The sequence below is a fragment of the Apium graveolens genome, chromosome 2 (assembly GCF_009905375.1).
Source record: "Apium graveolens cultivar Ventura chromosome 2, ASM990537v1, whole genome shotgun sequence".
NCBI lineage: Eukaryota > Viridiplantae > Streptophyta > Magnoliopsida > Apiales > Apiaceae > Apium > Apium graveolens.
This window is the reverse complement of record NC_133648.1, coordinates 106,995,644-107,067,732: the sequence shown is the minus strand read 5'-3', so window position 1 is coordinate 107,067,732 and position 72,089 is coordinate 106,995,644. Positions and strand designations below refer to the sequence as shown.

General features: G+C 36.7%; 1 protein-coding gene and 1 non-coding gene across 2 annotated transcripts; one reads left to right on the top strand and one right to left on the bottom strand.

Moving 5' to 3' along the window:
• The first annotated feature begins 34,833 nt into the window (after positions 1 to 34,833).
• On the top strand, positions 34,834 to 34,940 carry LOC141709315 (small nucleolar RNA R71). Its single transcript, XR_012569899.1, has one exon. It is a non-coding gene; the product is annotated as a small nucleolar RNA R71 (small nucleolar RNA).
• A 4,131-nt stretch (positions 34,941 to 39,071) lies between these two features.
• Positions 39,072 to 42,661, bottom strand: LOC141707721 (PHD finger protein ING2-like). Its single transcript, XM_074511061.1, has 7 exons — positions 42,497 to 42,661; positions 42,276 to 42,347; positions 41,910 to 42,091; positions 40,927 to 40,990; positions 40,356 to 40,609; positions 40,236 to 40,274; positions 39,072 to 39,355 (listed from the first exon to the last, which is right to left on the bottom strand). The coding sequence occupies exons 1-7, from the start codon at positions 42,540 to 42,542 to the stop codon at positions 39,251 to 39,253; spliced, it is 762 nt and encodes a 253-aa protein (XP_074367162.1). The 5' UTR covers positions 42,543 to 42,661; the 3' UTR covers positions 39,072 to 39,250.
• Positions 42,662 to 72,089: the final 29,428 nt, after the last annotated feature.

Genomic DNA, 72,089 nt, shown 5'->3' with positions numbered 1-72,089 from the left:
ATCCTAAGGCAAGAACTCAGCTAATGTTTTGCAGCATATTAATTTCTAGTAAATCAAAATTTATTTGATTAATTGGAAATTAACTGGAATATGAATTATAAATATTTCAGAAATCTCTGCATATTTATTTTTTCAAAATTTAAAAATCAACTTGGAATTTTTCAAATTCTAAGTGAACTGTCTGGATGTTAATTTTACATTTTCAATATGAAAAATTAGCAAGGCAGAATCAAAGTGATCAAAAGTATATAGAGATCTGAGTTCTCTATAAGTCTAGTTGACTTATCAACAAGTCATTTTAAGACTTCTCGAGTGAGTTCTCGATAAGTCAATTTCTTGACTTCTCGAGTAACTTCTTGATAAGCTTCATTATGACTTATCAATAAGTCATTGTAGAGTTCTCTATAAGTGTTAACTCACAGAGTTCTCTATAAGTATAATTTTAGACTTATAAATAACTCAGAACTGAAATAATTTAATCCAATAAATTATTTTGGTAAAATACTTTTGGCAAAATTATTCTGTTTTATTTTGATTTACTCAAATAAAAATTGGAAACAACTCAGTCCATTTTGTACGAACTGAGTATTTATTTAACATCTCGATAAGCTCACTTTTTAGTTCTCTACAAGAATTAAACCAAAATGACTTATCGATATGTTTTTCACATTTTAAAATGACTTCTCTATAGAAAAATTCCAAACGTCTATTTTTGAGTTCTCGACAAGTCATTTACTTTTACTATAAATACCCAGACGTCTCAACATACATATACTTATGCCTTCGAGAACTCTAAGTGACCTAGCTTTTTCAATTCCAACCCGATTTCTCTCTCATTTCTAATCCTTTCTCTCTAATTTATTTTACTCATTAATCTTCACATTCACAACAATGGAAGCAAACATTATTGTACCCTTCATCCTAAAAAAGACCAACTTCCTTGCATTTTTAGATGCCAATCAAGCACCTGAAGCTTTCAAAAGCTTTGTCAATTTCTTATCTGAAACCTACTTTGTTGGAGCTCTTACAGCTAACCCAGTTCTCTATCTGGATGTATTGGGGGATTTCTGGAACACAGCTGTAGCTAGGACAGTTGTGCATGATGACCAATCTTCAAGTCTAGTGGTTAACTATCAAGTCAAAGACAACAGGTTGAGATAATTAAAGCTGATATGAACCTGGCCTTGAACATTCCAACTAACAAGCTAGTAAGGATTCCAACTCAGGAGCAGCTATATGAATTCTTGAATTTTTTCAACTACTCTGAGAAGATTAACTTGGCTAGATTGAACAAGAAAAATCTGAGAAGGGAGTGGTCCTTTCTGTTTGATTATGTGATAAGAGCTTTCACATGCAGGAAATTAGGATTTGACAACATTTTTAGTATTGTTCAGAAGCTGGTCTACTCAATGGCTCACAACAAACAGATTAATGTAGGACACTACACTCGAGAGGAATTGAGCACCGGGGTCATCATGCCATTCACTTCAAGAGGTAAAATAGTTTTCCTTCCTAGATTCATTATGTCTGCTTTAAATCATAAAGTAAATGACATACATATGCTTGAAGGGGTAGATAGGTCATTAATAGGAAATTGTAAGCAAGTGTCCACAATCCTATTTGGATCACTTACTACTACTAAGAATAAGGTACAGGTGGGTCTTAGGTTAACACCTTTCATGATTGAAAGATTTAAGACCTACCCTTACCCTATGCCTGACATGAGAACCAATAAAGTTCAATCTAGTGCAACTATGGTTCCTGAGTCTGTGGAAGCACAAACACCGGCACACCCACAGGGACCTTCCCATGTTGAGCCTATTCTTCAAAACCAATAGATTCTAGGAAACCAACCACTTCATCCTCTCAAAAGGGTGAAGTGAGTAAAAAGAAGAGAAATGAGATAACCCTTACTGTATTGAGTGAGAGTGGTGAGGAACAAACACCAACTGAGTCACCCTTGGTCGTAAAACCAAAGAAGGCTAAGCAAACTGAGTTGACCACTCTAGACACCTATGCATCCTCTTAAAAGGATGTAGTTGTAAACAAGGAACTTGAACAGACTCTAGGGGCATCCTCTTAACAGGGTGTCTCTATTGAAAAGAGCATTCTCCTCAATGCACCTTTAAAGAGTTTGCACAACCATCACTTGAACAAATACAAGTGTATGGAAGGAGAAACAAGGATGGCACACACAAGGAGAGCACATCCCTTGAAGCTCCCTCATCCATTCAGGGGGAGCTTCCAACACTCACTACTGACCAACAACTCCTACTCTCTCAAATTTCTTCTTCATATACTGCACTTGAATCCATTCCTCAAGTGCAAACTCACTCAAGTGACATGGTTCAAGAAACCTTGCTCACCACTCAAACACCAAATTTAGATAGTGAGAGGCTACTAGATGGGGTAGACCTTGATGACACCATCAAAAACATGGGGGATTCATCAGTTTTTACTGAAGACCCCATGGTGATCACAAATGCACCTTCATGTGCAAATCAGCCTTCACAAGCTGTTAGGTTTGAGGATAGTACTCCTGAGGGGGAGCTATCTAAATCCTCTCCAATTCAATTGGAGGTTCCTGTTCCAGGAACAAATCCCCTCAAAACCCTGGCTGTAATTGCTCTAAAAATTGAAGCTGGGAGTACAATTTCCAATTACCCTGCTATGGGAGAGGCAAGTTTATCACATTCATGTAACAATTCTTTACAAGAAGCACAAGGGTTTGAGGTTGGTGTACATGACAGTAACCCAGTAAAATCCCCTCCAATTCAATTGGAGGTTCCCACTACAAGTGGAGGAAAACACACTGTCATAAACACAAAATAATCTGTGAGTCAAACTGTGACTCCTGTCACAGGTGGTTCTGACCCTACACATCAACCCTCAACTTCTCAACCTCAACCATCTCATCTCATCTCCCAGTGGCTTCAAGAAATTAAACATCAACCTTCAACCATTGAAGATCTTATAGTTGACCAGATTGGAGGCCTTGCACAAATCTCACAACAGCTGCTCACATCCAACATGTCAAATCAGGACTACCAAGTTATCATGCTCACCTACCAGACAGATGTTGAAGAAAATCTAGCTAAAATTATTGATGAAGCTGGTCAGGATGCAAACTGTGATGCTTGGCTAGATAAAGAATTTTTTATTGAAATGGATGTTGTGCTAGCTAAGTTCAGGGAGGAGTATATCACTATTCTGGGAAGTAATGCTAGATCTCTAACTCCTCAGGAAGTGTATGATGCCATCAATGATGTCTACAAGGCTCAAATCAAGGCTTTCCAAAACTTTGGAAAAACACTTCAAATCACATTGACTGGACATCAAGATAAAATAATGAAGATGGTGAGGGAAAAGATGGATCAAATCATTCATTCTCAAACTGAGTAAAAAACAAATTCATAAACTTTGCTGACCAGATGTCAAGGTATGATCTCAGTAGAATGGAAACACATGTCAAGAATCTTAAGACCTCATTTATGGCCCTGAATGAACAAGTTTAAAATCATATCATTCATTCTAATGATACAAGACTGAAGCTGGATCAAATGCACTCTAGCAGATACACTCCTTCAGCCTTGCTCACGGATGAAATTAAGAAGGCTGTACATGATACTTTTGGGGTTTCTACTTCCTCCATATCTTAATCCTCATCCACACTGCAAGTTTAAGAACTGCAACACCAAGTATCTTCTCTCAAATCTTCCAATGACTCACTGAGTGCACAAGTATAAGCTCTTACATCCTTAGTGCAGAGTCAACAGACATATATCAAAACCCTGGTGGACTCTGACAAGCATCTCCAAATGCAGAATTCTGTTACTTTGGAAGCCGTCATGGGGAAGCTCAACATACCACTTCCCTCACTACCTGAAGATATAAGGCCAGAATTACCAACTCCTCTACTCATGCCTATCACCAAGACTAAGGAGGAGATTGAGGTTAAGATTCAACAATCCAGGGATGCTAAATCTAAGTCTAAAGAGCCTATTCAGATTGGCCAAAGCTCTTCACAAACTCAAAAATTTCAAGATATGAGGAAAGAAAGACTCATCAAGGCTGCAGAAGGATAAAACAAGATCAAGAATTCAATGAACTTCTTGTAGTCCTGAGGACGTCTCTTCAAAATAAGTTCATCACATATAAAAGAGCATTGGCCAAGACTATCAACTTTATCAGGGTAGTAGTTGTGAATGTTAAGAACTATTTACAGAAGAGGATTGTTGTTAACATCAATGATGGTGGTATCGATAGATGTCTTCAAGCCTCTCGCTCAAATTTCAGAACCCTAAGGGAATCTGAGCTAGATGTTGTGATTGAAAAAGTTTATTTATTCATCATAGAGGACACTCAGCTTCTTCATGAGCTCAAAAATGCACAGATAGTAGTTTTTCCTGAAGCCTTTCTATATCCAAGAAAGGGGTATCCTACATCTGCTCACAGACCAAGAAGAACAAAATCTTCAATGTTCCTAAGAACTGTGTGAGAGGGAACATGAGGCCAATCATAACTCTTCAATCTGATTTAAAATACAAAAAGGTTAAGATACTTAAAGATGAAGAAATGATCAAAATCCTTGAAAGGTATCTGGTAAATGCTGACACCATGTTGTCATCCACTCAATTCAACTTAAAAGATGACAAGGATGATGATGAGCAGAAGCATAATGAGCAAAAGCCTTCTGGCTCAAATCCAAGTCAATCTTCAAAAGCAACTGGCAGAAAGGATAAGAAGGAGGATGAGAAAAAGGAAGATGAAAAGAAGAAAGGGGATGGAAGAAGGAGGAAGAAAAAACAAGATGGCTCAGAACCACAACAAGCCCTAAAAATCCAAACCAGCCAAGCTCAACCTTCTAAGCCAACAAACTCATACACTGAACCACCTCCTACCTCAAAGCCTAAATTCTTATACAAACAAACTGCTAATACCTTTCTAAAAATACCAATCACCTCAAATCAAACATTTCTTGAGATAATCTTAAACCTACCTTCTGCTAATCCATCAACCAAAATTCACTACAAGTCTGTTGGGAGAAAACCTAAGAAAATTCAAGTCACTGAGAGGGCCATCTGGAATTGCTATAATCAAAGTGATTTTCTACCTCTAAACTGGTGCATCTCAGATGAAGACTACTCTCAACAACTAGCTGAAAAAATGGTCAGAGTGTGGGTTGTAACACTAAGAGAAGTAAAAATCTACTATCAGGATGGGTCCTTCACATTTCTTGGCAGCAAATTAATGGACACCTTTTCACCCACGGGAATAAAGAGTGTGATAAGCTTACTGAAGGATAAGGATACTGTAACTAAGGCATGGAGATCTGTTTTGGCTGAATGGTTGGTAGAAAGGGAAGAAAGAAGAGCAAGGAATATGGTTGAAAGTGAGGAGAGGAAGAGATAGTATGATTAGGAGAAATAAATGTACATTCAAAAATCTGAAGATCTCAAGGCAAAAGGGATAAGCAGAGTTACCAAAGATGGGAAATTTCCAACTGCCAAAGCTAGCACATTCTCAAGATTTAGGATTGATATACTGAGTAACTATTCAATACATGACAAACTCAAAACTTGTGGAAGCTTTAAGAGGAACACCAATCATTGATGAACTGGAAATATTTGTAAATTTAAAGGACCTCATTAGAGAAGAAACTGGAGATGAGACATTTGTCTGATATATGTATCTGTTAAACTCAAGAAATCACCCAATGTATAATTGTTGTATTTGTTTCAATTTGAATGTATAAGTATAATTTTACATTATAACTTGGGGTTAGTCTTGTTAACTGGGATGAATTTGTGATAAGCAATCTTCTCACAAATTGGGGGAGATTATTATGCAAGACATGCTTGTATAATAACAAGACTAAGTCAAATTGATAACCCTAAGTAAGTTGTATGGTAATCTAAGTTTACATTTTGTATTGTAACACTTAAGTCTGTATAAATGTAAATAGACTAGACTGGAGTATTTTTCTGTAAACAGTCTCAAGCCTAAGAATAAGTTCTGGAAGAAGATCACGAAGATCATGACTTAGAGAAATTATGAAGAAGCTTAAAGTTGAATAAATCTGTTTTTTGAAAAACATTCGAAGTCAAGAATTCTACAAGTCACAGATTAAGTGTTACAGAGAAGTCATTCGAGAACTCCATAATGACTTATCAAGAAGTCAAGAAAAGATACTAGAGAACTCAGAGATATCGACAAGCCAAATTGAATCCATAAAGATTATAGATATCAACAAGTCATTTCTTCACCAGAGGTCTCTAAAATATCGATAAGTCAAAATATCACTAGAGATCTCTGAGATATCGATAAGTTAAAATATCACTAGAGATCTCTGAGATATCGATAAGTCAACTCATCACTAGACAACTCAGAGATATCGATAGGCCAAAGTGAAGACATGAAGATGTGAGATCTCGACAAGCCAAAATTCTCTTATAGAGAACTTAGAGACTTTGATAAGTCAGACAACTATAGATTAATTAGAGATCTCGATAAGTCATTATACTTATCTAGATGTCAAGTTCTCTATATGACTAACTAGAGATCTCGATGTAAAGCTCAAGTACAAAATGCATATCAGTTTAATATCCAAGATTATCAATCAACAAACAAATCAGTCATTGATTTGAAAAGTCTACAAAAGCAGCTTGAAGAGTACAAGATCAAAGTCCAAGATTAACTAGCAAAGCAAAGTCACAGTCAGGCAAGATTACAAAGATACACTAAGCCATAAATAGAAAGATTTGGTTATCCAAAATTAGGGTTTAGTACATGTTATTGCATGTTGTGTAAAAACCAGTGTTTACTGTTCTATAAGGTAAACAGTGGATGCTTTATTTTAAAAAAAATAGATAGATCTAAAAAATCTTGTAACTCTCAAGAGAGAAGCTAAGTTCTTAACATACTAAGAACCCAGAAATTTGTAGCAAATACTAGCTTGATTTTAACATAAAATTAAGTGAGTTTTGAAAGATAATTGTGTTCATGTGCATATTTTAATTATTCTGTTAAAACACATTATCTCTAGAATATAGATTACTTTGTTTACTATTTTTAAAAGTATAAAAAGCCATTAAAATTATTTAAAACACATTCACCCCCCTCTATATTGTATTCATTACCCAACAATAGGTGCATATTTCTTCCTTGAAATTGATAAGACATTAACTGGTCCAAATAGGTCCATGTGAATAAGTTGCAAAGGTGCACTTATGGAATTCATAGTTTTACTCTTGTGACTTGAATTCTTCATTTTGCCTTTTTGATAAGCCTCGCAAATTTCATTTTGAGCAAACTCCAGATTTGGCATGTCTCTCACTAACTCTTTTTTCACCAGGGTGTTGATTGCCTTGTAATTCAGGTGAGAGAGCTTTTTGTGCTCCAAATTGCTTTGCTCTACAGATGTCTTGGTGTAGAAGCACAAATTCCTTTCTTATTTGCTGAGTGTAAATCTGCAATAAACAGGCTTTCCTTTCTTACTCCTTTCAGAGCAACTTCACTAGTCTTTTTGCTGATGATTAAGCATTCTACTTTGTCAAATGTAACAATGAATCCTCTATCTGTGGATTGACTGACACTTAGGAGATTCACTTCCAAACCAGCAACCAGTGCTACATCTTCAACGACAATATTTTCAGAAATTAACTTGCCATATCCCATTGTGAAACCTTTGATGTTGTCTCCAAAAGTCACTAATGGGCCAGCCATCTCCTCAAACTGTGATAGCAGGGCCTTATCACCTGTCATATATCTTAAGCATCCACTGTCTATGATCAATATGACTTTCTTCATTCTGCCCTGCACACAATGAGGATTAAGTGTGTTTAGCTACCCAAGCAGTGTTGGGCACTTTCTTCTTGTTAATATAATTTGCAGAATTAGAATGAGTTGATTCAGAAAGAATGGTGTTCATTGATTGATTTGCATGTTCCCTTTTAGCTGTAGACCCAACGTTGACTTCTTTGAGGTCTACTCTCAGCTTGTGGCAATTGTCATCACTTTCATATTACAAGGAATGCAATCAAACTTATCATATAAAGAATAGGGATATTTAGTCTTTGCTTCACTATATTTGCATGCTCTCAATCTTGACTCACCAACAGTCTTTTTATAAAGGTGAGTTATATGATTTGTACAGCCACATTTCTGACACTGTTTCCTAGGAGCATCAACAAATGCAAAGTTATTGCTCTTGTTTATCCCAATCTTCCCATTTCTATTTTTCTTCTTCTTTCCTGCTTTCTCATCCTTAACCTCCTTGATTGGCTTCTTGGGGGTTTGATCCACCATGGGCTTCTTCTAAGTTTTAGGAGTCGTAGTTGTTTCTGTGCATTTCTTCTTATTATCTTCATCATCAAATTCTTGCTTTATCACCAAATCCTCTTTACTGAAATTGACTTCACATGCCTTGAACAAAGGTGAATCAACCTTTCTCAGCATAGCTGGGACATTTTCATTTACAGTTATTTTGCCCTTGTCACCTTCATTCTTTTTATTGTTGTTTAAGGCATCATAGTCAAGGCCAATGACTATATTAGCACATGACTTGTTCTTCTCATGATACTGACCCACTAACTGAGAAGCATTCCTGAATGATTTCAGTTTCACCTCATTCTTCTCTATCTTTTCCCTCAATACAGCTTCTATCTCACTAGCAGACTTCAACTTATGCTTTAGATGGTCATTTTCCTGTTTGACAGTCTCAAGCTCAACAAGCTATAGTTCCAAATTTTGCTTCTCAACCTCAAGCTTCTCATTAGCTTTTAACAGCCTACTAACCTCCTCAGTAGCTGCCATCATGCTAGTGTGGATGTGGAACATCTCTATGCTCATCTTTTCAATAATATATTTATATTGACTTATATTTAAATCAATAGTAGTAAGAGTCGGTACCTCCTCATCTTCATCATTATCAGAATCATCCTAACTCTTTCCTTCTGTAATGTAAGCTTTACCCTGTTGTATCTTCAAGAGAGCTTCATACTTTGCTTCCAACTGAAGATAGGCTTTATCTTTCTTCACATTTTTAGGCTTCCTGCATTCAGTAGAAATATGGCCCAATTCATCATAATTGAAACACCTTATTTTTGATCTGTCAACAGATCTAGTCTTTTAGCCACTTTTTCCACCAGGAGTATATTGTCCCTTTCCTTTCCAGCTACTATCCTTGTTAAATGTATGTCCTTTACTCTCGCAGAACTTTGGCCTTTTCACTTTAATATTAGAGAATTTCCTAGCTAGATAAGCCATGGATTAATCTAACTCATTCAGTTCATCTAATATATATAACTCATTTTCTTCAAGTTCCAGAATGACTTGCTTCATTGGTTCCTTGTTCTTTTGCTCAATTCTTGAGATAACTGAAGTCTGAGTCTCTAATTCATCATCAAATGGATTGTTGTCATTAACAACTACTGCACTTGTTCCATCAACAATGTGGCCTTGACCAGTTCTTAAGAATTTTCTTTGAATCATTTCCAGTTCGTATATTTTTAAAATCCCATATAACACCTCCAGTGTTACCCCTCCCAAGTCTCTTCCTTCTCTTATGGCTGATATTTTTTGTTCAAGATGGTCAGGAAGGGTGAGCAAAAATTTCAATTAAGCTCCTCAGCTTCATAGTACTTATCATGAAGCTGTAAGTCATTGATCAGCTTATTGAATCTTTCAAACACGTCAGTAACACTCTCTTTTGGTTTTGCCATAAAACCCTCATATTGAGACACCAGTATTCTCTTTTGGTTTGACCTAACTTCCTTTGTACCTTCACACAGTATCTCAATCTTCTCCTAGATTTGCTTGGATGTGTCACAGTTGACAATACTGTTATACATAACATTGTCAAGTGACTCTATCAGAATTAGTTGTAGCCCAGTGTCAAGAGAGACTTTTTCTTTCTCAATGTCTGTATATTTTGAAGGATCTTTAGGACCATAATACGCTGGGATGATCATGTCTCCCTCTTTAGATTCTTCAATCCTTTCTATATAAGTGAAAGGTCCATTCTTCAGAATCTGTATGTATAGTTAGAAACAATATCATCTTCTTCTTCCATAATATATAGTTAGTCTTATCAAAGACTGATATCTTTATACTGCTTAACTTTTGTGTATTCATTCTTCCAAGATCTTGATCTGCTTACTTTCATATTTTGCTCTGATTCCACTTGTTAGATATTGAATACAACACAAAGGGGGGTGAATGTGTTTTAGATATTTTTAGCCTTTTTCAAATTTATATGGATGGTGAACAAAGCAGATTAATTTATAGAAATATTATATTTAACAGAATTAATAAAGCATGCACAACAAACACAGTATTTTCAGAACTCACTTAACTTTGTATTAAAATTAAGTATGGTTTTCTACAAATTTCTAGGTTCGTTGTAAGTAAAGAACTCAGCTTCTATCTTGAGAGAGTGCTTGAAAATCTAAATCTATTTGTTACATTTAAAAGCAAAGGACCAGTATTTACTTTATAGATTAGTAAACACAGGTTTACACATCATGCAATAAGATGTACTAAACCCTACTTTAAGTTATCTCTAAAGCTTCCATTTCTGGCTTGTGAATCTTTGCAAATCGTGTAGGTCTGTGACTTTCTTTTGTCAGTTAATTTTGGCCCTTGATCCTGCACTCTTTAAACTGCTTTTGTAGACTTTTCAATCTAAGTGTTTAGATCGTTTGTTAATTGATAATCTTGAATCTTTAACTTGTCTGGATTCCGTACTTGAGCTTATATCAAGATTTTTAGTTTGTTATATAGAGAACTGACATATCAATAAGTATAATGGATTATCGAGATCTCTGAGTTCTCTATAAGTGTTTTGACTTATCGAGTTCTCTGAGTTCTCTATAAGTGATTTCGGCATTTTAAGGTCTCTGAGTTATCTATAAGTGTCTTTGACTTGTCGAGATCTCTGAGTTCTCTATAAGTGAACTTGACTTGTCGAGGTCTCTAAAACTCTGCATGTAGAAATGCCTTGTTGATATCTCTAAGTTCTCTATAAGCATTTTGACTTGTCGATATCTCTGAGATCTCTAATGAGAAATTGACTTTTCGATATCTCCAATCTTCATATCTTCATTTTGACTTGTCGATATCTCTGAGTTCTCTATATAGAGAAATGACTTGTCGATATCTCCAATCTTCATATCGTCATTTGGCTTGTCGACATCTCTGAGACTTCTCTATAAACTATTTTGGACTTCTCGATAAGTCATTCTGAAGTTCTCGAATGAATTCTCTATATGACTTGATCTGTGACTTGTAGATATCTTGACTTGGAACATTTTCCTAAGACATATTTATTCAATTCCAAGCTTCTTCACCTTTTCTCTGAGGCATGATCTTGTTGATTTTCTTCCAGAGTTTATTCTTAGGTTTGAGACTGTTCATAGAAAAATACTCATGTCTGATATATAACATTTTTACAAACTCAAGTAATACAATACAAAATACAGATTTAGACTATTATACAACTAAATTTTAAGGTTGTCAATATGACTTAGTCTTGTTACAGTACATGCATGTCTTGCACAACATATATATATATATATAATATACATATATATATAAATTGTATATATACACACATATATAAATAAGTGTGTGTATTTTTTTGTTTAAATAACAAAATGATGGCATTTTCGAAATTTTATAGTAAAACTATAATAACTGAATTAAAAAAATGGAGTGACAACAATAAAAAATATAAATTAGTATTTTATTTACTCAAAAATTAAATTTATAAAAAGAGAATTTGATAAAAAAAAGGGGACGTAACATATGGTAGTGATAAAAAGCTAATAAGTAGGAGGTATGAGGTTCCATTTCTAGTGGATATACTAATTGTACTTATTTTTAACTAAAATTGTGTAAAGATGACATTTTTATAATTTTTAAACATAAAAGGGCAAAATTGTAATTTTACATCCATTAAAATGGATCAATTTGCCCCTAGTCCTCTTTTAATATATAGAAGAGATTTATAAATTTTATAAAAGTTATAAATACTATATAAATTATATATGTAAAATATAATATTTATTTATTATTATAAGTTACCAGTGTGGTTCGGTTTTTATTGGTTCAGTTAAAATGCATAACTGGAACCAAGCCAGGTAAATCGGTTTGCTTTTTAATTTTTCGGTTTCGGTTTTGGATCGGTTTTATTCGGCTTGGTTTTTTCCGATTTTTTTCGGTTTCCCTTCGATTTCAGTTTTAAATCGGTTTTTTACTCTGTCCTTTCAGTGTGTCCTAATTATATAACGATGTTATAATTATCACATAAGCATTCAAATGTCAAAATACATATATGAAGTAAGAACGACAAATATAATTTTGTACATGAAGACAAGGTAATTAAAATGTACTTTTATATAAATATGTTTGCTGTTATTTTGTATCTGATCATAACTTCTATTTTATCATCAAAAATTATTTTTTAATTTAAAATTATAGCAAAAACTATGTTTTATTTTAACATCGCCATTTTGTATCTTATTGTTAGGGCAAAACCACGCACTAATATTCACGCAAGTATACGTGTTCGCAAGTAATATAGAATACTTTCTAGTTTGTTCCCACAGAGACTCAGACTAAATTATTGTCTAATTAAACTCACTCACCAATATATGATTACTTCTCAATGTTAAGACACTAACACTTAAGATTGTTGATTAAATATTAACTATAATTAACTACTTAATTAATCACTTACTTAACACTTCAAATTATCAATAATAAAACACTCTTGAGATCACAACTTCATTATTACTTCCTTCAATAGCCATTGTTATTACCTTTAGCATGTGACAGTGATGATATTAATCGAATAACACGAAACTGATAAAAGCCAACTTTCATTGTACTAATACCATTCTACCAAGCATCCACAATTAAGATAGAAGTTGAATAGTCATCAATTATGTTGAGTTCCTATATGTCTACAGAAATTGACGACACAACGATTTAAGCACAAGTTATTCCTTTTGATTACATAGGGCAAATAAAACTGTTAGAGTTACCCACTAATCATGCACAACATACATGAACCTATGCTAGCATGTCAAGTTCTAAATCTCAAGATCCACCGTCGCTTCACAAGAGATTAACACCCTATCTTATATGTTCGCGACGCACATAAGACGAATACGCACAACCAATACTAGATATCATACAATCATCACACACTAAAGTATTAAACAATTAACTAAAGAATTCCATAATAAATCCGTTGCAACCCCATGATCACGATTAGCCCATAATAGCACTTATCGTCATCATGGGTTCATATGAATTCATGATAAACAAACACAAGAAAATAATAACTAAACTAATTATATTAAAATAGAGTACGTCACAAGAGTAAATAAGTTCAAAGTAAGAAAACTAGCATCCAACGTTACAACGAAACAAGAATCACAAGAAAATATGCTTCCTCTTCGTTGCGGTGTGCTAAATCGGTCTTCTTCCTTATCTCCTTCGCTCCTTGCGTAAAAACACAATCTTCTTCAATCCACACTTGTGAAAACGTCTCAAATCTACTTATATAATAGTCCCATAAAACTCAGATTACATAGAAGTGGAAACCAAACAGAAGTAGAAGTCCTGAAATAATATATTTTTTCCCCGACCCTGCGCGGCCGCTCAGCATAGCTGAGCGGGCGCTCAGCTTGCTGCACGGCCGCTCCGCAATGCTGAGCGGGAGCTCAAACCTCTACTGGAAAAAATCTGATTTTGCACTGTTTCTTCGCCGTAATCTGCCCGTTTCTTTCCTCTAGCAATGGTGAACACATGCCAAGGCTTATTCTTGATGATTCCTCCCCCGAAATGCAACTAATACCCTGAAATGCATAAACACTAGAAAAACGCATCAAATACACAAAATACTTGATTTCAAGACACCAATTTAAGCCATTTTAAGACGTTCTAAGTGGTATAAAATGCCACTTATCACACCCCCAAACTTAAATCGATGCTTGTCCACAAGCGTCACAGACTCAAAAACAAATAAAAACATGCATGAATGCAATCTATATGAAAATGCAGTGATCCCTCTTTCTACAATTAACCAACCAAATTGCAACATCTTAACAAATGCAGTTAGACAACTAAAGATCAATAAACTCATGCAAACGGACATACAGCCAGAAACGTGGTGTGTGCAAATGCTTAACAGATATGCTTCAGAACTAGACCAATTATTATGACTTGACTATCCTCAAGGCAATCACATGATTATTGTTATTCCCAGTGGACTAACAATGAGATTTACAGAAGGGGGGTTGAATGTAAATCTCAAAACTTTTTCAAGTTTTGAGCAGTTTCTAAGGCTAAGTGTTTGAGTGATCAAATGTGTGTGAATTGCTTGAAGCTGATGCAGACAGATATATATTCAAACACAAATTTAATGAGCACAAAGAACTTATAAACTTTTCTGGTGGATTTGTTGTTCCACCAGAGATGTGTTATTTCAGAAAATCTGTGATTCAAAGAATTAAATCACAGCTGCTTCCTAGTACAAACTAGATGATTTTCTCTTTTGATATTTCTAAACAGCTCAGGAAAATTCATATCTAATTACTAGCTGCTACTTGGTTTATATATCACCAAGTTTACAAGTGAAGACAAACTGTAAAATACAATTGAAAAGATTCTTCACATGTTTCTTCTTCATTTCTCTATCCAATGCAATCTAGGATAATCTGTAAATCTTTGAATACTTCCTTGTTTGCATCAGAATGGAAATGCTGCATTTTCTTGATTCCTCCTAGAGGCTTCCACAATCCAGTATGTCTCTATCAACCCATGTGCCTCTGTCAGCTTGTGAGTTGTCACTATCAACTGCTAATGAACTAAGCATCCGTTGAAGCTTTCATCCGTTGATGCCTTATCCATTAAGGCTTTATCCGTTGAAGCTTTATCCGTTGATGCATTATCAGTTGAAGTCTTTATCCGTTGAAGCACTTATCCGTTGATGGATATTATCCGTTGAAGCAATAGAGACATCCGTTGAAGCTTTGTTTCTTATCCGTTGAAGGTCTTCAATATCCATTGACACTTCTTCACTTATACAAAATTACAAGGCATGAAATATTTACAATTAGCCCTCCTATTTATACATCCATTAGTAGTCAACATGACTGATTATTTCCTAACAACATCTAAGAATTACAGCTTGAAACCAGAGAGTGAAATGTGCTACAATACTAAACTTATTGCTAAGTAAAGCTACTCCTTCAACGGATAGCCAAGATGGTCTTATCCGTTGAGGCTACAAACACTAGATTTCTACTTAAGTGTTTTACTTAACTTCTCATCAAACTAATACACATATTCCTAAAAATCTCCCTCTATTTATGTCTACTAGAACTGTAGGCATAAATTTGGGTTTAGCTTGATGATAATAAAACACTTAACAAATATATAAACTGTAATAAAGCAGAAATTCAAAAGTGCTACAAAAGTGTATATGCTGAGATGGAATTGAAGAATTACATTATTTCCAAGGGTGCTCCTTTAGCCTGAGCAAATTACTTTCTTTTCCTTTGATCCCTGGTTTTCTTTCCTAGCCTCCTGTCATTCTCCTCTATTTGAAGTTAAAGTTGTCTGTAGAATTCAGCTTCATCTTCTTCATTGATATCTAACTTAGATTGCATATCCTTGAGAGTTTCATTACTGGCAATCTTTAGCTGATCTTCAATTCTGAAAAATCTTCTGACTCCTTTGTTGTCTCTGAACTCCATCAACCAATGAGGTGATTTGTGAATTGTAATTCCTCTTTCTTGAATGAGTAAAGTTCTAGGCAAAGCATTGGGCTCCCTCCAAGTTTTCCTTATGTTGGCAATCTTGTTGAGAATCTCAGTCTTGGCAGTCCTGGTAAAGCCAGAATCCTTTTGTATGGCTGAGTAGACTCTAATCAAGGTAGAGTAGCCTTCATTCAGAATTCTATGAAGAGGCCATGTTCTTTCCCCAGCTCATTTGTATTTGAACACTAGTCTTTCTGGTAGCTGTCTGTAGGCAGCTATTCCCCTTACTTCCTCCAGCTCATCCAGATAGAGTTCAATGTCTGAAAATTCTTTTATGTCACAGATGTGAACATAATCATCTTTAAAGGTTTGAGGTTTAGGCTTAGGCTTCTGTGTGAATTTGATTGAGGCTTTAGAGGGTGTTGATTTGATTCTTCTTTTCTGCTTCTTTGATGGTGGAGAAGAGTTTAGGAAGGTGGGCAATTTGATGGTGTCCCAATCAATTGGTTCCTCCTTGGGAATGATTGTTTCACCATGAATGTTCATGAAGGGGTCACGTACAATTGGTTCAGGAATAGAGGGTAGTGGTTTGGATATTGATTGGGTTTCTTCAGTCTTGTCTACCTTCTTTCTCTTTGCATTGACCTTCTTTCTTTTCCCTTTCTGCCATTCTTCCTTACTTCTTTCCTCCATCTCAGTATCAACCATGTCCCCCATAGCTTCATCTTCACCTTTGTCTTCAATTTCTTTCTGTTCTTCAGCCTGACTTGACTTTAGCTGTTTTTCAAGCTTTGCTTGTGCTCTTTTGTCAGCCTTTAGCTGTTTGGCTTCTTCCTTCAACCTTTTGGTTTCTTCCCTCTTGGCTATTGAGAATTTAGGATGTCCTTGCATCACACATATGCTCTTTCCCTCTCTGAAGATAATAGCCATGTTTCTCCTTACAGCCTCATCCATGGTCTCTTTGAGATATGCAATACTTCTACCTAAAAGCTTGTCCTCATCAGCTTTTGGAAGAGGAAAATCCACCTCTTTTAGAGGATTCTTTGTAGAGTCCTTATTGGATCTGTTGTTGGGCTTGAGAACCATAGGTTGCAGATCTTTGGAAGAAGTTTCTCCATCCTTATGCCTCCCTATTGGCTTGAGTTCCATAATAATTGATTCCACTTTTGTGCTATGCTTCACAGATTGTGATTGAGAAGTTGTAGAACCAAATATTAGTTGCATCTTTTCATCAATCTTCTTCCTTTGCTCTTTGACTTGCAATTCAGCTGCTGTTATCTGGATTAGATCAATTCCATCTAGCTTTCCTTTGACTTGAATAGTTGGAGAAGTTGTGATGACAGGAACTAGCACTTGAGAAATCTGAACTGATGTAGATGGCTCTCCTTCCCCTTCCCCTTTATTCTCCCCCTTTTTGTTATTATCAAGGGTAGGGGTCAAGCCTTGTGCTTGTGCCAGCTGCATGAGTAGATTTGTTTGAGTTTGTTGATTCTGAAGAATGGTGACCATAGAGTCTTCAATGATTTGAACCCTATCTTCCAGTCTGGCCAGCCTCTTGTCAGCATCAGATGCTTTCCTCAGTCTCCCCAACAAATATTGCATAGTACCATAGGGTATAACTGAATCCAATTTCTCAGCATTGTAGGATTTCAGGTCAGCAATGTCCAGCTTGAGCTCATCCACACATAGATTTTCCTGGTAATGCTGCAACTGCAAGAGATGCAGAGATTCCAGATGAGCTTGAAGAATTTCCTTGGTACCAGCATCCTGAGTCTCCTGAAGGGCCTGCTGAATTGTCATGGCTTGTCTGACCAAAGTGACACCAAACTCTCCTGGTGTTGATGGTTTTGCCCATGCCCATGCAGGAAGATCAGGAACAGAACTTGGGTCTGCTACTCCCCCTAAGTTCATGCTCTCATTCAAAGAATTAGATTCATCATCATTAGAATTTACTTCAAATTCTTCAGATGGCTCACCAGCTTGAGAAGGCAGCCTGTTGACAATAGCTTTGTCTCTGAGAAGAGATTCTGAAGTGTGTACAATGTGTAGTGTCTGTTCTGCCTCCACATTGCCCTGTGCAGCCAATAATTGATAGGCTGAAACAGGGTGAGTAAAAGTGTCAGCATCCAAGGAAATGTTATCAATGACAGCTTTGTAATGTTGCTGAAATTGTCTTCCCTTGTCTGCATCATCCACTTTCATTAACTCACTAGCAATGGCTGGATCCACCCTTATATCTTCCGTACCTGCCTTTCTCTCAATTTCTCTCTGTTCTTGTATCAGGGGCTCCCCCTGGCTCACACACACCCTCACACCCTCACCTTCACCTTCTAAGGTGGCACTCCTCTCACTCACTTTTGCCATGCTGGAAGAAATAGCATGCATTTGGTGACTCTCAACCTCTCCTTTTGCCTGGGAGCAACCCAGCCTCTCACTCAAAAGATCACTCCCTTCCCTCAAACCTAAAAGTGATTGTACAGTTGCCATGTCCTCTACAGTTGGAATTGTTTCTGTTAAGTGTGTAGAGACCATCAACGGATAGAGAATATCCGTTGAAGTGGAAACTGATGGCATCAACGGATAACTGTTGTTAAGCTTATCCGTTGAAGAACAACCACTTGTCAACGGATGAGAGATATCCGTTGAAGAAGGAAAAGATGTAGATATAGAAAGTGACATAATTGTTGAATCTGTGCGGATTGATTATAAGTGAGGTAACACAGAATCTTCAACTACATCTGAAAGAATTGGCTGATGATCCAACAAATCATCTAAAAGATGATGATCATCAGGTTTTGAGTGGGGCTCCTCCCTGAGTTTTAATGAGGGAGAATCAGGAATTGATGTGAATATCATATCCACATCCAGAGAGGGTGTTGGAGAGTTTGATGAATGGTGTGTTTCTATATTGAGAGAATGGGGCTGTGATTCCACATTTGCTGGAATCACATCAAGCTGAATTTGAGAAGGCACAGATACTGGTGGATGTATTTGTGCTGTGTGTGTCCCTTGTGTGGAAACTAGGGTTTTGGCCTTCTTCTTCCTTGAAAAGGCTTTAAATGGTGAATGTGTGGCTTCAGTGTCCCTCCCTCTTTTGTTCTGTGTCCCTGGTTGGGGACTATTTTCAATAGTTACATCCTTTTGGGAGGATGCAACTAGGGATGTGCTGGACTCCTTTTGAACCACCACAGTCTTTTGAGAGACTGTGGCTTGGCTGGTTTGGGTACCACTCACCTCTACCACCTTATCCTGGGGGGATTTTTGATGTTCACCCCTCCCCTCACCACTCACGCCCTGTTCACTCCCTTCAGGGTTTATGGTAGTTGTTACAACTGTTGTCTTTTGAGAAACAAGAGAGGTAGGTTTCTTTGACTTGACTTTGGAAACTTTAGATTTGGTGGCTTTGGTAGGAGCCTGTTTGGACAAAGACACAGGTTCCATAGCCACACTAGAAGGCAAAAAAACATTGGGGTTGGAAATAGTAGGAGTTATAGAAATATTTACCTCACTTACCTGTGGTGCATTCATGATTGGCAAGTATACCAATGGCACCTGGCTGTTGAGGTTCATTCTCAAAAGGTCTGCAAGGACCCTTTTCTCTTGTGCCCAGCATTTGAGTTTATTATTCTCATTGGATATAACCAAACCTTCAGCAACATGGTTAGACAATAACATAAAGAATCTAGCATAGTAGATGTTATGTGGTCTATTAGCTTTGTTACCTAATCTGGAACCTAATTCTAGCATAACACAGTTGCTAAAATTAAAGTACCTATCAGAAACTAGCATATAGAGCATATTAACAAGAGATGAAGTGATAGCATCAAAATTGCTAATCTTCCCAGAGAAAACCTTAATAAAGGCATCTCCAAGAAAACTCCATTCTTTCCTAAGGCCTTTCCTTCTAATACTACCTAAACTAGCAGAATCAAAAGCATAGCCTATGGAATCTAGCATAGCAGAGACATCTTTATCAGTGTGTGGTGTCATGGCATTATTCTCAGGCAACTTAAAGCAAGATTGTATATCATCACAATTAATGCAATAGTCCTTACCTTTGAGAGAGAAGGCAATAGTCATATCTGTGGAGTTAAACTCTGCAGTTGTCCAAATCTCCTCAATCACCTCACAGTAGATGGTTGGGGCTTCCAGCATTGCATAGCTTAGTTTGCAGTTTTTGATGAAGACCATCATCTTGTGATAATCAGAATGGGCTTCATTTTTTTCAACCAAAGCTATGAAATTATTCTTTTCATGAACAAATCCTGTTTGAGAAATAATTTTGACTACTGGTGCCATTGTTGTGAGTAGAGGTTGCAGAGAAAAACTTGAGAATTTAGAGAGAAAGAGAATAAGAATTGTAAGAAAGCGTAAAGTGAGAATAAGAGTTCAATTGGGCTTTTATACTTTCTTGAATTAAAACGTAAATAAAATGATTGAATGATAATTTTAAGTAAGTTACAGTCGTTCAAGAATAAATAAAACTGTAGAAATTCTGAAAACTACCTTAAATACAATTACATACAATACTGTATATCTGTATCAACGGTTGAGTAAAAGAATCAACGGCTGAGACTCACTTATAGTAACTGACGTGACACTTCAACGGATAAGGGAAATAGTTATCCGTTGATGAACAACACCATTTTATCCGTTGAAGGATAAAACTACCAGAAATGTATTTGTCTTTCAACGGATAATGAACATCCGTTGATAGAACAATTTTGGCTTTCAACGGATAGAGAATATTCGTAGGATAAGTCTTAATTAAAGCCAACTTTGTTCTTGCAGCAAATTTCATTTCAGGCTTCAGGACAGATTATATAGATGACATAGATTATGAATAATTAAGCATACCTAACTCACTTACTAATCTTGTGAATGTTGATTCATCAATTGACTTGGTAAATATGTCTGCAATCTGCTTTTCACTTGGAACAAAATGAAGTTCCACTGTACCTTTCATCACATGTTCCCTAATGAAGTGGTACTTGATATCAATGTGCTTGGTTCTTGAGTGCTGCACTGGATTTTCAGTAATGGCAATGGCATTTGTGTTATCACAGAATATTGGAATTTTGTCAACAGTCAGACCATAGTCAAATAGTTGATTCCTCATCCATAGTATCTGTGCACAGCAACTACCAGCAGCAATGTACTCAGCTTCAGCTGTTGATGTGGAAACAGAATTCTGCTTCTTGCTGAACCATGATACAAGCTTGTTCCCTAGAAATTGACAGGTGCCTGTTGTGCTTTTCCTGTCTATTTTGCAACCTGCATAATCTGCATCTGAGTAGCCAATTAGATCAAAACCAGACTCTCTAGGGTACCAAATTCCTAGATTTGGAGTCCCCTTGAGATATCTGAAAATTCTTTTAATAGCCACTAAGTGAGATTCTTTAGGGTCAGCTTGAAATCTAGCACAGAGACATGTAGAAAACATTATATCAGGTCTATTAGCAGTTAAATATAAAAGTGAGTCAACCATGCCTCTATAACTTGTAATATCCACAGACTTTTCAGCCTTGTTTAATTCAAGCTTAGTGGCAGTGGCCATGGGAGTTTTTGCAGGTGAACAATCCATTAAGTCAAACTTCTTTAAAAGATCATAAATATATTTAGTTTGACTAATGAAAATTCCACCACTAACTTGTTTAACTTGTAAACCAAGAAAGTAAGTTAGCTCTCCCATCATGCTCATTTCATATTTACTTTGCATTAATTTAGCAAACTTTTTACAAAGCTTATCATCTGTAGATCCAAATATAATATCATCTACATAAATTTGTACAAGTATCTTAGAGCCATTAACATTTCTAAAGAAGAGAGTTTTGTCAACAGTACCTCTTGTGAAGTGATTATCTAGAAGGAACTTTGACAAAGTCTCATACCAGGCTCTAGGTGCTTGCTTTAGTCCATAGAGTGCTTTCAACAGATAATACACATGGTTTGGAAAATTTGGATCTTCAAAACCTGGAGGTTGGCTTACATAAACTTCTTCCTCCAATTCCCCATTTAGAAATGCACTCTTGACATGCATCTCATAGACTTTGAAATTGGCATTAGCTGCATAGGCTAGAAAGATTCTGATGGCTTCAAGTCTGGCAACTGGAGCAAATGTTTCATCAAAATCTATTCCCTCTTGTTGAGAATAGCCTTTAGCAACCAATCTGGCTTTATTCCTTATGACAATGCCATTTTCATCCATCTTGTTTCTGAATACCCATTTTGTGTCAATAGAACTCTTGTTCTTTGGCTTGGGTACCAGCTTCCATACTTTGTTCCTCTCAAATTGGTTTAGCTCCTCTTGCATTGCTAAAATCCAATTTGGATCCAATAGAGCTTCTTCCACTCTCTTAGGTTCCTCCTGTGATAGAAAGCTACTATACAGACATTTATCTTGAGTAGCCCTTCTAGTTTGTACTTTTGATGTAGCATCACCAATGATCAGTTCAAAAGGGTGATTCTTGGTCCATTTCCTTTGAGGTGGTAGATTAGCCCTAGATGAGGTTGCCTCAGTATTGTCATGATGTGAGATAGAATGTTGATTTGTTGAAACTCCCACTGAGTTGCTGATCCTTTGAAAGAAATTGGGAGCTCTATCAACTGATGAAGTGAATTGATTATCCGTTGACAGGCTGTGATCAACGGATGCTTCATTATGAACTTCAACGGATGATGTAATTTGTCTTTCAACGGATGCTGAATTATGACTTTCAACGGATGCAGCATTATGTACATTATCCAAAGGCAGATTCTGAATTCTTCTTGAGATGCCTTCTTCATCATTTTCATCTTCACTATCATCATAGTATATCTCAATGTTGTCAAATTTGAGTTCTTCATGATGTCCCTCATCTGTTAGTCCATCAATCTTTTTATCATCAAACACAACATGTACAGATTCCATGACAATGTTGGTTCTTAGATTGTAGACCCTATATGATTTTCCAGCAGAATAACCAACAAATATTCCTTCATCAGCCTTTGCATCAAACTTCCCTTTGTGATCAGATTGATTCCTTAAGATGTAGCATTTGCAACCAAAGACATGTAGAAAGTTTAAAGTTGGTTTTCTTCTCTTGAATAATTGATAGGGAGTCATGCATTTTGCCTGATTGATTAGAGAAATATTCTGAGTGTAACATGCACTGTTAACAGCCTCAGCCCAAAAATAAGTTGGGAGTTTTGACTCTTCAAGCATTGTCCTTGCAGCTTCAATTAGTGATCTGTTCTTCCTTTCCACCTCACCATTTTGTTGTGGAGTCCTTGGAGCTGAGAACTCATGCATGATCCCACTTTCTTCACAGAATAACTTCATGGTTGAATTCTTGAACTCAGTTCCATTGTCACTCCTAATATTCCTTACTTTGAAATCAGGATGATTGTTGACTTGCTTGATATGATTGATGATGATTTCACTAGCTTCATCCTTTGATCCAAGAAAATAAACCCATGAAAACTTTGAGAAATCATCTACAATCACTAGGCAGTATCTTTTCCTTGAAATTGACAATACATTGACTAGTCCAAAAAGATCCATGTGTAGAAGTTGTAGTGGTTCATCAATTGCAGATTCAAGCTTCTTACTGAATGATACTTTCTTTTGCTTTCCTTTCTGACAAGCATCACACAGTCCATCCCTTGTGAATTCCACTAGAGGCATTCCTCTAACTAAGTCCTTTTTGACTAGATCATTCATTGTCTTGAAATTCAAATGGGACAGCTTCTTGTGCCATAGACAACTTTCAACTGGACTTGCTTTGTTGAGAAGACAAGTTATGGATTCTGCATCTGTAGAGTTGAAATCAGCTAAGTACACATTCCCTTTTCTAACTCCAGTTAGAACCACTTTATTGTCCTTTTTACTTGTGACAATACAGGCTTCAGAATTGAAGGAAACAGTATTCCCTCTGTCACATAGTTGACTGATGCTCAATAAATTGTGTTTGAGACCATCAACCAATGCAACTTCGTCAATGATGACATTTTCTTTTGAAATCAAGCCATATCCCATAGTGAATCCTTTGCTGTCATCTCCAAAGGTTATGCTAGGGCCAGCTCTCTCCTTAAACTCTGTGAGCAGGGTGAAATCTCCTGTCATGTGTCTTGAACAACCACTGTCCAAGTACCATAGATTCCTTCTTTGTCCCTACACACAACAAAATCAATCAAGTTGATTTTGGTACCCAAGTTTCCTTGGGTCCAGCCTTGTTAGTCTTTTTCCTAGACTTCATTCCTCCTGCATCTTTTGACTTAGGTAACTTTGGGTCAACCTTGGTCTCAGATGTGGTTGGTTGAAGTGTAGGGTTAGTCACAGAATCATTTAACACATTTGATTGAATTTGATAAGGCATAGGTTGTGCAAACATGTTATTCCACATAGGCATATTGTATGGCATTTGAGGCATACTAAATGCAGTAAAATAAGGATTGTTAATATATGGCATGTTTGCAAAATGTGCATGGGGATTCTGGTGAGACATAACAGGCATAGCATGCAGAGGTGACATAGACATGTTAGGCATGGAGGGATTTGAAGGCATGGGAGCATTTTTAACAGATTTACAATTATCAGATAGGTGATTAACACTTTTACAATGCACACAGCTTTTTCAAGGAGCATACCTATCAGGTGTGTAATTGTTATGCTTATTAATCCCTACCTTCCCATTTCTTTTAGATTTTCTTTTAGTTTCCTTCTTATCCTCAACCAACTTAAGCCTATCTTTTAGCTGATCTAAAGTCATGTGTCCTATATTCACCTTACTGACATCTCTGGATGTGCTAGCTCCTTCTTTGACAAAGTTCTTGAGAGTTGAATCATTCTTTTTATTGAGACTTTTATTTTTAAAAAAACTTTCCTGTTTTAATTGATGAGCCTTCAATGGATGCTCCTTTTCTTCCTTCAACGGATAACTTTCATCATCCGTTGATTCCACATCCATTGACAATCCATCAATTAATTCTAACTCCTTTTTGTTTTTCTTCCAGGCATCCTCACAGAATGATTCAATTCCCTGAACCTTTGCAATCTGAACACTAACATCCCTAGATGTTTTCCAGGCCTTGATTACCTCTTGCTCACTTTCTAACTGTGTAGAAAGAATTTCTACTTTCTTAACAGCTTCTGCTAGTTCACTCTCAACAGTCAAGCATTTAAGTTTTATCTTTTCAAGCTCAATTACCTGATCCTCTAACACAGCATTCCTATCACTTAAAAACACATTATTCTCCTTGATCCTAGTGTTTTCTTTTGCTAGTGATTTAAGGGAAACACGCAAATGATATAATTCATTGGTCATATCATTTATGGCTTCATTGCATTCATGTTTAGAAAGCTGAGAGAGATCAGTAGTAATTACCTGGTTGCTTGATGAACTAGTTTCATTTTCATCAGAATTAGCCATCAGGGCTAGGTTGACATATTCCACATCATCATCTTCATTTACCCCATCTGCTGCCCAATCATCTTGAGTGAGAAAAGCTCTTTCCTTTTGTTTGAGCAAATCAAAATACTTCTTTTTGTAATCAACTTGCTCAAATTTCTTTTTCTCAGAATTTGGCTTCCTACACTCACTTGCAAAGTGTCCACTAATGCCACAGTTGTAACATTTGAACTTTGATTTGTCCACCATGTTTTTGTTTGGCTTAGTGAACTTAGTGTTTTTCCTGAACTTCATTTTTACAAACCTCCTGGACAGAAAGGCCAAATGTTCTTCAATATCATCAGATTCATCCTGACTGGAATTGTCTTCATCCTCAGCAACTTGCTCTTTACCCTTGCTTGATTCTGATTTGCTTGTGCCAATTTTGAGACTTGGCATTGTCTTCTCCTCATTCCTGGCTTCCATCTTCTCACTGTCAGCTACAAGAGTAACTGTTCCTCCTTTTCTCTTTCCCTTTTCCAACAGCTCATCCTGCTCCATTTCAAGTTCATAAGTCTTCAGAATTCCATATAGTCTTTCAAGTGTGAAGTTCTTATAATCTTGAGAATTTCTCAAAGAGACAGTCATGGGCTTCCATTCCTTTGGCAGAGACCTAAGAAATTTTAAGTTGGAATCCTTGACTTGGTACACTCTACCATACAGCTTCAATCCATTCAACAGTTTCTGAAACCTGTTGAAGGTATTATTTAATGATTCACCTTCTTTAAAGTGAAAATATTCATACTGTTGAATAAGAAGCTGCATCTTGTTCTCTCTGACCTGCTCAGTACCTTCACAGATGATTTGTACAGTATCCCAAACTTCCTTTGTAGTTTAGCTATTGATGACATTGTCAAACATATCTTGATCTAAGCCATTAAACAAAATGTTCATAGCTCTCTTATCCTTGCGGATTTCTTCCATGTCTTCAATAGTCCATTCTGCTTTTGGCTTGGGAATCGACTGTCCAACAGCAACTGTTGCAGTAGCAGCTGTGGCTACTTTGTGAGGGATGTGAGGACCATTTTCAATATAGTTGATGTAGCTTTCATCTTGAGAAAGAAGATGTAAATGCATCTTCACTTTCCAGTGATGATAATTATCTTTTTCCAGGACTGGGATCTTTACACCAATATCCTTCCTACTCATGATGTTAGCAGGAGGATTCTTCTGTGCACTCATGATGTTAGCAGAATAGATCTTTAAACTCTTTGTATGTTAAGAGCTTGCTCTGATACCAATTGTTATTCCCAGTGGACTAACAATGAGATTTACAGAAGGGGGGTTGAATGTAAATCTCAAAACTTTTTCAAGTTTTGAGCAGTTTCTAAGGCTAAGTGTTTGAGTGATCAAATGTGTGTGAATTGCTTGAAGCTGATGCAGACAGATATATATTCAAACACAAATGTAATGAGCACAAAGAACTTATAAACTTTTCTGGTGGATTTGTTGTTCCACCAGAGATGTGTTATTTCAGAAAATCTGTGATTCAAAGAATTAAATCACAGCTGCTTCCTAGTACAAACTAGATGATTTTCTCTTTTGATATTTCTAAACAGCTCAGGAAAATTCATATCTAATTACTAGCTGCTACTTGGTTTATATATCACCAAGTTTACAAGTGAAGACAAACTGTAAAATACAATTGAAAAGATTCTTCACATGTTTCTTCTTCATTTCTCTATCCAATGCAATCTAGGATAATCTGTAAATCTTTGAATACTTCCTTGTTTGCATCAGAATGGAAATGCTGCATTTTCTTGATTCCTCCTAGAGGCTTCCACAATCCAGTATGTCTCTATCAACCCATGTGCCTCTGTCAGCTTGTGAGTTGTCACTATCAACTGCTAATGAACTAAGCATCCGTTGAAGCTTTCATCCGTTGATGCCTTATCCATTGAGGCTTTATCCGTTGAAGCTTTATCCGTTGATGCATTATCAGTTGAAGTCTTTATCCGTTGAAGCACTTATCCATTGATGGATATTATCCGTTGAAGCAATAGAGACATCCGTTGAAGCTTTGTTTCTTATCCGTTGAAGGTCTTCAATATCCGTTGACACTTCTTCACTTATACAAAATTACAAGGCATGAAATATTTACAATTAGCCCTCCTATTTGTACATCCATTAGTAGTCAACATGACTGATTATTTCCTAACAACATCTAAGAATTACAGCTTGAAACCAGAGAGTGAAATGTGCTACAATACTAAACTTATTGCTAAGTAAAGCTACTCCTTCAACGGATAGCCAAGATGGTCTTATCCGTTGAGGCTACAAACACTAGATTTTTACTTAAGTGTTTTGCTTAACTTATCATCAAACTAATACACATATTCCTCACAATTATACAGAGAATAAAAATTCTAGGCACAAAGTGATATTCAACACTACAAGAATTCTGGAGCTTATTACGGAATCGTGCTTTTTATTCACAACACAAATGCTTAATTGACCGTGCAATGAGTGAGGTCCACAAAAGACTTATACAATGGTATCCATGTAACGAGCGTTAGGTTAGCGGATCCCAGACTCTAAAAGCCTTAGGTCACTAGTCACAAAGTCCCCTAAGAACTTAATAACTCGAATACCAAAGAGCCCACACTTGATCAATTATGCATAAACTAAATATTATTTTTTTTTCTAACTTCTGAGCAAGTGTGTTTCGCTCCATCTTGCTCAACCCAAGACTACTCGCACCATATGCGAGCCGGCTACTAGCCATTTGACGCCTAGCCACAAGTAGCAACGAATTCCAATTTTTTTTTCCTCCAAATTTTTTTTTCTTTTTCATGCCTTTATCACTAAGAACCTATTATCGAATTCTAAGCATAATAAATAGATTGACCTCAAAAACAACCAAATCATAACAACAATATAGCCCTTACGCATTCTCTAAGATTTAGTGGAATTACAAGTGTTTCTAGCATGCATATCAACCTACACGACTTAATATCACTTTAATGTTATCACTACACTCGCATCAATATCACAATTCAGTCGATAAATAATTGCAAAAGGGATCATGGTAAATGCATGAGCTACATGACATACATAACAAAAAAAGCTATATGGCATAAATTATGCAACTATATGAACTAAGCTATCATGAATATGCAGCTATATGACACACACAAAATATTCCTTAACTACCACCCCCAAACTTAAAATCTTCACTGTCCTCAGTGAAGGTAGTAGAAAGGAACACAGGGTATACCTACTCGGAGTCATCATCATCATCACCCTCAGTGGGTGGAGTATCAGGCGGCGGGTATGCAGAGTCCTCACCAAAAACTGGCCACTGGATATCAGCTCCAAGGCCCCGAAAAGCAGTCCCTAACGCAAGGGTGAGCTCCTGAGCAAATCTGCTCTGCGTCTCGTACATAGCATCCATCCGCCGTGTAAGCCTCCTATACTGGGCATCAACCATCCCAGCACCCTCCTGAGCTCTCGAAGAACCAGCCTCATCACGCCCTGGCCTAGCCATAGTAGCACCTAGTGCTGGACGCCCTCCTGGAAGACGATAACCCAGCCCATGCTCCTCAGGCTCACCACCGGTCCACTCCTGCATCCCATTCAGCGTCCCAGAATCAATCGGAGCTGCCGGCAATTGTAACTACTCATGAGCCGGCCAGTTCACTCCCACTGCTTGGCATAGCTTTGTAACCGTGGATGCATAAGGGATGTTCATATGTTTCGCTCCCCTCAAAAACTTCAGAATTCCTTGGTAGATAAACTCACCAAGGTCCACATAGTACTCCTCATTCAGAATTCCCCACAACAATTATGCTCTCTCAACTGTGACCTCGTGTGCATGCGAAGAAGGCAAAATATTAGCATAAATAAATGCATTCCATGCACGGGCATACCTGTTCATAGCGATCGCCGGAAAGTGACGATACTCATTAGTGCCGGTCCTGAAGGTCCAAACTGTGCCCGGTCGACAGAGAGTCGCATAAATCAAATCCAAGTCAAAATCCTCAGCAGTCTTTTCATTCCAGTTCTCCTCCTCGGGTTTCCTCTCTCGCTGGCCAATCACACGGCGAATCGCCGCAGGGTGATAATCAACTGTCAGCCCTCGGACCACAGAAAACCCATTCTTTTCGGCCTTCGCGTTTACGTAGAACTCGCGAACAACGCTCATCGGTACCGCCTCGGGTGACTCACAAAAAGCTATCCACCCCTTCTCTGCAATCATGGGCAGCAACTCACCATCCCTCCCTGATGGTAAAAACCCTCTCTCCTTCAGAATCGGCTTCCCCAACAGCCTAGTGTACTCCTCCTCCGCGGCTCTGTCAGTTAACCGAGGCCTTGCAGCAGTACCCCTCGATGAATCAGCAGTAGGAACTGTGCTGCTGCTGTCAATAGTGCGTGCTCTCTTGGGTGCCATTTGATTCGTGAATAAAAGTGTGTAAGAACTGAGTTTTTGGTGCTTGGGAGAGAGTTTAAGTGTAGGAAGTTTATGGGAGATATGTAGGATAGGTGTATGTATATATAGGGTATGGAGTAAGTTAAATTAGATTAGGAGTGGGGTTGAGGGATAAAATCATGGGGTAATGGGAAAAGAATTCGTGGGTTTATGGGCTGTGATGGGTTTTTGTGTTTTTTTTTCTGAACTGTAAAAAAAAATTCTGGTACTCGACCCCTGAGCGGTCGCTCAGCGAAGCTGAGCGGGCGCTCAGCTTGCTGCGCGGTCGCTCAGCAAAGTTGAGCAGGCGCTCAGCTTGCTGAGCGGGCGCCCAGGGGGTCACTGGAAAAAAATTTTCAGCCCCTGTTTTCTGATTTTTTTTTTGTGTTTTTGGATAGGTTATTAACTTCTAAGGGTTCCTGTAACAACAATTCATGGGTTGCCTCCCACGCAGCGCTTCTTTTTCGTTATTAGCTTGACGTTTCGTACCCTTCTCAAGTAGTCAACAAAATGGCATTAACCACTTCTCGGTTTGCCATGTCCCCATAGTAGTGCTTCAAACGCTGACCATTAACCTTGAATGCTTGGTCCGGATCATTCTCAAAAATTTCCACCGCTCCATGTGGAAACACAGTTTTGACGATAAAAGGCCCAGACCACCTCGATTTCAACTTCCCTGGAAAAAGTCGGAGCCGAGAGTTGAATAAGAGAACTTGTTGCCCCGGCACAAATAACTTAGGATGTAGCTTCCTATCGTGCCACCTCTTCACCTTTTCCTTATACATTTTGTTATTCTCGTACGCTTGAAGTCGAAATTCATCAAGTTCATTAAGCTGAAGCATTCTTTTCTTACCAGCTGCATCTAAATCCAGGTTCAACTTTTTCAATGCCCAGTAAGCCTTATGCTCAAGCTCCGCAGGTAGATGACATCCCTTACCGTACACCAACTGAAACGGGGACATACCAAGTGGAGTTTTGTATGCTGTTCTGTAAGCCCAAACAGCTTCATCGAGCTTTAAAGACCAATCCTTCCTTGACGGACAAACAACCTTCTCTAGAATGCGCTTTATCTCTCTGTTAGACACTTTCGCTTGACCATTTGTTTGCGGATGATAGGCAGTAGCTACTCGATGATTCACATTATAACGCTGCATCATAGAAGTGAACTTACGGTTGCAGAAATGCGATCCTTCATCACTTATGATTACCCGAGGTGTTCCAAACCTTGTGAAAATTTGCTTTTGAAGAAAATTTAGCACTGCCTTTGCATCATTTGTCGGTAAAGCTTTAACTTCGACCCATTTTGCGACATAATCGACTGCCAGCAAGATGTACTGATTATTGCAAGACGAGATAAAAGGCCCCATAAAATCGATTCCTCAAACATCAAAACCTCGACTTCAAGCATCACAGTTAATGGCATCTCATCCTTCCTTGTCAAATTTCCCACTCTTTGGCAACGATCACACCTTAAAACAAACTGATGAGCATCCTTGAACAAAGTAGGCCAAAAAAAACCTGCTTGCAGAATACGAGCTGCCGTCTTCTCACCACCATAGTGTCCACCATAAACCGTGGAATGGCAGTCTCGTAATATCCCCTCCGTCTCACAGAACGGGATACATCTCCTGATGATCTGGTCAGCTCCCTGTCTAAACAAATATGGTTCATCCCACATATACCACTTCACCTCATGCAGAAACTTCTTCTTTTGAGCGGATGTCAAATTAGGAGGCATTACATTGCTGACGAGATAGTTTACAATATCTGCAAACCATGGTTCTTCCTCCTGAATTGCAAATAACTGCTCATCCGGAAAAGATTCATTGATTAACGTCCTATCTTGTGAAGTAGAATCGGGATTCTCCAACCTAGAGAGATGGTCAGCTACTTGATTCTCAGTACCTTTTCTATCCTTGATCTCTAACTCAAATTCCTGAAGTAAAAGCACCCAACGAATAAGTCTCGGCTTCGAATCTTTCTTGGAAACCAGATAGCGAATAGCCGCATGATCAGTGAATACTGTTACTTTCGTACCAAGTAGATAAGATCGAAATTTCTCGAAACTAAATACTATAGCCAAAAGCTCTTTCTCAGTAGTGGTGTAGTTCAATTGGGCCCCATTTAAAGTCTTACTCGCATAGTAGACCACATGGAAGAGATTTTTCTTGCGCTGTCCCAGAACTGAACCTACCACATAATCACTCGCATCACACATCATCTCAAACGGTTCTGTCCAATCTGGTGCTGTAATAACTGGTGCAGTGATCAAACTCTTCTTGAGAGTCTCGAATGCTGCCAAACATTCATCATCAAATTTGAAAAGCACATCTTTCTCAAGCAAATTGCACAACGGCTTAGATATCTTTGAAAAGTCCTTGATGAATCGCCGATAAAAACCCGCATGACCAAGAAAACTACGGATTCCTTTCACAGAGTTAGGTGGGGGAAGATTTTCAATGACTCCCACTTTGGCCTTATCCACCTCCAGACCCTTGTTAGAGACCTTATGCCCAAGAATAATGCCTTCACGCACCATAAAATGACATTTCTCCCAATTGAGCACCAAATTAGTTTCCACGCATCTTTTGAGTACGGCGCGCAGATTATTCAAACATTCATCATATGAATGTCCAAAGACGGAGAAGTCGTCCATGAACACTTCGACGTTATTTCCAATCATGTCAGAGAATATAGCCATCATACATCTCTAAAAAGTGGTCGGGGCGCCACATAACCCAAACGAAACTCTGCGAAAAGCAAACATGCCAAATGGACAAGTGAAGGTAGTCTTTTCCTGATCCTCTGGTGCAATACAAATCTGATTATACCCTGAATAACCATCCAGAAGACAAAAATACTCATGACCCGCCAACCTGTCAAGCATCTGATCAATAAATGGAAGAGGGAAGTGATCCTTCCTTGTGGCTTTGTTCAATTTTCTATAATCCATGCATACTCTCCATCCTGTAACTGTTCGAGTGGGGATGAGCTCATTCTTTTCATTTGCAACCACAGTGATACCTCCTTTCTTAGGTACACATTGTACGGGGCTCACCCACGAGCTGTCAGAAATAGGATAAATGATGCCTGCATCCAGCCATTTCAGAATTTCTTTCTTCACCACCTCCTTCATGATGGGATTCAGTCTTCGCTGTTGTTCCACAGTTGGCTTACTACCTTCCTCTAGCAGAATTTTATGCATACAATATGAAGGACTTATCCCCTTGATGTCTGCTATGGTCCATCCAATAGCCGATTTGAATTCTCTCAAAATCCTTAAGAGCTTGTCTTCCTCACTACCTGAAAGGTCAGATGAAATAATAACAGGTAACGTAGATGAATCACCTAAAAAAGCATACCTCAAGTGTTCAGGTAATGGCTTGAGCTCCAAGGTAGGTGCTTCCTCTATTGATGGTTTGAGCTTTCCTTCAGCATTCTTAAGGTCAGAAGTACCAAGAGATTCAAACGGCATGTCCAGCTTTCGCTTCCAGGGAGAAGCGTTCAGATATTGTAATTGCTCGTTGCCATCTTCATCATCGCTGTCAAAATCCCCCACTAAGGCCTTTTCCAATGCATCAGACATTAACATGCGATCGAGTTCCGAAGTAATCGCAGAATCAATCACATCTACTTTTAAGCACTCCTCATCTTCTGTAGGGAATTTCATTGCCTTGAATACGTTGAAGGTCACATCCTGCTCTTGTACCCGCATAGTAAGTTCACCTTTTTGTACATCTATCAAGGTACGGCCAGTAGCCAAGAAAGGTCTTCCCAAGATTATGGGAATCTACTTATCTTCCTCAAAATCCAGAATAACAAAATCTGCAGGAAAGAAGAGCTTATCCACCTTGACGAGCACATCCTCCACTATGCCCCTTGGGTAAGTAATGGAATGATCAGCCAATTGTAGAGACATGTATGTGGGTTTTGGATCAGGCTTATCCAACTTTTTATAGATCGATAACGGCATCAGATTAATGCTTGCTCCCAAATCACAAAGGCACTTGTCAAAAGTCAGATTGCCAATGGTGCAAGGAATGGTGAAGCTTCCTGGATCTTTCAGTTTTTGTGGTAACTTTTGCTGCAGAACAGCGCTGCATTCTTCCGTGAGAGCAACGGTTTCAAGGTCATCCAGTTTCACCTTCCTTGAAAGAATAGTCTTCATAAACTTCGCATAACTAGGTATTTGCTCCAGAGCCTCAGCGAAAGGTATATTGATGTGAAGTTTCTTGAACACCTCCAGAAACTTCCCGAACTGTCTATCCAGCTTTTGTTGCTGCAATCTTTTAGGAAAAGGTGGTGGAGGATAGAGCTATTTCTCCCCTGTATTAGCCTCAGGCAGAGTGTGTTCAACAGTAGTCTTCCTTGGTCCCGCCGCTTTCTCCTTTTGCTTAGATTCTTCATCACTAATTTCAGCTTCTCCTTCTTTTGCCTTTTCAGCATCAGCAACTTTTCCAGACCTTAAGGTAATAGCCTTGACTTGCTCTTTAGCTTCCTTCCTGCCTGGTACTTCCGTGTCACTGGGAAGAGTGCCAGGTTGACGATTGAGCACTGCATTGGCTAATTGGCCGATTTGATTTTCCAAGGTCTTGATAGAAACCGCCTGACTCTTGCATAACAGCTTAAGTTCCTCAAAATCAGCACTAGTAGGTGCAGCCGTACTTCCCTGTTGAGGATATGATTGCCTTGTAGCATACTGTTGTGGTTGCTGGAATCCAGGTGGGTTAAACTGTTTACTCACTCCTTGCTGATATGGTGGCTGAATAGCATTCTGATTATTCCCCCAGCTGAAATTTGGATGATTTCTGTTGTTAGGATGATAGGTCGCTGGCACAGGCTGCTGTTGTCGCTGATAATTATTCACATACTGAACAGATTCGTTGACCAGAGAACATTGATCCGTAGCATGAGAACTGCACAAAGCTCACAAACCATAGCTATTTGATTAACTCAATATGTAGCCAAAGAATCAACCTTCATTGATAGCGCTTGGAGCTGGGCTGCAATAGCGGTGGCTGTATCAACTTTCAGAATACCTGCTACCTTGCCTGACGTCATCCTTTGAGTTGGGTTTTGATGCTCATTTACAGCCATCGTCTCTATAAGATTATACGCCTCAGTATAGATTTTAGCCCATAAGGCGCCTCCAGCTGCTGCATCGAGCATGGGCCGAGATTCGGCCCCCAAACCATTATAGAAACCAGTGATCACCATCCAATCCGGCATTCCATGATGTGGACATTTTCTCAACATTTCCTTGTAGCGTTCCCAAGCCTCGCACATAGATTCAGTAGGTTGCTGCGCAAACTGAGTAAGAGCACTCCTCATAGCAGCAGTCTTTACCATCGGATAAAACTTCACCAGAAACTTTTGCGCAAGATCTTGCCACGTAGTGATGGACCCAGCTGGTTCAGAATGTAACCAGTCTTTAGCCTTGTCCCTCAGTGAGAATGGGAAAAGCCTCAACTTGATAGCCTCATCAGTCACGCCATTATACTTAAAAGTGCTGCAGATCTCGACAAAATTCCTTATGTGCATGTTGGGGTCTTCAGTTGCCGCTCCTCCAAAAGAAACAGAATTCTCACCATCTGAATAGTGCCCGGCTTGATTTCAAAGGTGTTAGCTTGAATAGCCGGATGAAGGATGCTTGACTGAATGTCATCAATTTTAGGCCGAGAAAAATCCATAAGAGCTGGATCAGCTTGAACAATACGATCTCTCATGTTTACTGGTTCTTTCCGCTCAGTTCCTGAATCCGAATCCTCAAAATCTAACTTCTCCGTAATATCAAGAACTTCGTCTGTCTCCTCAGCTGTATCTAAAGTCCTCTTGCGAGCACGAGAACGAGTTTGCATAAACGCTTGCTAAAGTACCTGAAACACAACCAGAAACAATAAGTAACTACTACGTCCTAATCACTGAGTCCTAATGACCAATGATGGTAAGTACATAAACTAAACAAATACGCCGAGTCCCCGGCAGCGGCGCCAAAAACTTGTTAGGGCGAAATCACGCACTAATATTCACGCAAGTATACGCGTTCGCAAGTAATATAGAATACTTTCTAGTTCGTTCCCACAGAGACTCAGACTAAATTATTGTCTAATTAAACTCACTCACCAATGTATGATTACTTCTCAATGTTAAGACACTAACACTTAAGATTGTTGATTAAATATTAACTATAATTAACTACTTAATTAATCACTTACTTAACACTTCAAATTATCAATAATAAAACACTCATGAGATCACAACTTCATTATTACTTCCTTCAATAGCCATTGTTATTACCTTTAGCATGTGACAGTGATGATATTAATCGAATAACACGAAACTGATAAAAGTCAACTTTCATTGTACTAATACCATTCTACCAAGCATCCACAATTAAGATAGAAGTTGAATAGTCATCAATTATGTTGAGTTCCTATATGTCTACAGAAATTGACAACACAACGATTTAAGCACAAGTTATTCCTTTTGATTACATAGGGCAAATAAAACTGTTAGAGTTACCCACTAATCATGCACAACATACATGAACCTATGCTAGCATGGCAAGTTCTAAATCTCAAGATCCACCGTCGCTTCACAAGAGATTAACACCCTATCTTATATGTTCGCGACGTACATAAGACGAATACGCACAACCAATACTAGATATCATACAGTCATCACACACTAAAGTATTAAACAATTAACTAAAGAATTCCATAATAAATCCGTTGCAACCCCATGATCACGATTAGCCCATAATAGCATTTATCGTCATCATGGGTTCATATGAATTCATGATAAACAAACACAAGAAAATAATAACTAAACTAATTATATTAAAATAGAGTACGTCACAAGAGTAAATAAGTTCAAAGTAAGAAAACTAGCATCCAACGTTACAACGAAACAAGAATCACAAGAAAATATGCTTCCTCTTCGTTGCGGTGTGCTAAATCGGTCTTCTTCCTTATCTCTTTCGCTCCTTGCGTAAAAACACAATCTTCTTCAATCCACACTAGTAAAAACGTCTCAAATCTACTTATATAATAGTCCCATAAAACTCAGATTACATATAAGTGGAAACCAAACAGAAGTAGAAGTCCTGAAATAATATATTTTTTCCCCGACCCTGCGCGGCCGCTCAGCATAGCTGAGCGGGCGCTCAGCTTGCTACGCGGCCGCTCAGCAATGCTGAGCGGGCGCTCAGACCTCTACTGGAAAAAGTCTGATTTTGTTCCATTTCTTCGCCGTAATCTGCCCGTTTCTTTCCTCTCGCAATGGTGAACACATGCCAAGGCTTATTCTTGATGATTCCTCCCCCGAAATGCAACTAATACCCTGAAATGCATAAACACTAGAAAAACGCATCAAATACACAAAATACTTGATTTCAAGACACCAATTTAAGCCATTTTAAGACGTTCTAAGTGGTATAAAATGCCACTTATCACTTATCATAACTTATATTTTAGTACCAAAAATCAAATTTTAGATTCAAATTATAGTAATAACTACGTTCATTTTAAAATCAACATTGGACTTGCCCTTTCACACCCAAAAATTATCTCAAGATATTTTTCAAATTATATTTCATTTTCAAAGATATATAAAAATCCGCTTATTAATGTATATGACCATAATGAAAAATATATTGTGTGTTATTTAATAAAATAACATGGACGAAATATCATGTGTATACATAATAAAAACATGTCATGTGTTATTTAAGATTTTTTTTTTAAAATACTGAACACTTCCTATTATATACATTTGATTTGGAAATTACTCTAAAATGTAATATTAATATTGAAAAATATGCCAGCTAATTAATATATGATTCGAACAAATGCTCCAATATATTATATACATTTAATTTGGACATTAATCCTAATATATTAAAAGAAGTATTTAAAATGTGTGGATCAATGAATATTTATAAAAAGAAACTTATAACTCACTTTTAAATTCTTAAATTCTTATGAATTATTTAAATCTTCAATAAAATATACCTAAAAAAACTAGTAAATTTGTAATTGAACACAAATTTTTATTTGAAGAAACTTAAATTTGTGAAAATTAGAGATCTCAAAGTTCTACATTGTTTTGTGGTACAAAGTTTTAAAAAATATATTCAAAATCTACCAAATTATTGGAACAAAACATAAATTGGGTTCTAATTTATTTTTAAAGTGCTATTATGTAAAAAAATTTAAAACTTTTTTGCGGCTTATAGGGCTTTAATGGCCAAGATTGCATTAATTTGTTTCAGGTATATAAGTAATATAAATATTAACAAAGCAACTAAACTAATGAATTTTAGTTGTTTCCAATGTCTTAAAGCTTAGTTAAGCTTATGATCGTATTTTTATGTAAACCGAAAGGCACGATTTTGATTTAATATATGCAGAGTTCTATAAAATTTAAATGCACACAAACACAATATCAATGAATGCCCGTCATGCAGTAAGGATATTACACAGTTGGAGTTATCATAAAGCCTCTGGAGGATATCACACGGTTATACTTATAACTGGTGATTAAACCATTAAATTAAGAATAAGATTATATGTTTAGTCCGGACTCCGGAGATAGAATCGAACCAGTGCTTCTATAATTAACAAAACAATGCTTATATTTCCGCCATTTCATACAAAAATTTCATAAAATATGACTCCACAATGGGAGGGAAAGTTCCTTGTCCAATCTCTTCTATATATAATAGAACAAGAGTATAATTGATTTGTGAAAATCGAACTCATGTACTTTTTATTATACACATGATAGGTAAAGTGTATTTTGTTTAACTTTAAATATAGTTGAATTCCGTAAAAAAAAAATAGTTACTTGAATATTTGTACAGTTAAATATAAAGAATTAAAATTCACATATAAAGTTAGGCATAATAAATAAATGGATTATTATCTTATTTATTAATCATTTTTTAGTTCGAAAATATATCTCATATATTTTTAACATAATTTTTATTATAAAAAGTAATTAAAATGTATATATATAATTTTTTAAAAAATATTGAAAATAAAAACTCTTATCTATAAATAATTTATATTTGTATTACATTTTTAGATAAATTCGAATTATAATGAGTAAATATATTTTAGTTTATTTCGAATTTGAAATCACAACTTGGCCCTTTGTTTTTTTTTTGAATAAAGAGAATTTCTATTAAAATCAAACATCCAACATAAGTATTCCCAACACACACAATGGAGGGAACGGATAATCAGTGAAGCTATTAAGCATACAGGAACAAATGAGCCACCCTGATAGCATGCTTCTTAACAAAACTCAACGACACCCACTCTCTACTTCTAAGAACCTCACAACACTGGTCATTTAGCAATCCTGCTTCCAGTTGGTTTTGGGCCTTCCCTTTGATTGCTTGAACACTTAGAAGTGAATACCTGCTTATACGATGTCTTGCTTTTTAATTCCCAAAGCAAGTAATTACTAACAGGAAAAACTCCATGCAAGTAGTTAAAAAGTCCACTGCACTATCAAAGGCAGTATATTCAATTATTCATAGTGTTCTGCTTTATATATACGTTACAGGGTTGATCACAAGTCATAAACATAAATGATATGCAGCGGCCTGCCTGTTAGTACCGTATGGCACAAACCTACTACAGTGGAAGTTGCCTGCAGGTTGGACAAAACCACTTCCCTTTGAACCTTGTCTCTGGTGTGAGCCCAACACATTGGTAATGGAACCATTCCCCTCCTTGGCACTGTCAAAGTATTACAAGCAGAAGTGTTAAATAAGGATTACAAGATAAACCAACAGGTAACAAGTAAAAGGACAAAGTAGTCTTTTATCATGAAGTACCAAAGGTAAAAGATCGTTATGTGTAAAGCTTACCTCAAGGCTCAAACTGCAATGCCCCTTTGTCAAAAACATGACAATTTAATTTCTATGATTATACATGCAACAGAAAATCCTATAGAAGTGAATTAAATAGTATGCAGCACTTACCTCTGATTTCTAGCACAAGTGTATATAATCTTGGATTAATATTTGATTATGTGTATTGACAAATGACAGCAATATTTGAATTCTATGTGTTTAAATCATGAACCCCACGTGACTCACATTTAACCAATTAGTGTCAAAGATGCATAAAATAAAGGAAGACAGAGAGGACATAAAAAGGAAGTTGAAGACAACCAAGTAGCCATATGCACAATTTATTTACTCTTACAGATGACCAGTCATCAAAGGATTGGCTAACTGCCTAACGGGCATTGATACAAATGATCCGTTTTAAATTTTCTAAACCACATGTAGCTATAAGTGGAAATGAGTGCAAATAATTTATTAAAAACTGTAACCTCAAAATACAGCTGTTTTTGACATTATCAGAACACTAGTAAAACTCTACATTTCTCTTTTCATGTCACACCTACAATAACTTCAGAACATATGTTTCTTTTTTTTTTCCTTTTTGCCAAGTTTAGAACACATATTTTGGTCATACCATTCCACTGCTTAATCAGGTTAAACTAACCATAACCTGAAATTTATAGCCCAACCGGAAAGGCTATCTGTATAAAAAGTACATTAGCCAAAACCAAAAAAGATATAGGGAAAGTAAAACATAATGCACTTACATTTTCATTGTCACAAGCAATCATATCTCCGAATGATACCTGAAGGGTGAAATTAATGATTGTGGGTAATGAACACAACTCACAAGATTAATTTAAATTAAGTAGAGTCAAAGGAAGAACCTGATGACAGACGCAGTATGTTGGTTCATTAGGGTCAATAGGCTGATCAATTTCAATAGGGGCATAATCCTTCTTAAGACTGCCTGGAGGAGGCATGAGCTCGAAGTCTCTTTCACGCTCTCGTTCCCAATCCTTATCAATGTAACTATACTTCCTTGACTGCGGAGTTACATAATGTGGTTTCCGTTTCTCACTTTTAGGGACTAAAGGTAATGGGGGAAGGATTGCCGGCTCATCTGGTGATAATTTCCCCTCTACATAGCATGAGAAAAAAGTATAAGCTTCGGATAAACTGAAGCATGATATAACCTTTCTGCTTCTCTAATCTTTGCAAAAACCTTATTCAATTGTAAAACAGTCAACAAGTAGTCCAGAAATGCACCAATTACAATATTATATTCCATTCATTTTTCAGACAATGATAGTCCTTTTATTTGCAGCTCCTGCTTTTGTCGAAGACAGGGCCTTTCGGTTATCGCATAAACAATTACCAAAAAAATCATTTGAAAATTAAAAGATAGATATTAGAAATTAATTTAACCATAGTAACATCCCAGAAACAAATCTGCACCTTGCTTCAGATCATCTGCAAAGTTGTTCAGATCCTCATCAAGACGCTTTATATGGCTATCTATCTGAAAGAAGCAAAAAGTTGCATTTCAAGTTGTATAAAGTAAATTTAGAGTTCAGCTCTCAGTCTGTAGTGTTTCAATTTAATATTCCCATCACCTAAACTAAAACACACTAAAGTTGTCTTGCATTGTGTTGTTTATGGACAGCATCTTAAAGGCGCATTCAGTTCTGCAATTAAGTGTGTTTCGCTCTTAGGTGCAAGTTGTACGATTTAAATATGTGTTGTTTCTGTTTCAAAATCAGTAAAAAGGCGCTAAGAAGTGCAAAAACACGCTAAAAACACAGAAAAAAGCTAAAAAGCACACAAATATTTAAAAAAATGCTCTTCAAAGAAGGTAAAAAGAAAAGAAACCGTTTCTTCATGAGCATATCCACCTCAAATGCAACTCATTGATCTTCTTCTTCAACTCTAAATATGAGGATCATGAAGAGGAAAAGCAAGATTTTGAGGGGCTATAGATTGAGCTAAATGACTCCGAAACTTTGAAATTACTGAACATTATTGATTAATGCTTGATTATTGGCAATTCTATTATGTTACGTATGTTTTTATTTAGATTGGAAGTTTTTTTTTGAAACCAACTTTAGATTGGAAGTTAATACTTAATACTATGCCAAGTATTATTTTCAGGTTAATTCGTTATTTTGGTTAAAAAATTGCGCAATTAATAACACTTCGCGAACTCGCACTTCAAATTTGGGTCTTGCGCTTTTCAATAATGTGGGCCTTAAACAACACTTTCTCTGGATATAGTAAATGGGATATGGACAAAAGTAAGCATACTGAGAATCCCATAGTAATAGTAACAGCTACAATGTCTTTTTGCTATTAAATGCTAGTTCGAAAAGTAATTACATCAAAACAACAAAACACATATAAAGAGAACAAATTTAGAATACAAATAAATGAAGTGAACTTACAAGATCATAAGCTTGCCGCGCCAATAATACCTTTTCAGTACAAAGACTCAAAGCATTATCTTGGGTAGCTTCAATTTCCTTTTTCAAAGTTGCATCATCTTCTTCGTAATTCCCTTTCTTTATGCTTTGAGTCGCCAATCCCAAAGAATACTTAGTTTGCTGCCTCGTCTGGTTTATCATAGCTTTAATCACAAATTACACAAACCAATTAGACTAAGTTTCAAACTAAACAAAAAATGAAACCTTTAACTACGCGAATTACATCAACATACTATATAGTTTACCTGACACCTAGATTTAGCTATCGTAATGTAGTAAACAACAAACAAAATTAAGCAGTGATCCTGATTTTGAAATGTATTGTACCTTGTGAGCGATCATCAAGTTCTCGGACGGTATTGAGAAGCCTCTGGAGCTCCGCAGGCAATGTGCTTGCGTCTAATTTGCAAATTTAAGACATATGCAACCATAATTTTATTGAAATGAGTTAAATATAATTAAAACAAAAAAAAATGTATGCGTAAGTAATATTACTCTATAAAATTGGAAAGGAACATTGATTGTGAAAAAGAGGGGGAGAGATTTACATTCCAAGTAATCGTCGACGAAAACTCCAGTTCGTGCAATAGCCATAAGTGTCGATTTGATCGGATCGTGGGATTTTTCCGGTTAGGGTTTGTGGAATTTTACGGGAGAGCTGGTTACAAATTACTAATACCATTTCATTGGATTCGGAGGGAGAGGGACTAAAATTGAACAAAGGACCAAAATATCATTTTTCAGATTAAATGGTTCAAAATGTTATTTCTGAAAATAATGGTCCAAAATGTCATTTCATAACGGTACTTCGTCTTATGTTTTGTTTTTTTAATGTAAAACGGTACATAGTGTGCCGTTTTGGTACTTTAATTTTTTTAAATTTTTTTTATAATGTGCAAAATGTTAGTTAAAGTAGCATTTTGGCTCAAAACGGTACATCATATAGCGTTTTGTACCAAAACGGTACTTTATCTCCCGTTTTACGAAAAAAAATTAAAATATCAAAATGTTACACAAAGTACCCTTTTATATTTTTTGCATAAACATTACACGATATACCGTTTTGAAGTGATATTTAGAGCTATTTTTAATCCCGAGTGACATTTAGGCCACCACCCCCTAAAATTTCAGCTAAACGGTGCTGTTTATACCATACGTAGGGTAAATTCAATGTTGGTGACCATTTGACGATCATTTGGAAAATTTGAATTATTTATATCCGAATAATTAATATTTATGGATCAATCAAAAATCTGAATGTTGAATAAATAATATTATTTGATCTACAATTGTTTTTTGTGAATTCTAAATGACAAAATTTTGGCATCAACTACTAAATAATAAATTTTAAAAAACTTAGAAAAATTGTTTTTTGGTTATATAAATTTTAAACATTTAAAAATATTTATTTTAAAGACTACGAAATAAAAAATTGTAATTTATCACGTTTACTATACTATATACTATATAATTATAAGTGGAACACCTTATATTTGATAATTGTTAAATTGGTTATATTTGATAATTGTTAAATTGGTTATGCCGCAGTAAGTAAAGACACTTAAATATTAACTCATATAGATGTGAACCGTTAGATAAAATTATGAAATAACATTTTATAATTATAGGTTCAGGATTCGAATCTCGCCAGTAACATAATATGCTTAAACATTTATAATATTTATTCGTATATTCTTTATTTTTTGAACTATTTTAAAAGGTTAGTTATGAATAGTGTACATCAAGATAGGGTTAAATATCAAATTGGTCACTGAAGTGAAAGTGATATATCAATTCCTTCACTGATCTTAACGGGGTATCATTTTGATCACTAAAGTCGTATAATTATCAAATAGATAACTCCAAAAATGTGACGAAAAAATAAATATTATCTTTTGTTAAATTCTACACATTTTTCTTCAACGCTACTATAATCAAATGAAAAGTTATGAACTCTAGTATTTTAGATAATATATCTAGATTTTAAAACTTTTATTTACTATTTATTTTTAATTAAGTAAGATAAAATAACTATAAAATTTAAAATAAATAGTAAATAATTTTTTTAAAATTTAGATATATTATCTAAAATACTAGAGTTCACAACTTTTCATTTAGTTATAGCAGCGTTGAAGAAAAATGTGTAGAACATAACAGATGATAATATTTACTTTATAATCACATTTTTAGAGTTATCTATTTGATATTTATGTGACTTTAGTGATCAAAATGATACCTCGTTAAGATTAGTGAAGGAACTGATATATGGCCTTCACTTCAGTGAATACTTTGATATTTAACCCCATCAAGATATTAGATAATAAATTTAAATTTTAATTAGTGAATATTTGCAAAACAACTAATTTTATTTTTGTTAGATTATTTGTTATTTATGTTAAAAATATGTTATTTCATTAATTTAGGAACTGAAAAAAATAATTTATTTAATAAAGTAATTTATTTTATTATATATAATTTTTATAAATTTTAAGGTAGCACATATAAAATTGAAAAAGAAACAGGGGTAAAAAAGGAAAGCGGCAGCACTCACGAAGGATTCTGTTACAATTTCCTACATGAATGATTAAGAGAATTATGAATCATCCATATTAACAAAATTATTAAACAAATGAAATGAAGGTAAGAGGTAAGATTCAGTTGATGAGGATGTTCATTCATGAGTGTTCAGGACTAAATAAATGGGCCCAAGTCATATTTCACAATTACCGACGATTGAATTAGCTATTTTGACTAGTTTATTGATTTAATTATTTCGGATATAATTATTTGATAAATAGATTTTATTTATTTTTTTTGTACTTTTTACTAAAAAACTCCTTCTAGCACCTTTTTTAATATTAATTCTTTGGGAAAAAAATTTATTTCAAATAATTAACTAACAAAAATTAATATTAGAGTTTTATTTGGTCAAATCTCTAATTTGATTCAAAAAATTATAAAAGCTATTCCCCCCAAAAAAACTAACTTCCAAATAAGGCCTACATTTTTATACATCCAATTCTAAATTTCCCCCTCTGTTATGGATAAAATACTAAGGTTATTATTTGCTGTATTTAATAAAAAGGAACGTGAGCTCTAAGGCTTGATTTGACTGCTCTTGTGTTTTGTGACTCAATCTGCCTTAACAAGATGCCTACGTACCTTGCTGATTGCCAAGGATCAAGTCAAAAAACGTAGTTCTGATCTGTGGGGTGAGGCCCCTTATATAGATGTTGGGAGTCCTTGAATTGGACTTGGTATAGGAGACTTGGTGGGCAAGTCTCATAATTAGAATGGACTTTGGAGTCCTAGATAGTAGGAAACTGATTCCTTATCCTTTTAGGTCCCCTTGAGGCTAATCTGTAAGGATTTATATCCTTATCGGGACTCTTCTCAATAGCTGATTTTTCCCTTATTAATTAATTACGAAATTAATTAATAATCAGGGTTTTGGGCCTTCTTTGTTCCATCAGGCCTGATCTGGTCCATCAGGCCTGATCAACATGTTAACCTTTCTGGTCTGAATGTCATACATCTTCTTATTGGGCCTAGCAGTCCACACCTTGTACAATTAACGCAGTATTTAATTAAACTATCATAATTTATTTATCCCTATCATTTGCCCCCCAACTTTTGGGAAACATTGATTAGGTTTCGCATAAGTTAAGTCAATTTGTTCCCTTACAGGGTTTCGTTTTTCCGTAAAGTGTGGAGCAACCTACACATTTACAATGAATTTTCCTTTTATTCAGGAATTATCTTAATTTCCAGGAATTTTTCCCTTATTTCCGGGATTTTCCCTAATTTTCTGGATTTTTCCCTAATTTTCTTGGATTTTCCCCTAATTTTCCGGGTTTTTCCCTTAATTTCTGGATTTTCCCCTAATTTTCTGGGATTTTTCCCTAATTTTCCGGGTTTTTCCCTTAATTTCTGGATTTTTCCCTAATTTTCTGGGTTTTTCCCTTAATTTCTGGATTTTTCCCTAATTTTCTGGGATTTTTCCCTAATTTTCTAGGATTTATCCTTTAATTTCTGGATTTTTCCCTAACTTTCCGGGTTTTTTCCCTAATTTTATCCTTAATTTCCTGATTTTTCAGATTTCCAGCCTTTTTTCGACCAGGATCCTAGTCGAAATTTCGACCTGGATCCTAGTCGAAATAGGGGTCAGCCTTGCCATCCTGGTCGAAGGAATTCGACTAGGATCCACGACCTGGAATTCGACCAGGATCCTAGTCAAACTTTCGACCTGGATCTAGGTCGAAAACTCCCCCACTTTTTTAGCTCCTGGTCTTGAGCCTATTGACTAGGATTTCGACCAGGATTCTAGTCGAAATTTCGACCTGAATCCTGTTCGAAAATTCTTTGATTCTCTTGCTTCCTGGTCGAAGGATTTCGACTAGGATCCACGACCTGGAATTCGACCAGGATCCTAGTCGAACTTCGACCTGGGTTTTTAATCCCCATTCTTGAAAGATGCTTGGTTTATTCGACCTCATTCCTGGTCGAAGTTTCGACCTCAATTCAGTCCTATTATTTCCGTTATTTTCGTGTGTCTAGTCGAAAAATTTCGGGCAGGATCCACGACCTGGAATTCGACCTGAATCCTGGTCTTTTTTACCCGTTATTTTTGGGTGCCTGTTCGAAAGTTTTCGGGCAGGATTCACGACCTGGATTTCGACCTCAATCCTGGTCTTTTTTACCCGTTATTTTCGGGTGCCTGTTCGAAAGTTTTCGGGCAGGATTCACGACCTGGATTTCGACCTGAATCCTGGTCTTCCACTAGCCTTCTTCATTTGGCTTTAATTTAAGGTATTGTATTTTCCAAATCCTAATTGGATTTGGGCCGGGCCTTCTTTATCGGGCCTTATTGGGTTTTTCCAAATCTTACTGGGCCTCTTTCATTGGGCTTTTCCAAATCTTACTGGGCCTCTTTTACTGGGCTTTTCCAAATCTTACTGGGCCTCTTTTATTGGGCTTTTCCAAATCTTACTGGGCCTCTTTTATTGGGCTTTTCCGAATCTTACTGGGCCTCTTTTATTGGGCTTTTCCCTGTTTAGAATCCTCTAGAATTCCTAGGAATATTCTGGAATATTCCTTTTTCTGGGCTTTTTTCCATGGGCCTTTGTCCTTAATGGGCTTTCGTCCCTGCAACTTCCTTTTCCTCTTATATAAAGGACTGAGGAGAGGCTACTACTCCTTACCTTCTCATTTCTAAGTTTTCTTCTTTCTCCTCCTGCTAAGAATCTCAGAGCAATAACAGCAAGTCGGAGCTCAAAGCCTTTTTTAGGAGCGTTTCTTCAGGTAAAATCCCTCCCTTTTTCTTTTCGCGTCTATTTTTCTATTGTGTGCCCTTTTAAGATATCCTGTATGTGTCCTTTTTTGCAGATGGCTGACAAGAAAATGACTCGCTTGGCCAAGATGAACGTGGCTAGAAAGTCCAATGAGTTCCCTATCCGATCGAGGTACACTTCTTTAATCGACATGATCAATACTCGAGGGGACGAGTACCCGTCTGATGCGCATCTGGACGCGCACGATCATATTAGTGCTTTAAGGGATCCCAAGGAGCTGGAAAAGTTGAGCAGCTGCTTCAAAATCAAGGAACCTTTTAAGATGGTTCTTGCGGGTCCGGTCGACAGGGCCTGTTAGTGGAAAAAGGACGCGCTATGCGTCTATAGGGATACTCTAAGGGCAGGTATCAGACTCCCTTTTCATCCATTCATTCCTTTGTTACTGGCTGATGTGGGCATCAGCCCTTGCCAACTTCCCCCTAATTCTTGGAGGCTCATGCTGTGCTATCTGTCGCAATGCGCCAAGCACAATGTCCCCACTTCTGTCGCTATCTTCAGAAAGATTTTTCAGTTCAAGAACAGCCCTGATAAAAGTCCGGGTTGGGTTTCTCTAAACCAGCGCCCCACTATTCCCCATATCGTGAATGAGAAGTCCATCCCCGACAACAACTTGGGGTGGAAGAAAGATTTTTTGTTCATTGTTTGGGAAGGTGGAGACTGGGGCTCCCTGTTTCGATCGTCCTTCGGGCTGGCCGTGGATGGGAGCCCAAATGATATAACTTTGTCTGAGGAGGAGGCTAGAGCTTTCAACCTCCTTACGCAAGACAATGGGACTTCCCATTCTTGGGACCTTATCTGGGAGACCGTCCTGGTAGAACGCGGCCTCTCGCCCGTTCATAAGAAAAGTAAGTTCCCTTTCTTACCTCCTTTTTATTTCCTTCATTTTCTATTCCATTGATTTTTCAACTGACTTCGTTTGTTGCAGTGGTTGAGAAGATTGAGGAGGCTACCAAGCCTAAGGACCTGGAGACAACCAGGATGAAGAGGGCTGGGAAGGTCTTTAAAGACCCTCGCCTTGGTGACCGCTTCCTTGAGTTCCTCCTCCAGGCAACGGAGCCAAGCGAGGAAGGCCCCAGCCATGTTTTGCGCACCAAGCAGAGGCCAGGGGCCTATTTTCAACCTGCTTGGGGGATTCGGGGCAAGGATTCAATCGTGGGCAGCACGGCGCTGTCCAAGGAATGGTCTAAGCATTCCATCTCCCCGGTGGACTATCAAGACTTTGTCCTTCAACAGGACTTAGAGGGGAATGAGCTTTTTGGAGCCCAGGCTCTGGCGACGGTACGTCCTTTACCTATGCCCTTCATACTTGCCTTTTCATGTTTCTTTTCTCATACTTTTGCTGCTTCTCTTGCAGGCTAACGCCCATTTCCAAGGGGCAATTCACCAAGCTAAGGCTTGGAAGGTTGGCCTGGAAGATGCTAACAAGAAGTTGGAGGAGGCCAACCAAAGAATAGAGGCCCTTTAAGCTCAACGGGCCTCTTCCACTTCTGACCTGGAAACGGCCCGGGCCGAAAATGTTATTCTGAAGGCGCAGAAGGACAAAGCCTTTGACGGCTGGATGGATACCCAGGAATTCAAAGACTTGATGGTGGAGCATGATGCCCTTCTTCACCCAGTTAGCTATAAAGAGGGCTGGGATGCTGCTGTGGAGGCCATCCAGGATGATTTTCCAGAGGTCCTCGAGCAGTCCTCCTTTCCTTGCCCTATGCGAGTTCCGGAGCTTGGGGGCGTTACTAACAAGCTAGCTGATATGATCAAAGACGGCCCTTCAGGAAGTCCAGGCCACAAGAGGAAGGAACTGGAATTTAGCTCTGGGGAGGAGGAGGCTTCATCCGAAGAAGACCCTGCGCCTGCTGCGAAGAAGATCGGGGTGGAAGAGCCTCCAAGAGCTGCGTCTCAGAATCTAGTGTCTCCCGCATCCTCCAAAGCATCTGAAGGCAGTTCTGACGGAACCTCTGCAGGGACTTCTGAAGGGACCACTGAGACGTCCGAGGAGATCTCGGATAGTGGTTTCGAAGAATCTCAGCCTTCCGAGGCCTAAGTTTTTTTTTTGTATATCTTTTTTCGGGATAATATGTGAATTTAGTTTATGTCAGAAGTTGTTACCCTTCGGGGCTACATTAGATATGCTGTTTTCCTTATTTGCCTCTTTCTTCTTTACAATACTTAATATGCACTTAAACTTTAAGCATCCTTAGATTGAGAAATAATTTCAAACTCTTTAATACGAAGTCCTTACATAGCATGGGTTCGACCCTAATCAATAATAACTTGACAATGTAAACTCTAATAGAATATAAAGTCCTACGCAAGCAAAGCTTCAAGGTGCTTTTAAACCTGCTTGTCATAATGACAAGCAAGAATCATACTTCGACTATCTTACACATAGTAAACCTTCAGGTTTTGTGCATGCCAGGTTCTCGGGACTTCAAAACCATCCATAGTTTCCAGCTTGTAGGTTCCTCTACCCTGAACGCTCTTGACTTTGTACGGCCCTTCCCAATTCGGGGCAAGCTTTCCTTTTTGTCCGACACCAGAAGCTTCTATCTTTCTCAAGACTAGGTCACCTTGTTTGAAAAACCTCTCTTTAACCCTTAGATTGTAGTAGAATGAAGCCTTTTTCTGATATTCTACTATCTTTGCATGTGCCTTATCTCGCACTTCATCGATTAAATCCAGGGCTAACCTCTGCCCTTCTTCATTTTCTTCTGCATTGAAAGCCTGAATCCTTGGAGAGGAATGTGATATCTCTACTGGAACAACTACTTCTGCCCCATATGCCAACATGAAGGGAGTTGCTCCTGTCGTGACTCTACAGGTAGTCCTGTAGGCCCATAATATTGGAAGTATTTCATCCACCCAATTATTTCTTGACTTCTCGATCCTCTTCTTTAGTCCATCCAGTATTATCTGATTTGCTACCTCCGCTTGCCCATTGGCTTGCGGGTGAGCTACAGAGGTGAACCATAACTCAATTTCATTTTCTTCACAATACTTCTTGAATTCCTCATTGTTGAATTGTGTTCCATTGTCAGTGACGAGGATACGGGGAATTCCATATCGGCACATAATGTTTTCCCACAGGAATTGTGCAACCTGCTTAGTTATGATTTTGGCCAAGGGCTTGGCTTCAATCCACTTGGTGAAATAATCAATGGCTACAATCAGAAACTTCCTTTGTGCCGTGGCCATAGGAAAAGGCCCTAGAATATCCATCCCCCACATAGCAAAGGGAATAGGCAAGTTGATAGAGGTCAGCATCTCGGGGGGTTGTCTAATAACTGGTGCATGCTTCTGACAGCGATCACACTTCTTCACATATTCTTTGGCATCAGCCATCATTTCTGGCCAATAGAAGCCTAAACGGGTTATCTTATGAGCCAAGGCCCTGCCCCCCAAGTGTTGCCCACAAATAGCTTCATGCACTTCCTCAAGAGCCAAGCATGCCTCATCGGGCCTGAGACACCTTAAGTAGGGAATCACGAAAGATCTTTTGTAAAGAATCCCATCTATTAAAGAGTACCTTAGTGCCCGAACAATTAACTTCCGTGCTTCAGTTGCATCGCTTGGCAACCAACCGGTTTGAATATGAGCCTTAATGGGATCAATCCAGGACGTCCCCAGGCCTATAGGAGCCACAAGCTTAACATCTATGCTTCGTGTCTTCAAAACACGAAAGTACACACTTCCTGAACTTTCTTCTATCTCAGATGAAGTAAACTTTGATAGCACATCTGCTTTAGCATTTTCTTCCCTTGGAATGTGTTCAACAAGGCATTCATTAAATTGGGTCATCACAGCCCTTACTAGGCGGACATACTTAGCCATCGTATCATCCCTTGCCTCAAATTCTCCCTTTACCTGGGATATGATCAGCTTCGAGTCTCCACGGACCTTTAAGTTTTTGAATCTAAGTGTCCCAGCTAGACCAAGGCCATCTATCAGGGCTTCATACTCTGCCTCATTGTTTGTGGTTGGGAAGTCTAGCTTTATAGCATACTCAATTAAGAACCCATCAGGACTTTGCAAAACCAACCCTGCTCTACTGGAATTTGTTTTTGATGCTCCATCAAAATAGAGAACCAATATTCTTTCTCCTTATCATCCTTCTCTCTGTCCCCATTATCGACTCCCTTGTCTTGAGGTATGGTATCTTCCTGCCCCCCGACTTCTTGGTTGGGTATGGTACATTCCACCACAAAGTCCGCTAGTGCCTGGGCTTTTATGGCCGTACGTGGCTTATACTTGAGATCGAACTCTCCCAACTCTATTGCCCACTTAATCAATCTCCCACTTGCCTTGGGACTGTGAATGATATTTCTCAGTGGCTGATTCGTTAGCACCTCAATCTGATGAGCCTGAAAGTAAGGACGCAGTTTTCTTGAAGCCATTACCAAGGCTAGAGCAAATTTCTCAATAGTTGAATAATTTAATTCAGCACCATGCAGAATTTTGCTGACATAATACACGGGTTTCTGGACTTTTAGCTCCTCCTTAACCAACACCGCGCTCAAGGCGCTCTCTGAAACAGCTAAGTACAAGAATAAAACTTCACTCAGAACTGGATTGGCCAACAACGGGGCCTGGGCCATATACTTCTTTAACTCTTCAAATGCCTTCTGGTTTTCCTCACTCCATACAAAGTCTTTGATGCTCTTTAGTGACTTGAAGATTGACAAACACTTGTCTCCCGACTTGGAGATGAATCGTCCTAGCGCAGCAACCCTTCCTGTGAGCTTCTGAACATCCTTGACAGTTTTTGGTGGTTTCATGTCCAGGATCGCCTTTATTTTATCCGGGTTAGCCTCAATTCCCCTCTTTGAGACCATCAGTCCCAAGAATTTTCCAGATCCTACTCCGAAAGCACACTTTGTAGGATTCAACATCATCTTGTGGTACCTCAGGACCTCAAAAGCTTCCCTCAAATGGGTTATATGATCAGTCTTTACTAGACTCTTGACTAACATGTCATCAATATAGACTTCCATAGTCTTACCAATAAGATCCTTAAAACTTTTATTCACCAACCTTTGATAGGTGGCTCCTGCATTCTTGAGACCAAACGCCATAACAAGATAACAATAAACACCAAAGTCAGTGATAAATGATACCTTTGGAATGTCATCCTTATGCATTTTGATCTGGTTGTATCCGCTGAATCCATCCATGAAACTCAGCATCTCATGTCCAGCAGTGGCATCAATCAAAGTATCAATTCTAGGTAGCGGAAAACAGTCTTTGGGGCATGCATCATTTAGATCAGTGAAGTCTATACACATCCTCCACTTTCCATTAGCCTTCTTCACCATTACAGGGTTTGCTAACCACTCCGGAAATTGAATCTCCTCAATAAAACCAGCCTCTAAGAGCTTTTCTACTTCTTGTTTTATAGCCTCTTGTCTTTCCGGGGCAAAATTTCTTTTCTTTTGTTTCACTGTCTTCCGGCTTGGATCGACGTCTAGCTTGTGAGTAATTAACTCCGGGTCTATTCCTGGCATATCAGCTGCTGACCATGCAAATACATCACTATTTTCTTGCAAAAATTTCACTAACTTCCCTCTAAGGGGCTCCTCTAATGTGGCTCCAATGAAAGTCATCCTCTCAGGATTCTCGGGGTCTAAAGGAACCGAAACCAATTCTTCTGCTGGCCTTCCTCTATTCTCGTCATTTTCTCGAACATCCATATCTTCAATAGGAAGAACCTGCCCCCCGACTCCATCTGCCCTCAAAGAGGCCACATAACAGCTTCTAGCCATTTTTTGATCTCCTCTCTCTTCGCCAATCCCGTTTCGGGTGGGAAACTTCATGACTGAATGGTAGGAAGAGGGGACTGCCTTGAAGGCATGTATCCCTGTTCTCCCCATGATAGTATTATAAGTTGAACTAGCCTTTACCACCACGAAATCCAGCATCTGTGTTGCTTGCCTTGGTTCCGTACCTATGGTGGTCGGCAATTTGATTATCCCTTCCACAAGACATTCTACTCCAACAAATCCATATATCGGCATGTCGGTTGGTGTCAATTGGGAGTCGCTATACCCCATCCTTAGAAAAGTGTCGTGGAGCAAGATATCCACAGAAGCACCATTATCCACAAGGACCCTTTTAACCGGGCTATTTCCTATTATCGGTGTTATGACCAACGGGTCCTCATGGGGAAACTTCACACCCTCTAGGTCGGAATCATCAAAAGCCAATGTTACTTCTGTCCTGGCCCTTTTCGGGGCTTCTCCAATAATATGCATAACCTCCTTAGTATATGCCTTTCTGGAATTTTTGGACAATCCAGCAGCAGTTGGACCTCCAAAGATCGTGTTTATCACAGGTCCTCGAGGGCGTCGCGGTCCTCCAAAAATTGCATTTATAACCGGCCCTCTAGTTTGGGGATTCCGCCCCTGATCGTCTTGGTCCCTCCTACGATCTTCAAAGTTCTTCCTTCCATTATTGTTTCTGTCCCCTCCATCTCCAGTATACTTGTTCAATCTTCCTTTTCGAATCAAAAACTCAATTTCATCTTTCAATTGCCTACACTCATCAGTGTCATGGCCAACATCTTTGTGAAACCTGTAATACTTGCTCTTATCTAGCTTGGCGGGATCAGCCTTCAAAGGCTTAGGCCAGCGAATATCTCTATCTTTCTCAATCTCCATCAAAATCTGACTTCTAGGAGCATTCAGCTTAGCGTATTCAGTGAACTTTTGCCCAGGTCCTCCCTTCTTGGGGGTTGAATCAGGGTTTTGTTCGGTTCTAGGATATTTGTCCTTTGCAATATATTCTAAATCAGTTTTCCGCTTCTTGCCTCCAGTGAGCTCATTACTTACTACGGTCTTCCTCATACTTTCTTCAACCTTGATATACTTCCCTGCCCTCTCTTGGAGCTGCAACATGCTTTCAGGGGGACGTTTGGCCAAGTACATCTTAAAAAACTCGTCCCTAGTTCCTTGTTGCAGTGCTATCATGGCTACCTTATCATCAAGGTCCGGGACTTTTAAAGCCTCCTTTGTGAAATGATTCAGGTAATCTCTCAAGGATTCCTTAGCTCCCTGCACAAGACTCATAAGAGATGCTGAACTTTTCTCATGGACTCTTCCACTGATGAATTGCTTAATAAAAGCCTCACTTAATTCTCTGAACGATCCAATAGAGTTTGGGGGCAGGCGACTGTACCATCTTTGAGCCATACCCGACAGGGTTTGAGGGAAGGCCCGACACTTTATAGCATCATTCACGGGTTGCAGCAGTAGTGCATTAGAGAATATCGTAACATGATTAGCGGGGTCTCCCATGCCATCATAGGCTTTGATAGTGGGCATCTTGAATTTCCTTGAGATATGGGCATTCATTATCTCTTCTGTGAAGGGTGGAGTTGGATCATCAGGATCTCCAAGGGGAAGGAGATTGCTTGGATCAGTTCTTGGGACAACAGCCCTTCTTCGTACCGGACCATCCAGGTCTATGACATGAGGAGGATTTCTCCCCCTAGGAGGTATCTGGGGTCTGGTGGCCTGGTGAGCCTCCAAATCACGCCTCATCCTTTGGATTTCAGCCTCATGAGCCCTGATCCTTTCCTGCACTTCTTGGGGATTCGCCCCTGGGGTGCTTTGGGGGCGTTGCCTTCCATCGGCCATTGGCTCTTTTCCAGGACGCCTCCTTCTCGGGGCCACTTCATCATCCGAAGATTCGGAGTCTCTCCCAGTGTAAGGACCAGAAAATTCCCGATCCTCAGGGATAGGAGCCAAACCTCGTATATAGGGGGTGACTGCCCTCGTGCTTCGCTTCACCCAGCATATCCGCTTCCTCCAACCTCAGGGTGAAGGGGCATTCCATAAGGGGGGTTAGTAGTAACAATAGTTGAATATTCATACCCAACGGGTCGAGAATTCACAGGTATATGTACTTGTTGAACTTGAGGATTCGTACCTTGAATAGTCGGGGGAGTTGTCCCTTGTGGCTGAGGTTGAGTTGCCCCTATCTGGCCTTCCCCCTGAGTAGATGCATAAGTTAAATGGGGAGGAACCTCCACGGTTGACGAAATCACCTGGGTTGTCTCTGATGGTGTTCCTTCCTCTAGAGCTCTAATTGTTCTCCGTGTTCTCGCCATGGTTGTTGTTGTGCTTCCCACAGACGGCGCCAAATGTTATGGATAAAATACTAAGGTTATTATTTGCTGTATTTAATAAAAAGGAACATGAGCTCTAAGGCTCGATTTGACTGCTCTTGTGTTTCGTGACTCAATCTGCCTTAACAAGATGCCTACGTACCTTGCTGATTGTCAAGGATCAAGTCAAAAAACGTAGTTCTGATCTGTGGGGTGAGGCCCCTTATATAGATGTTGGGAGTCCTTAAATTGGACTTGGTATAGGAGACTTGGTGGGCAAGTCTCATAATTAGAATGGACTTTGGAGTCCTAGATAGTAGGAAACTGATTCCTTATCCTTTTAGGTCCCCTTGAGGCTAATCTGTAAGGATTTATATCCTTATCGGGACTCTTCTCAATAACTGATTTTTCCCTTATTAATTAATTACGAAATTAATTAATAATCAGGGTTTTTGGGCCTTTTTTGTTCCATCAGGCCTGATCTGGTCCATCAGGCCTGATCAGCATGTTAACCTTTCTGGTCTGAATGTCATACATCTTCTTATTGGGCCTAGCAGTCCACACCTTGTACAATTAACGCAGTATTTAATTAAACTATCATAATTTATTTATCCCTATCACCCTCTTTTTTATCTCTTGATATTCGTATTATAGTGTGATGTTTTCAAATATAATTAAAAAAATTAATTGCTTTCCATGCGTTTTCTTTATCCGTAAAATAAAAATTCTAAATTCTATACATTTTAATATAATGCTCCAGGATAATTTAATAAATTATAATAAATTATTAATATCCATTTTACTGTAATATTATAGATAATTAATCATGATATCAAGTTGATGTCGTTTTCGGGGGTTGCATGTTCATTTTAATTGCTTAAATCATATCCAAATCTTATATCTTATATTTATATAAAGGAGAATCCCAGAGTGTCTACGCGGCAGTCTTGAAATGGCGTCAATTTTTTTCCTCAAATTCTCGAGCCCTCTCTAATTTATTCTCAATCCTCAAGTATCAAATTCTTTTGCAAATGAAACGATTATAAGCCGAAATACCAAGAGGCAATCCATAAATCAAATCGAATTTAATCCATCAGCTATGGTCTTCTCGCCTTCTCGCGTTCCCATCCCAAACAATATGAAATAATCAACCATCAACCACATAATATACATAAACATGAGCCGACGATGCAATTGCAGCAATATATACATTAGATTAATATTATTCGCAATATGGCTATTGGAGTTGTTTTATATAACGAAGATCAATGTTGTTGAAGGTGTGCCATGTTTAAAAGTACAAACAATTTTTCCTATTCAGAACACCCAATCTTAAAATCGTGAAAAGGTGCATATGCTTAGAGAATTAATGCCAATCATTAACAAATGTGAGGTTTCATCTTTAGACAGAAGTTTGGCTCTTGAGCATGTTTTTATCTTAAATTATTGTCTCATCATTCTGTTCCGGTATAAATAAAATAGAAAAAAAGGAGTTCATTTTAATATAATGCAACATTAGTAGAGTTAAAATGTATGTATCTAGGCTGGAACATATACTATTGCATCTTTTGTTTGTGAGGAGTTTTTACTTGAATAACCTATTTGTTTATATTGCTAAGTGGAGAAAGAACTCACAATTTATAATTCATGTTTTACTTCTACTCAATTCCACTTCACCTTTAGAAAGCTATGTACAATGATATGTATTTGGTTTAGTTTTTCCTCGATGAAACTGGTCTCAACTTTCATATATAAATACATATATATTTGCTTACAGGATTAGGATTCCTCTACTATTTTAAATTAGTGTTTTTTTTATTATATTAAGTTAGAGTTTCCAGTACTTCTATATGTGAGTTGCATTGTGTATTATTTTTCCCTCTGAATATCTTTTCGGTTAAAGTGATGATAACAAGTACTACTTATTGTCTTTGTAGTTAGATCGGCCTAAACGGATTTTTGAAATTGCAGATGATATGTATATTCATGTATACAATTATAATACAATGTGACGTGGCGCCTCCCACTTTCTTGGTCTAAAATTTGGTTTTCCCCCCAATTTTTCCCTTTTGTTATATGTGTCTTAAGAGATTTGCAAGAGACTTGCAGCTTCCGGCCTCCTTTGAGTAATTTTCGATTAGAAGTTCAGAGGTCTCGCCGGTTACGGTATGTGCTCTCATCACCCGATCACATACTTATAAAGTCCTGGGATTGGGACAAGGGATGCGTGTGCACTCAAATTTTGGAGGGTAGTTCTTACTATGTCATTCAAGTTACATATAATCCAAAAGACACCAATTCATTCGTAAGTGCGTCCCTTGATTGTACCATAAAAGTATGGACCTGATACTGATTCTGATGACATTGATGATACTGATAAGGTATCCCACTTTATCCTTTCTTTAAATGTGCTTAATTGTAACAATTCTAAACTAGAGTAATATTGTGTTTAAATTCTGTAAACCAGTATGGGATTACCAAACCAAGAGTTTCCTTCAGACGCTAGAAGGCCATACTCACAATGTCTCTACCTGAATTACTTGGTGTTTTATTAATTTAAAGACGTTCAAATAGACGAGTCTTACATAATATTAACATGCCTGACTTACTTTACTTGGTTTCTATTGATTTGCACTATAAGAAAAACTCAAATTATTTGCCAATATCATAGCTCATTCAGTACTCCAACATGTATTCATTTGATGTAACCATTTTCTGATAATTTTTCATATTTTATACTGTAAGATCATTTTTCGCGGATTAGCATCTCGAGGTTGCCTCTTAATTTCGTAATCAATAATTTGAAATTTTACTGTATATTTTAATCAATTTTGCTTGATTATTTAGGCCATTTTAAAGAGCTTATATGCGTATGTATTTTCTTAATAGAATGATACGCGTGTTTAGGAAAGCTGAGAGCATGGCACAACCAGCATATGTCCTATATAAAAATGGTTTTAATTTTCTTTACATGCATTTGATTGCATTAAACCTTTCCAGCTGCCAAAAAATTCATGTTCTAAGCTAACTTCATTGTAAGTGATTATTCAAGAACATGGAGCATCGCTGATAGCAGCTTACAAAAGTCTGCAATTATTTTTCATGTTAGTCTGTTTATGTTATTTATATTCAATTGCTTATTATGTTGTCATCACATAATTCAAATCGCGGTCCATTCTTTATATTTATATCAGTAGAATAGGAATTATATAAAACATGTAATTGGAGCCCGAGGTCTCAAAGTGTGCTTTAAAATACCTATTGGAGCTTGGTAAGTTCCCGGTGGTGGTCGTTTGTCCGGTGTGTGGTTCATTGGCAAAGAAGATTCTTCCCTGAAATCTGAAACTAGTTCACCAGCTATCCGAAGTTCTCCTACAATGTTTCAAATTTTGGAATTATAATCGAGTTTCTTCTGTATTTTTTAAAAGGTCTGCAAAAGCTTCTTGTATTTTCCAGATTTTTAAATGTGTAGAGAAATATATCCCCTCTGCTTTACATTATGAAAGTTCTACTTCCTATTTTGGTACTGCCCCACTTTCTGTATGCATCAAATAACATAAGATAATTGCAAGTCAGGTTTTAGATATAAATCGACACATTTTCTTAATCTATCTATATTATTATTGCATGTATAGATTGCACATTCATTTTAATACCTGCTATAATATTTTTAGCTAGAACCTTTACTTTACTGATTAAGGAGTATGCACATCAGGTATTAACGTCTTTTAGTCCTTTCATGTCTTTTTTAACACTTGATTCTTTCAGTTTACTTAATTCTTTTAACCGACTTCAGATATTGTCTCTATGGTATAGAGCTCCTGAGGTCCTTATGGGTTGCCCATTACTCCACAGCTGTGGACATGTGGTCTGTTGGCTGCATCTTTAGTATGCATATCTTCAAAATGCTTTAATATATATCATTATAATTGCATTTTGTATTTGACATCTTTCTATTCACTTTCACTCATTAATATATAGGTAAAGAACAACCTTATTTTGCCACGCATGTTCCTCGCATGTTATCAGGTTATTTCATATCTAAAAGCAGCTGGTTGCCAATGGTATGTCAGGTTAATTTATATATTTGTCAATCTTTTTTCCCGGTGACTGTTTTTTTGTAAGTATACAGTTTTCAAGTCCAAGTTAGGGGCTGGATCGTCATGCTCATTCTAGGAATATCATATGCAATAGCAAAAATTTCAAAGCGCAGTGAATATAAAGTTGGAGATCACCCACATTTTCTAAAAATATTAAGGTAATAGCTATATTTTCGTGAAGCTAGCTATTAAGTCAGGCCGATTCTTTTACATTATATTCATGATACATATATAAATTTATTATGGGGAAATGTACTTGTGTGATTATAATTAGGACTATATGAACTATTTAAAATATGGAGCTTCTTCGTGGATGTACCCCTTCATGTTACATTTTTGTTGATCAAATGATCACCGTGGTTGTTTGAGTAACTTGAACCATCAATTTCAGTAACATATATTTTTAATCTGTTTGAACTTATCAAGTAAAAAATAATGTGTTTCTTTGGGTTTTTTATTGAGGAACTCATAAAAGCACTTGTAACATGGATAAGATGAAAGTAGAAAATTAATGAAAGTAAACAATTACACGTACTTTTTTTATCCAACAAAGGCTATATCTAATTTTTAATTTTTATAGACGGATATTGTAAAATTAAGATTTTATGTAACATCTATTATAAGCTGATTGATGATGAGTGATGATTGGAAGGCTATGAACTAACAATTTGTGAAGGCTAAGAAATTTAGCAAACTAAAACCAGAGGAAAGGTGTCTTCAGCGATCCTGTGGTGCACGTGGTTTGTATATATGTGTACGGTCTACCATCTATGGGTGTGTTGGTGTATGTTAAGTGTGTTTTTAATATGTATTTGTGTCTCTATTTAATGGCAAAGGAGGGAAAGACCCATCCAATGATAGATATCCACCAAACAGTTAATATGAGGTAACTGTTTAAGGAATGAGATCGCAGGTTAGTAAAGTTCTTTTCTCAAAAACTTATAGTCAGGAAAAGTGAGCTTTTAGGTTTGTAATGCTTTCAGGTAGGCACTCATGATCTTTCATTTAACTTTAAAGTACATTGATTGTGAAGTTGTTTAGTGATATAATGGAGTTGATTAGTGATATGGTTGTGTATATTGAGTATTGACCATGGTCATTTTGACAAATAAATGCAGTGTACATTTTTTTGATGTTTCTGAGTTTCTTTCAAGATTTAAAATAAGATTATGCATTAAACTGTAGTTTGGATAGACTTAATTAAGGCCTAATAATAAGAGATGTTTCCTTATTAATTACTTTACTTTAATATTATAAGTTGGATAAATGAATTACACAGAGTGCCAGATTATTTCCAAGTTAATTGTTTTATTTTCGGAAAAAAATTCGGAAGTAATATTAGTCATCTCAATTGTAATGTAAGAATTTTACAGATTAAACAAAAAAAATTCAGCTAAAGACATCTTAGGTAAAATTATTTCTTATTATTTTAATGTTAATTTATGATCAATTTTTTCTTTTTCAAGAATCATGTTGGTTTGAAATGCGCTAGGTATGTCAATGTATGATAGTCCGAATGCTCTCTTTTAATATAAATATCTCTATTTAGCTTTTCTACCCGATACTGATGTCTTGGATTTTTAAATTCTTAGAATTATGACATTATAACTTCTTTTATATCTTTGTCTTCTAGGAACATGCAAAGGAGGTAAATTATCTTCATAATTATTGTGATTCGAGCCTGTTATATTAGTATATCATTCAACCTTAGAAGGAAATAACACTAAAGTTATAATGGGAACCTATTTAAAGTTGTATGTGTAGTAATGTAGCTACAAAACTATAGTCTAAAAGACTAAAGAATTAATGATAATTTACCTCTTATGGGAAAATTTTTAGTTCAATGAGGTTTGTTTATGCTCATCTTTTTTCATGTTATATATTTAAATAAAATCATTTGTTTTTCTCAATAAGCTTTACATATTGGAATTGTAATGAGGTATACCACTATTTGTAGGTGTCTTTTAAGAAGCGTTAGTTGGTGGTGCTGATGGTTCTCTGGGAGTACAGATTCAAAGAGGTGACGGAACCGTACAACATGCGACTTTTGTTTTCTTTCGAAATTTCAAACATGAAAAATAGAATATTTAGATAATATTTTTCTCAACCGCGCGAAGCGCGGTTTGTTCTACTAGTTTTTTTATAAATAACCATCAACATGATGTATCATTGGAGCAATCAAAGGATTTGAGCAATCTACATAAACATAAAGAACTCAAACATCTCACAGTTGGTGTCACTCCACCTTCGTTCACTTGATGCAAAATTTGTCATCAATTACTCTTCCAACTCCAGCCAAGCCGATCTCTTAGCATCCGAGCTCAACTCCAGCTCCAATTCTTCCAGTTGTGTCGCGATTTTAATTCGAGCTGATATTTCAAATCCTAATCAAGTGTCAGTTCAGGTCCAATTACTGTTCGTTCAGGTTGAGCTGCATTTCAGTACCAAACCTCACACCTGATGAATTATGCTGGCATTCTCGATTTCAAATATCCAACTTTAGCAAATACAACGCTAGAAGAGTGGGACAACACTTTTAATGTTAATACAAATGGTGATAACATTATCCGATATTATTTTTGCTCTCTTACTAAATAGTCTATATATTATTAATGTCTGGATTATATTTTCGGTTACTTTTTTTATTTCTAAAAGTAAATTATAGGGTGGTGGCCAAGTTTTACACCTATTTTCACAAAAGTGATTATACTTTAATTTTTACGGAACATTGGCTGCAGTTATCTAACACCTTTTAAAATGGTGTCTCTCGTCAATTCCGTTAAGTTTTGCTCTGTTACCTTAATTATAAATCTAAATTGAAGGGGTATTATAGTAAAATAAGATTTTGTTAAATATAATAAAAGAAACATCATTACACCTTTCCAACATTGATTGTCTTATAGAGTGAAACCCACAAAAAAACCTAAGTAGTAAACTAAGAGATCCAGATCGTGACTTGGCGTCCATCTTGTTATAAATAAAAAATAGAATGGTTCATACGACCGAGGAACGAGAAGCACAAATATGGAGCTGACGAGTGCACTAATTACACATGTAATCCATTTAATGCCCTAATGTGGTTTAAGAATACTTGTTTAATAACACGAGGTTAGAGTATAATATTGTTCACGTGGTCCTAAATCTGATTATTTATTTTGCTCTTTATTTTTGAATGGACCTTTATGCCTCTCTCATGTATAATATGTGACGGTGCCCTAGTTATGTGTTACGTCCCTACTTAAATAACTCAATTCATATTTCCTTTAACACATTAAGTTTGTCTTTTTCTTTCAAATTTATTGCAACCTACTCATCTTTCTTTACTGTAAAACTGTATCATGGTGGACAGTTTGAGAATTTGAATACTAAGTTTATGAACTATAAGCTCGATTACTTTGAATTCTGCAATATGGATAAGATGTCTAAGTTGTTGTTATGGTGTGTATGCTTATTGGTCGTAAATCAGTAAGAGTGGATTTATATTTTAAAGCACCGGCCGAGGGAATAAATCAAATTGAGAAGTTGGAAACTGATGTTGAGATTAATTAGGATGATGATTGATTTGATAAGTAAAAAGTTTCAATATGTTGAAGTTTTTGTTATTCTTATTGAACCTATTTTAGTAGAGGGTTTGCCTTTGGAAAGCATAGTCATTCCCCATGTTGTAGATGTTGAAAATGGTAATGTTGATGAAATCATGGAGTCATCAGATTCAAGCATTGACATGGAGAAAGAAGTAATGGAGTGTAGGTATGAAGTGCAACACAGAAAGGGGGTGAATGTGTTTTCTTGATTTTCTTAATTTTTACTATCTTGAAAATCAAGTTTTGTTTAGGCTATGGAACTTAAACAACTGGATATGAATTTGTAGTAATAGATAACTTAATGTAAAAGACACAAACAATTATCAAAACTCACTTGATTTATATTAAATCAAATTAGTTGTGCTACAAATCTGTGTTCTTGAATAATAAGAACTCCGCTACTTCTATAGAGAGAAAACAAGATTTCTAGATCTATTTTTTGTTACAACTGAAACAAAGAACCTCTGAAATATTTTATAGAACAACATGCATAGCTTACAAAGATTACATTAAAATGGACTAACACATCTTCTAAAGACTATTTGTTTGTTTTCATTTTAAGTGCAACATATTTGCATGTAATCTTTCAGGTCTGTGGTCATCCTTTGTCCAGTTCATCTTGGCACTTGATCTTGCATTCTTCAAGCTGCATTTGTAGACTTTCCATTTCAGTGATAATACGGTTTGCTGACTAATAATCTTGAATTTTCAATTGAGTTGTATTCTATAATTTGAAGCGTGTATTGAGATCTTCAATATTATATAGAGATGTCCCTATCGAGATGTACAAAGTCTTATCGATATATCCACTTCTCTGCATGTATAAGTGACTTGTCGACATCTTCACTTCTCTAAATGTAATTAACTTGTCGACATCTTCACTGTCTACATGTAACTGACTTATCGACATCTTCACTTCTCTACATGTAATTGACTTGTCGATATCTCTGTTGGTGTTTGTGCCCTGGAGACAACACTATGATGTTTTAGTTTAAGATATTTGGATTATTAATATTAAAGTTCTATCGCTTATTTCCTTTATAATTTAATAATTCTTAATTTACTACGATATAAATGTTAAATTAATAAATAACATTGGAATATGATATGCAATTCTATATCTCTAAGTACGTGACTTAGAAATGAGATTATGAGAATAGTATCAATATTCCTAAAGGTCCCTAGTCGAGTACTATTATTAAAGGACAATAATAATGTATTAAGATCGGTGTGTTTGTTGACTGATGATCACATCTCATTGATCATATGTATAATGATACTAAAGTAAAAAACACAGGCATATGTAAATGTACATGGTGCTGGACAGACCCGATGCGAGATTCTACATGTTTGTTGTGTCATAAGTAATTCTCACAGTGATAATGATGTAATGATCCTTAGACCTGAAGTCATTCTATTTCTTTACATGAATTAATATACATTGATTCCATTAAAAGTTATCCTTGATCAGGTAATAATAAAAGTGGACATTGGGTATATTATGAATCGTATGAGAAATATGAATGATCTAGATGGGATTTAAGCCTCCTATTTTAGAAGTGATATTATTGGCCTCTTGTGTGAGTTAGACTATGAAATGCGTGGCCACGCTCAAATGTTGATTTGATATGATAGTCTACTCATTGATTAAGGAAACTTGGATTAAACTATGATGAGGATGACACATTACATGCATCTAGTTTAATCAATAATATTTGGTTAAAGGGATTATATTACATTGTACATTATTCACAAATGGTTTAATCGATTACCGATTCAATTATTATTACTTGGGTAGCAATGATGTATTACTAGATGCCGCTCATTGTTTACGATTTTATATTAGATTTAAAATTCGTTGCCAACGTAATAATAACCTATAGAGTCACTTACAAAGAATGTTTGAAGGATTATTTAATTTAAATTGGATTTAAATTAAATTAAAGTAGTTTGAATTATTTATAATATTAATTAAGTATGACTTAGTTAATTAAATAAATAATGATATTCGAATTTACTAATATCAATTATGAAATTCAGTTGTTAAATAATTAAGTGTGACTTAGTTATTATACAAATAGGAATTTTGAATTAATAATAACTCCTAATTAGTTAAGAGTTATAATTCTTATTTTACTCTCTATATAATATCTCTTGTGTGGCTGATTTTGTGTGCAAGACTTTTACTAAAACCCTAGCCACCAAGAGAGAAGATGGAGAGAATAAGAGGAAATGAGTTTGTGCTAGTACACATCGAATCCTTGAGTTCAAGCATTCGTGTGGATATCGATAGAGTGTAGATCGCGAGAACGGGATGCATGGTGATATAACAATCTTTGGATCTCCATTATTAAAACAATTTGTAAAGCTTCTTAAGGTAAACAATCTGATCTACGAATTAAATATCTGTTTTTTGCATGGATTCTACAGTGAACTTCGAAAATTTTGGTTTTTTCACATTTTTTAATTACTATTTTTGTTGCATTTATGTGCTCGAAACATTTCAATGACATCAGAGCTACTTGCGAAAAATGTTTAATTCGTTTATGTGTTTACTGGATTTATGATGATAACATGTATACAATATTCCATGACTGTTATGTATGCGATTTTGTATGTTTTACATGTTGTTATGTTTATATATGCGTATGTATGTTTATATTTTGAATATAAGATATTCATGAGAGTTGTATAATCATATGATGATTATATAATCTGTATATATACTGATATATACATGTTTTGTGTTTGTTCTTATTATAAGAATCGTATTTGATACGATTCTGAATCAGATGCAGCGGATTTGCTGAAATCTGTGTCTGGTGTCTGATTTTGGCGAACGAATACGCTATTTCAAATGGAATCGAGCGTTTTTATTTTTCATTCGTGTAATGTACATGAAAACATTAAGATTTAAAAATTAAGGAAGGGTAATGTCACATGGAGGCCATCTAAGAAAGACATGTAATAGTTAGCTTGTATTTATTTTCCGCCTTAAATTGACCTAGATCTTTGTCATTAGCTTGATAAAGATCATATAGGATGAAGCCATAACCAACCATATTTAATTTATTGCACTTTACATATATATGCTCATATGATGAATGTATGTGTATAGTAGTTTATGAAGATGCATGCTTAATTAGATTAAGGATGTATGTACTAGATACGACACCCATGCCATGCTTTCTAAACAAGATAAAATCTATAATGACTCAATATTTTAAAATGAACAAACGATTATGAGATTATCGTGTTTATGAAACACGGAATAAAATACAAATTTTCTTTATTTCTGACATGGGGCGATTTTGTCAAAAGCGAGTTCATTGAACTTGTAAGGTTGTGGGTATTAAGCGAGACCGTTATGACTCCCTCACTACCTGGAGATCAAACCATTGACGAATATTGATTTGAAGTATTTATTCAAGGAAAAATTGGGAATCTCTTTATTATGGGATCATGGTCATTTTAAATTTAACAAAACCCTAAAGTTAATATTAAGTTGACCAGATGCCTTCCAGTGAGTCCAGTACGTTAACCCCTAGATCGACAAGGAGTAGGTTCGCCAAAGCGAAGTACTCCCATCTATCGTGGGAGATGTGTTGAAGTATATTGATACTTTTTTTACTATTGAATTTGACTTAACTAAGTTACCACAATAGGATTGGAACTTAGAGGCATAGAGTTTGGAAAGATTTATTAGATAAATATGAACTAATCTTGTTCCACCAAGCTATCCAAGAGTTATATAATTGATATAATTGACAAATATTGTCTACCTAAATAATCATGTTTTAGGAGAAAAGCCAAAGCTGACCTAACTATTAGCTCCCGAAGTATCGTAGAAGGGGGGTTGAATACGACACTCACTAAATTAAAAAATTCTTTCAAATCTTTTGCGGATATAAAATTTAGTGCTCGGTTAATGGTTCCGTGTTTTTAAGGTGAATAGTGTTTGGGAATATAAAATGAGGAATGCAAGATATTCGGGGAAATATATATTTATATATAAATTCGCGAGGGGTGTTGCTACACTCCGGTAAATAAATTAATCGGCTAAAATCTAAGAACAACAAAGTTCCTAGCTTCTACAAAGATCAACAAATTAAATCCTATACAATGATCTAGCTTTTATTTATCTAAGAATTTAATTAACGGGTAACGTTTATAATACCCCTATGAATATACAAGAGTTAAATTGGGCATTATAACGTTACCCCGGTGAGAAGAATAACTGATATAGATTTGTGTGTATATCTCCTCTGTATCTCTTTGCTTCAGTTCTTCAGCTCTTTTGGGAGAGAAGATGAACAAAACAATACAAAACAAATTTCTGAATGATCTACTGCAGTAGTGTAGACTTTATATCAATTTAAAATATGTGGCTAAAAATGAACCACACAATTTAATTGATTGTACAATAAAGATGTGGCTGAGGAGTAAATTGCGATCGGGTATATTCCTTTCGTAACCTGCAACCAGAGGGAACTTCTTTTACTTAGCTTTTATTCTCACAAAAACCAACTTGCGACCACAGAGTATAACCCGCGACCTCCTGATTTTTCCTAACCTGCGACTAACTTATTTTGTAACCTGCAACCATTCACATGGCCTGGTTTCCTTTGTACATTTTGTTAACTGGCGACCATGATTGTCTGGTTCCTTTTTTTATTTACCTTTTATTTTCTTTTTCCTTTTATTTTCTTTTTCTTTTTCTTTTTGTTTTCCTTTTCTTGTCTTTTTCTTTTTCTCTTTTTTTTGTTTTTCTTTTCTTTTTTATTTAAGTTTAAATTGTACCTAAATTAATTTATAAAATAAACTTAAATATAACTTATATAAATAAACTAATTTAGATTTATAAAATAAACTTATTTAAAGTTTATAAAATTAATTATTTTAAGTTTATTAAATAAATTATATTAAAGTCCATTAAATAAGTTTATTTAATTTAACAATTAAATTTTGAACTAGGCCAATCCCTCTAGCTGTTTAGCTGTACCCTACGAACCTCTTCTCATACTTTAACAGATAAACCTTCCATCCAAGTACGTTCCTCAACTTAACAATTTTTCTAAAAATAATATCCAGATTCCTTTCATGACCTATTGACGCCTAGTGCAACTGGTCTTGTTCACAGAAGACTAACCCCTATTCAGGTCTTCGTATTATAGCCTTGATTACATTATTAAGCTTGCAACAACTTTATCGCTTCGAACACTGACTGCCAATAAACAAATGTACTTTCACTGGAATCCTTTCTGGTACTTTACACAACGTCTTCATTGCTACTACAATCTTGAATACTTCATTCACTGTTCTTTACCGACGCTTAAACATATAAATGAACTCCTATCAGTGAGTATAACTTCAAGACTGCAGCTGTCTTCTTTAACCTCTGTCTATACCATGTCTTCAATTCTTCAGATTCCTATGCTTCAAATATTGTCTATCTTCAATCAATGTTAATACACTGAAATCTTCTGGTAGCACCTATACACTGAATCTTCAACATTTCTGAAACCTTGAAAGTATTTAACCTTTATTCTTCACTGAGGCATAAACATATTAATGAGCTTCTTTCAGTAACCTGTAAACATACTTCAGGCTTTCTTCTAATCTTTTGATTTTTTGTATTTGCCTTGTCTTCATTTCTTCTGATTTCTTGTGTAGTCGTAGTATTATTAACCTGTCATGTTCTAGTGTTGTTCTCGTGTTGAGTTATCACATAACTGTTCATACAGCTACGCAGTCTCACCAACATCTCCCCATATTTGATTGTTAAACTTAACAAACAAATTAAATAGAGAGGATATCTTAACTAATAACTTGGAAAAAGTAAAGTACCGGGACTTGTAAATAATGCTTCTGGTTTTCTGGATCAAATTCTGCATTTCCATATTTCTTGAGTAACTGAAATGAAAGATGCTTGTTCCTCTAGCACTGAACTGTTCTTCAAGTAGTTTTATCTTCATTTCCTTGGTTCTTCAAATCTCTTCTAGATAACACTTCTCAGCCTTGAAGTAATCATTAGCAGCTTCCTTTGTACAACCACATTTCCAGTTAAAAAGCACATATCTCTCTTACTTCTCCCCCTATGAAAGTCAACTGCTTAAAAGAGATCACCTTCGTTTACCACCTCTCCCGTACAATAGGATCCGTAGACAAAAACCAATGGTACTCCCCTTTTGGAAAACAGCTTCTCCCCTTATGAAGAATAGTGATGAACTAATCCACTTCTTCTGATGTTGTGTGATGTACATGTGCTTTACCTTTTTCCCCCTGCCTGCTATTTCTCCCCCTTTGTTGAGAAATCCTCCAAACTATTACTTAAGCTTTTATTTCCCCCTTAGAGAAGAAATATATGTCGTTTTCTGAAGGAGTTGTCATATTTTATTTTATTGGAAAAGAAATAACAAGTCATAGACTGATCAACCATGTCCCTTTACATGCTACACGAATGACTTCATTGTTGATCATCATGTTCACCAATATTCCCAACTCCTTATACCTCCCAAATGTGAGATCACCAATTGTTAGGTATTATTAGCTCCCGAACTTGTTAGGTCCCGAAGTATCCTAATCCAATATGTAAATGTTAGGTGCCTAAGGGTTAGGTTCCAATCATAAACAGATTCGAGACCCGAAGTATCAAGAACCATGTTTAGGGATAGGGAATGGGATATGGTGTTTCTCTTTCTTCCTCACTGTGAGTGTGTGATTTTATTTCGTGTACCTCACATCCGTTTCACTCTTCTCTCCACTCGCGTTTACACTCATTCTCACAAGTGTATCATATAACGACTCGTATATTTTATATTATTTTAAAAGTTTAAATATTGAATAATTAATTAAATAAAATATGTGTATTGGTTTTGACAGCGGTGTGTTGATTTTATTATTTATTATGATTTATTGGTGAATAGGGTTGAATTGCGTAGTTAATTATTGAGTTATATTGTTTTATTTCGCTTTTAAAGGTGATTTTATTGCAGTTTTATTTTCATAAATATTTACATTGCCTCTAAAATTATTTTTATGATTTCATAATTTTAATATTTATTTTTAGGATTTTATAAAATTGAGAAATTAATATTTTATTAACTATTTATCTTTAAATGATTTTCTAATTGCATTTATTTGCAAAATCAATATTTAATTCCAGAATTCTTCAAAAAATATTTCTAAAATTTTTGGGATTAGTTTTACCTGCGCGTTGATTCGTTTAATCACCAAACGCAGGTATAAGTTACGCTCTGAAATTCGTTTAAAAATTATAAAATTTATGTTTTTATTAAGTTCGAGATATCTATAAAATTATATTATTATTTTGGTAATTTTTGGTTCATTTTTTTAGCGGCATCTTTGCTCGATAAATCATATAGTGCGAGATATTTTTCGGTCCACGGGTATTCGAGGGACACGTGATAAAACCTTATAAACAGGGATTAACACGTACCCCTATTTTTTTTTGCTACGTGGCTGCCTTGCACAATTTAACAACATTTATTTTTTTATTATTATTGCAACTCCTCATCTTCATCTCCGTGCTCTTAATCTCTCTATCTCGGTTCTCTTTCTCCATTTTACTTCCTCCCTCTGTTGCGTTCTATCTTCCCTGTTGTTCCTGGCTGCCGCCGTTCTCATTTTTCCGGCCCGATTCCGGTGAGCCACCGCTTGCTTGTCTTGCTTGGCTGGTTCGATTTGTGCTGTTAATTTGTGTATATGCATATTTATATATATACTTATGTATATGTGTGTGCCTGTGTATGATTGTGTGTGTGTAAGTGTGTATGTGTGTGGCACGGTGGCGCATGTATTTGTGCGGCTGTGGGGTTTGTGCGACTGTGCTTCCTATTTCTTTGTTGGGTTGGTTTTTTGGGCCTTACAGTTGGGCCTGGTTGTTTGGGCCTTGTTGGGCTATTTGTGTGCTGTTGGTTTGGACTGTTGCAATTTTAATTTTAATTCCTTTCTATTACAGGGAATTATTTATTAATATTCATGATATTAAATTATTTTGCGTTCGAAAATCGTTACATTAATCAGTATAATTTATTCGGACACCTGCATATTTTTCGGGCACCACTTAATTTTGCCGCCGTCCGCTATGAATTTTATGAGCGGACGGTGGACCATGATGATCGTTATCTGAATCCTAACATTATAAATTAAATAAAATGGATCGTATAATTTATTTCGTACGTAAATAATTGTTTGATTGTGAAAATTGTGTTGTGACATGACTTGTGGATTGTTGGGAATTTGGACGTCGATTATGATCGACAGGTAGGCTTATAAACAGAAAAGTTGCTATCAAAATTTTCTAAACATTTATTTTAAATACAAGAAACGTACTTTATAATACAAAATGTTTTACCCTTATGTGAAAACAGATTACTGGATTATGTGTATAATTGTTATACGAGTCGGGTTATCGAATTGGGTTATTAGGATTCGAGGATATCAAGCATGTCGGGATAACTAATTAGGGTATTCTGTTACTGTAGATCCCAGTCGAGTTTCGCAAGGACCGAAGTCAGTGTAAAAGCTACTTAGGGTTTCCGAAAGCGTTGCAAGGCAAGTACCCCTGACCATTTTTTTATGGTTCAGTATGTATGAATAGACTGTTGTTTTATTTTTGAACAAGTCTAGAAACGTTTTAAGTTACGTATCCTCTATAGTTATAAATATTTTTTTCAAACCTGTTTTGGGGAAAAGTAACTTCAAAAGGTACCTATCTCGAATGAAAATGATTTGTGAACCAGTTTTATTTGTGTTGTTAAAATGAATGGTTTGAAATGAGATAGGTACAAGTGTTTTGAAAACTGGATAAAACGATCAGATATGGGATACATAGGGGCCAGAGTGGCCTAGTGAGATTGCGTAAGAGGCTAATTTGGTTGTGCACATTATATAACCGATTAATCCAGCAGGTTAGAGACCTAGCTGGTCTCTGAGTTCCGGAACAGGTTTATGGGATAACAGTTGGAGCCGTCTGGTGTTGATAC

Excerpts from the sequence above, each read along its gene's own strand:
- LOC141707721 (XM_074511061.1), bottom strand. The coding sequence starts at position 42,542 with ATGGCTATTGCACGAACTGGAGTTTTCGTCGACGATTACTTGGAAT. Across the intron at positions 40,991-41,909 it reads CGCGGCAAGCTTATGATCTT|ATAGATAGCCATATAAAGCG; the intron begins GTAAGTTCACTT and ends TGCTTCTTTCAG. Across the intron at positions 40,275-40,355 it reads CATACTGCGTCTGTCATCAG|GTATCATTCGGAGATATGAT; the intron begins GTTCTTCCTTTG and ends TTCACCCTTCAG.